Genomic DNA, 70,797 nt, shown 5'->3' on the forward strand with positions numbered 1-70,797 from the left:
TCCTGGCTAACATGGTGAAACCCCGTCTCTACTAAAAATACAAAAAATTAGCCGGGCGTGGTGGCGGGCCCCTGTAGTCCCAGCTACTTGGGAGGCTGAGGCAGGAGAATGGCGTGAACCGAGGAGGCAGAGCTTGCAGTGAGCCGAGATCGCACCACTGCACTCCAGCCTGGGTGACAGAGCGAGACTCCATTTCAAAAAAAAAAAGATGTAACTGGAAATTGATGGGGCAGTGAGGAGGCTGGGGAGATGAAACAAACTTTCATTTTCTTCTTAATAGGGTTAGGGTTTGCATTTGTGACTTTCTTTTTTTTCTTTTTTTTTGAGACAGAGTCTCACTCTGGCTGGAGTGCAGTAGTGCTATCTCGGCTCACTGTAACCTCCACCTCCCGGGTTCAAGCAATTCTCCTGCCTCAGACTCCCAAGTAGCTGGGACTACAGATGTGTGCCACCACACCTAGCTAATTTTTGTATTTTTAGTAGAGACGGGGTTTCACTATGTTGGCCAGGCTGGTCCTGAACTCCTGACCTCATGTGATCTGCTGCCTCGGCTTTCTAAAGTGTTAGGATTACAGGCGTGAGCCATAGCACCCGGCCTAACTATTGTGTTTTTAGTGAAGGTGGGGTTTCATCGTGTTGGTCTTCAACTCCTGACCTCAAGTGATCCGCCCGCCTCGGCTTCCCAAAGTGTTGGGATTACAGGCATGAGCCATTGCACTGGGCCTGCATTTGTGATTTATGTAATTTAAACATTTTGGATCAAGTGCAGTGGATCATACCTGTAATACCATCACTTTGTGGAGCTGAGGTAGGCAGATCACTTGAGCCCAGGAGTTTAAGACCAGCCTGGCCAACAAAGCAAGATCCAGGCTCTGCAAATAAATTTTTTTAAAAATGAGCTGGATGTGGTGGTGCACGCCTGTAGTCCCAGCTACTCAGGAGCTGAGTCGGGAGGATCTCTTGAGCCTAGGAGCTCAAAGCTGCAATGAGCTGTGATTGTGCCACTGCACTCCAGCCTGGGCAACAGGGCAAGACCCTATCTTTAAAAAAAAAAGAGAGAGAGAGATCGAAATGTTAAATTTATTTATTGGGGATTATTATTGTTGTTGGGTTTTTGTGTCAGTGTTGGAATTTGAGTTGAAACAGTCTGACAACGCTGTTCACTACCTCTGGCAGCCCAGAGTTCAGCAGCTGCCCACTCTGCCTCCAGCTTCCCTCTGGCCCCTCCCCAGGGCTGGGGTGGGGTCCCACAGGGGAGCTCCAGCCCGGTGGTCAGTGGAGGTCAGGAAGAAACCAGAGCTCACCAGCGCCAGGGGTCAGGGCTGAAGAAAAGCTCTTGGGCTGGGTTCCAAGTGGGCAGGGGGCTCAGCATCTGACTGTTGGGCTGTGTCCCTGTACCCATCAGCCCGCTGGGACCACAGTGCTTTTCCTGCAGGGGCCCAAGTTTCACTCACCAACCTTTCTTTTGGGTGGGGGGTGGGAATGGTGTCTCCCTCTGTCACCCAGGCTGGAGTGCAGTGGTGGAATCTTAGCTCACTGCAACCTCCACCTCCTGGGCTCATGTGATTCTTCTGCCTCAGACTCCCGAGTAGCTGGGATTATAGGCGACTGCCACTACACCTGGCTTTTATATTTTTAGTAGAGACAGAGTTTCACCATCTTGGCCAGGCTGGTCGCGAGCTTCTGAGCTCAACTGATCCGCCCGCCTCAGCCTCCCAAAGTGTTGGGATTACAGGCATAAGCCAACATGCCCTGCTCACTCACCAACCTCTTCAACACCCAGCTTAGCACTGCTGGTCTCACGAAGAAGCTGCCACGAACACATGGCTCGTTCTCTCCCTCAGGTGGAGACAGGATGACACAGAGGCAGGGGAAAAGTTGGAGCTAGGGGAGGTAGGTGCAAGTGGGCAAAGGACCCCAGCATAGGGGTAAGGTGAAGACAAACTGCCCGTGTCACTATTCTGCACGAAGCTGCATCTGAACCCAAGGCAAGTCCCTGCCCTATTCTCCACCTGTTCTCCTGATGTTTTTCTCGGACAGTAATTAATCTTCCAAGCAGCACGTTATCCGTGGGAGAAAACTGTGGCCTCTGATGTCTTTGGTCCTGGGTCTAACTTGGGAGGCTTTGGGCAAAGTGTCAGGACACCTTTCATCCCAAGTGGCTGGTCAGCATGACTTAAACAGTTCAGGGGGTTCACTGCAAAGTTCAGCCCTGCAGGCCCGGCTTGATCCAGCAGCTCACAGGTGTCACCCTGCAGCCATCTCCCTGTCTTTCTTTCCACTTCTGTGCCAGCGTCATCTCAGGTCAGCTTTCGTCATGGTGGCAGAATGTCTCTTGCTGTGGTTCAAGCAATGAACCTCATGCCTACACATCTTAGAGTCCAGAGGGAGCTAGAAAACATCCTTCCCAGAAGCTGTCTCCCACAAAGGAGCTCCCCAGACTGTCCCTGGATTACAGCCTCTCCCTTGTGCCCAGGCAAGGTAGTAGTTATGGTAATGTCAGTGTGTTCCTGAGCCACCTGCCCCACCCCCAGCCCCAGGGAGTCAGCACTGGAGTGGGGGAGGGGAGACGGGTACCCAGAGAATGATCAGGAGAGAGTTGGAGAACAGAGAAGGGTCATGGGAGGCCGCTCCGTTGCCTCTGCAGCCAGAAAACTCCATTTTTTTTTTTTTTTTTTAGACGGAGTCTCACTCTCTCACCCAAGCTGTAGTGCAGTGGTGCCATCTTGGCTCACTGCAACCTCCGCCTCCCGAGTTCAAGCGATTCTCCTGCCTCAGGCTCCTGAGTAGCTGGGATTACAGGTGTCCGCCATCACGCCTGCCTAATTTTTGTTTTGTTTTTAGTAGAGTTGGGGTTTCACCATGTTGGCCAGGTCTCGAACTCCTGACCTTAGGTGATCCGCCCTCCTCAGCCTCCCAGAGTGCTGGGATTACTGGCATGAGCCACTACGCCGGCCAGAAAACTCCAATTCTTAATTCATTTCCTTACCTATAGTGGGGGTCATCATCTCTACCTTGCTGACGTAAGGCACAGGACAGTTTAAGAGCGACAGTAACGTGCTGCCACCGTCACTGGGGTGCTGTAGCCGATGTGAACTCTTGCAGAATGCTCCCTCCCCGCCTCTTTTCTCTTCTGCGAAGGTACACGGTCCGGGTCACCAAGCCGCTTGTCCACTCCACACAAGGTCCTTCTCTCCGAGGGGCGCGGCAGGGGCCCGAGTTGGCCAGCAGGTGGCAGTGCCGCGGCAGTCCGGGTTTGGCACAGCTCGGGAGCGGCCTCCGGGGAAGCAAGGGGTCAGGCCTCTCCAGGCGGCCCCCAGAGCCCCGCGCCTCCCTGGGCGCCCGACTCGCAGATACAGCAGCGCGGGTTCGCGGGGGTGCGGCCTGCACCTGGCGGGGCTCCGGGCTTGGCTGTAAGCTCTGCTGTCGCCATCTTGTCTCTGAGTTACTGCTGTGCAGGAGCCCTACATTTTCATTCTGCGCCAGGCCTCTCAAACTGTGGTCCTGGGTGCCAGGACTCCGGCTGCCTCAGGATCCCTCCACTTTACTTCCCAGAAATGTGTTGAGCCCGTCCCTTTCCTGCCGTTGCTCAGCCTTCCCGGGGCTCCCTGACCATGCTTGTCTCCAGCTCACCGGCCTTCCAGAAGTCTGGAGAGGACTGGGACCCCACATGGGGAGGGCGGCGAACCCACGCAAGGAAAACGGGGACCCTGCATGGGCAGGGGGCAGCCATGGGGAGGAGGGGGACCACGTGGGGATAATGGGGTCATACGTGGAGAGGAGGGGACCCTACAGAAGGCCTGGGCTGGGCAGTGCTGGGCTCTCGTCGGAGGGTCAGGTGGTGCTGGCGGCCGGCAGGAAGCCCTGGGTAGTGGGTGGCGGGCAGCAGGCCCCGGGCGGCAGGCCCCGTGGAGAGCGGAAGGTGTGTGGCGAGGCCCGGGCGGGAGCCCAAGGCTGGAGTCCGGCCCTGAGAGTGCTTCCCTAGCAGCCCCCGGCGGGAACAGAAGAGGCCAAAGTCTAGGAGCTCCGGGACTTCTCCGCGGTGGCAGAGGAGGGCTGCCATTGTCAAGGCGGCACAGAAGCCTCGGGGGGTTCCGGGACCTTTGCTGGAGGAGCTGGGGTAGGGTAGGGCGGGGGCCGCAGAAGCCTCAAAAGCGAACGGGGAGAGGCCGCGGCACCTGCGGAGCACAGTCCAAGCAGTTTGCCCGGGGCATGGCCTCTCGAGTGTGCCCAGGAAGCAGACAGGGTGACCCGAGTTCCCTGGGCGGTCTGCAGGCCTCCCAGTGTCCTCTGTGCAGACCTGACGCCACCTGCTACCCGCAGGTGCTGAGACCCCGAGCCCCTCTGCCCCTGGGTTGGCAGCCTCTGGGGTGTGGTTTCCCAGGCTGTCTTTTCAGCGGGTGCCCAGATTCCCGCCCTCCCAGTGTCCCTTCCTGTGGTCTGGACGTGGGGGCCTGCAGACCCAGCGTGGGGGCGCTGTGGGTGACAGAAGGTGGCGGGGCAGAGGCGGCTGCAGTGTGAACTCAAAAGCATGTGGGGGTGGGGGGTGGGGCAAGAGCAGTTGGGTGGTCTGCGTCTGCTCTGTGACTTCTCAGCTATGCGACCCTGGGAAGTTACCTCACTTCTTTGAGGCTCAGGCTTCCCTCATCTGTAAAATGGAAGAATAGGATCGACAACTTTGCAGGGTATCTGTGGGGATTCTTGATATACAAACCATATAAAAGACCTTCCATAAGAGAGGGATGCTTTTCTGCCTAGATATTATAGCCTCTATCCTTGTATTAAAATTGATTATCAAAATGTTTACTGTTTCCCCTGCCCTTAGAAATAAAAGAATCATGGCCGGGCACGGTGACTCACGCCTGTAATCCCAGCACTTTGGGAGGCCGAGGCGGGTGGATCGCCTGAGGTCAGGAGTTCCAGGCCAGCCTGGCCAACATGGGTGAAACCTCATCTCTACTAAAAATACAAAAAAAAAAAAAAAAAATTATCCGGGCATGGTGGCACGCACCTGTAATCCCAGCTACTTGGGATTCCCTCTTGTGAAAGGTGGGAGGTGGAGAAGGGACAGGAGAGGTAACACCTCTCTGAGTCCAACTCACCCTTGAACAACCTGGGTTTGAACTGTGAGTCCACATGTGTGCCTTGGCCACCCCTGAGGCAGCAAGATCAACCCCTCCTCCTCTTCCTCAGCCTACTCAATGTGAAGATGAGGATGAAACCCTTTATAATAATTCACTTACACTTAATGAATAGTAAATTTTCTCTTCCTTATGATTTTTCTTTTTGAGACGGAGTCTGCTCTGTTGCCCAGGCTGGAGTGCAGTGGCATGATCTTGGCTCACTGCAATCTCCACCTCCTGCGTTCAAGCAATTCTCTCTAACTCAGACTCCTGAGTAGCTGGGACTGCAGGCAGCCACCACCATGGCTGGCTAATTTTATTATTATTTTTTTTTTGTATTGTTAGTAGAGATGGGGGTTCGTCATGTTGCCCAGGCTGGTCTCGAACTCCTGACCTCAAGTGATCTGCCCGCCTCAGCCTCGCAAAATGTTGGGATTACAGGTGTTAGCCACTGTGCCCAGCCTTTTTTTAATAATGTTTTCTCTATTGTAAGAATACAGTATGTAATACATATAACATACAAAACGTGTTAATCGACTGTTCGTATTATTGGTAAGGTTCCCAGTCAACAGCAGCCTATCAGTACTTATGTTTTTGGGGAATCAAAAGTTATATGTGGATTTTCAACTACATGGGGGGTTGGCACCTCTAACTCCTGCATTGTTCAATAGTCAACAGTACATCTTTGTATAATTACAACTTTTAGAACTATTTCTATGTTTCATAGTAAAAAAAAAAAAAAAAAAATTAAATCAACAAGGAATTGAAGAAGGGTGGTAGAGATGACCCAAAATGGAATACGAACAGAAACAAGTGAACCTGCTGTTTTACAAATGAATAACATGCACTCAGGCACCCTCGGGGAGCAGTAACCTATGTAGCTTCAGAAACAGTATTTTGACTATATACTCTACAATTAGAGGTAAAAAAAAAATTGCACAGTATTGTGCCATTGGTAGAGGAGCACACATCTCACATCGAACTCACATCTCTCTTTTTCACAGAGATGTGAGTTAGAAATCCATGAACTACTTGATGTGGATTCTGGCACTGAGCAAGTCTATATACTGCGGCTAGCAAGAGCCAGATTTCTCACCATCAGGAAAATGGGCTAAAAATAAGGAAAGGGGACAGACGCAGTGGCTTATGTCTGTAATCCCAGCACTTTGAGAAGCTGCAACAGAAGAACTGCTTGAGGTCAGGAATCCAAGACCATCTAGGGCAACATAGCAAGACCCCTATATCTACAAAAAAGATAAAAAATTTAGCCAGGTGTGGTGGTGCACCCCTGTAGTCCCAGCTACTTGGGATGCTGAGGCAGAGGATCACTTGAGCCCAGGAATTCAAGGCCACAGTGAGCTATGATCGCACCACTGCAGTCCAGCCTGAACAACATAGTGAGACCATAGCTCTAAAAAATTAATAATGAGAAGAGTAGGCTAGAATAAACATTATGGTGTTGGACTGGAATTGGAGACATCACTGTGAACTCCTGGTTTTTAAAATACATACAGATATAGAAAGCGCTTTAGAAATGCACGTGTGGACATGTATTTCCTAACTCTATCCACTGTTAAGGGCCTAAAAGTACTAACACCTGAGACCAGTGAACTCACCCAGCACCCAGATCTTGTTTTTTGTTGTTGTTGTTGTTTGGTTTTGTTTTGAGATGGAATTTAGCTCTTTCACCCAGGCTGGAGTGAAGTGGCCCAATCTTGGCTCACTGCAACCTCCACCCCCGGGTTCAAACAATTCTCCTGCCTCAGCCTCCTGAGTAGCTGGGATTACAGGTGCACACCACCAGGCCCGGCTAATTTTTGTATTTTTAGTAGAGACGGGGTTTTGCCATGTTGGCCAGGCTGGTCTCAAACTCCTGACCTCAGGTGATACACCTGCCTCGGCCTATCAAAGTACTGGGATTACAGGCATGAGCCACTGCACCCGGCCAGATTTTGGTTTTGAATGCTGTTCTCAATAAAAGGCACCAAGACTCTGGAAGAAATGAGTATTTCCAGGGCTATGGCAAGGAAAGTACAAGCTGAGCTTCCAACATCTTGTGGAGCCAAAAGGCAAAGCCTCTGACAAGCTGTGGGGAAAGGCATCAGAACATCAGCATGGAGGGAACAGTAGAGGGAGGGGACAGCCTGCAAAGCCTTCAGAAAGGAGGGAAATTAGAAGAAGGAGACTTCAAGGGCGAGGAAAGGGTGGTGGTGTCAGATGTTGCTGAGAGTACGATCAGATCTAAAAACCATCTTTCTAGAAGCTTTTGCTGCAGATGTCTCTGGTGTCCTTGAGAAAAGAGTTTTCATGGGGGGGTGAGGAGGCACGACAGGTGTCACAGGTGCACAGAGTAGCTGCAGATGAAGAATGGCAGTCAGGGAATTGGGGGACTATTCTAAGACCTTTGGCTGTGAACGGAAGGAGAGGGCAGGATTGGAAGTGGGCACATGCTCAGGGAGAGTCTTGGTTCTGGATTCTCTTGAGAACATGGCAGCCTCAACAGGAGCCAAGGGCAGTAGAGACAGGCTAGCTGCTCAGTCAACCCATTCCCTCTTCTTCCTGGATGTGTAGCTGCAGCGCCTGCCCAGCCTCCTTGGGACTAGAGGTGTGGCACAGGACCATGAGTGGTGAAAACATATCTAAGCCTGGCCTGCACCAAGTGCTCCCACTTGTTCTCTCCTATCTACTTGCTGGAGTAGTAATTGACTCAGGGAAGAAATTTCTAGGGAGCAGGTGACAGACGGGCTGGGAAGACCAGAGATTTAGGGATAGTGGCAAGAGTGGTAAGGTGGTCCAAGTGGGATAGGATGCATCCTCCTTGTTCTCTCTTTTCTACTTGCTGAATAAAGATCTTTCCAATGACCCAGAACAGGACAGAGGAGCAAAACAGAGGAAGCCTGGGTCCCCAGATGACCACACAGAAGGCCGCCTGCCCAGGAATACCCCACTCTGAATGTAGCATGAGTGAGAAATAAACACTTACTGTGTTGCACTGCTAAGAATTGGGGTCCATTCACTATAGCAGGTAGAGTTAACCTAATAAACTGGCTAAGGACATTCTTGTACATCCATGCAATGGAGCACTACAGCTATAAAAACAAACGGAGCAGCTGTTCATTACAGATATGAAATGATCTCCAAAATACTTTCAATGACAAAAAGACAAGGTATAGGAAAATGTGTTATAGCTTGTTGCTTTGTGTCAAAAATCGGTAGGAGGCCGGGCATGGTGGCTTATGCCTGTAATCCTGGCATTTTGGGAGGCCGGGCCAGGCGGACCACGAGGTCAGGAGATCGAGACCATCCTGGCCAGCACGGTGAAACCCCGTCTCCACTAAAAATATAAAAAATTAGCCAGGCGTGGTGGCATGCACCTGTAGTCCCAGCTACTTGGGAGGCTGAGGGAGGAGACTCGTGTGAACCCGGGAGTTGGAGGTTGCAGTGAGCAGAGACTGCACCACTGCACTCCAGCCTGGGTGACAGAGCGAGACTCTGTCTCAAAACAAAACAAAACAAAATCAGTAGGAAAACATAATTCCTTGTCTTAAACAGTGGAAGACAAGAAGAAGCCAATAATATTGGCTCCTTCTATACAAAGGAGCTGGGTAGCTAGATGATGAGTGGGAGACTTCCATTTGTACCCTGAATTTTGAATAGTGTCAATTTTATACATTTTTAAAAATAGAAATGTAAAGGGAGTGTGCCAGAGATGTCGGCATTTTATTACAAGAGCCAGTAGAAACAAAATTTCTAAAAACACAGAGAGAGAGCAGACAGCGGAAGGAGGGAAGTCCTTGAGCCCTTGAGGGCAGGGGATGTAGACTGCAGTGTAGGGAGAGGGAGCTGCCACGGCCAGGAGGAAGGCCACTGAGGACAGGAGGCAGGACGCTGGAGACGTCAGAGCAGGCAAGCGTGTAGGGTGAGTATACGGGAGCAGGAAGATGGTGGGGAGGTTTCTCTCAAATGGCTTTTATCAGGAGATAAAGTTACCTAATAAAAATGAGATGGCGGCTCTGACTCCAGGGAAGAACAGGAGGACAAGGGAAATAGAAGCTTGTAGGGGAGCACTGCTGGCCCAGATGAGACTGGAGCCACAAGCTTAGAATGAAATCAAGCTGCCCCTGAGGTGGGGTTTCTGCCAGCACCCCAAAATAGGGGAGGAGCATGGGACATATATTAATTGACTCAGGGTAGAAATTTCTAGGGAACAGGTGACAGAGGGGCTGGGAAGATCAGAGATTTAGAGATAGTGGCAAGAGTGGTAAGTTGGTCCATGTGGGATAGGGTGCATCCGAAAGGAGATTTTGAAGGGGACCGATGGATTTGGGAGAAAGTAGAGAAATCAGAGAGCTGGAGATGTTATTGAGGGGAAAAGAACCTAAGAATAGGGCAAGTAACTGAGTGAGGAGTTCCATTCACATTGTCACGGGAGAAGGAACACTTACAGACTTTTTTTTTTTTTTTTTTTTTTTTGAGAGAGAGTTTTGCTTTTGTTGCCCAGGCTGGAGTGCAATGGCACGATCTCGGCTCACCACAACCTCCACCTCCCAGGTTCAAGTGATTCTCCTGCCTCAGCCTCCCGAGTAGCTGGGATTGCAGGCATGCACCACTATGCCCAGCTAATTTGTATTTTTAGTAAAGACGGGTTTCTCCATGTTGGCCAGGCTGGTCTCGAACTCCTGACCTCAGGTGATCCACCTGCCTTGGCCTCCCAAAGTGCTGGGATTACAGGTGTGAGCCACTGCACTCAGCTCCACCTATGGACTTCTTAAGGCAGGTAAATACCTGGGACCTGAGTATCCAGGACCAGCTGGGAGGTTGAGGTCCCAGGAGTAGGGATGGAAAGAAGCCCATGAGCCAGGGGTCCAGGCTCTTTAACAAATGCCAGATAGGGGGCCAGGTGCAGTGGCTCATGCCTGTAATCCTATCACTGTGTGAGGCCAAGGCAGGAGGATCATTTGAGTCCAGGAGTTTCCAGGAGTTCGAGACCAGACTGGGCAACATAGCCGGACCCCATTTCTACAAAAATTTTTAAAAACTAGCTGTGGAGGCACATACTTGTGGTTACAGCTCCTTGGGAGGCTGAGGTGGGAGGACAGCTTGAACCTGGAAGGTCGAGGCTGCAGTGAGCTATGATCACACCATTGCACTCCAGCCTGGGCAAGAGTGAGATCCTGTCTCGAAAAAACAAAACAGTCAGATAGGGTTCTAGATGACCACAGTTGAGTGGGGAAGGGTAGGGCCAGATGGCATGAGCCTCCAAGGAGCCAGGAGTCAGACGTGTGAGAGTGCAGCTGTGAGACTGGCTGCTTCCACTCCTACAGGGGAATGCAGCTGAAAGCAGAGCTCGGGCCTGTACCTCGCTCACCCAGAGCCGAAAGGCTCAACCATAATGACCTGAAGTTCAGAGGCCCCTTGCCTAGCCAATCTCCCCGTCCTTAATCCCAACTTTGATCTCCATGCCTGGACCCTCTTCCCACTGTCCTGCCTTGTCATCGGCTGCACTGTCATCCTCAAAGTCACTCTGTGACTCTAGTCACTCATCCTTTCCAAAATAGTCCTCAAGTTTCCTCTGCAGAAGAGCCTGGCCCTGCCCTGCCATCTCACTCATCCTCCAGAGGCCTGTTGTGAGAGCCCCCTTAGTCCTCACCACCACACTCTCACCCACATTTATAGTCAAGTCTCTCTTATTAAGGGAGGGAATCTGAATCTGGGTTTGCCATCTAAGTTGGCTTTCTCAGAGGCTATCAGAGCCATAAGACCTCACTGCCCTGCCCTAAAGCCACTCCGTCTTCATCTCTTTGCTCTGCTGCAGCTGTTGGAACTCAGTCTCACTCATTAGCAGTCCCAAGACTTCTGCACTGAGGCTGTCCTGAGGATCTCCAGAGGTAAGATCTGCCTCTCCTTCCCGGAATAGCTAGGGTTTTTTTCCAGCCTTCTATGAGCCTGGCAGAAAGGAAGAGGGACCCTGCATTGAGAAATCAACTCAGCCATGCTCACGTGTTGCTGAGAGAACTCACCAGCTAGCAAAGCCCATCAGTGCACTCCTTGAGGAATCAAATAAACACAACCTGAGCCTGAAGACTAAGAGCTGTTTAGGGCTTACTGTTGAGTGGGGGAGGGAGGGCAGAGAGCAGGATACACTATGGTCCATCCACAATGCGTTCAACAACATAAAATCGCACATCGAAAATTGAAAGAAGGCCAGGCAAGGTGGCTCACACCTGTAATCCCAGCACTTTGGGAGGCTGAGGCGGGAGGATTACCTGAAGTCAAGAGTTCAAGACCAGTCTAGCCAACATGGAGAAACCCTGTCTCTACTAAAAATACAAAATTATCCAGGCGTGGTGGCACATGCCTGTAATCCCAGCTACTCGGGAGGCTGAGGCAGGAGAATCGCTTGAACCCGGGAGGTGGAGGTTGTGGTGAGCCGAGATTGCGCCACTGCACTCTAGCTCAGGCAACAAGAGTGAAACTCTGTCTCAAAAAAGAAAAGAAAATGGAAAGAAAGCATGCCTAAATATTTACAGGACTTTCCTCTGCTGAGATTACAAGTAGTTCCCCAAAATTTCAGGTTTTTTTTTTGTTGTTGTTGTTGTTTTGAGACGGAGTCTTGCTCTGTTGCCAGGCTGGAGTGCAGTGGCGCGATCTCGGCTCATTGCAACCTCCACCTCCCGGGTTCAAGCGATTCTCCTGCCTCAGTCTCCTGAGTGGCTGGGAATACAGGCGTCTGCCACCACGCCCGGCTAATTTTTTGTATTTTTAGTAGAGACGGGGTTTCACTGTGTTAGCCAGGATGGTCTCGATCTCCTGACCTTGTGATCCACCTGCCTTGGCCTCCCAAAGTGCTGGGATTACAGGCATGAGCCACCACGCCTGGCCCAAAATTTCTTTAGAAAAATAGCCAAATATTCTACAATAGTATACATTACTTGCATAATTTTTTTTTTTTTTTTTTTTTTTTTGAGACGGACTTTCGCTCTTGTCACCCAGGCTGGAGTGCAATGGTGTGATCTCAGCTCACTACAACTTCTGCCACTTGGGTTCAAGCAATTCTCCTGCCTCAGTCTCCTGAGTAGCTAGGACCACAGGCGCCTGCCACCAGGCCCAGCTGATTTTCGTATTTTTAGTAGAGACCAGATTTCACCATGTTGGCCAAGCTGGTCTCGAACTCCTGACCTCAGGTGATCTGCCTGTCTCAGCCTCCCAAACTGCCGGGATTACAGGTGTGAGCCACCATGTCTGGCTAGACTAATTTTTTAAGATACGGCTCCTACAGCAGTGAGTAGACATGTCACTATGTCAGTGGGAAAACACTGTTTGAGTCACAGACCTAAGACTCTGCTGGCGGCTACAGGCCTTCTCCCTGGAAAAATGCTCATCTGCTCTTTCACACATTGACACCCCATTGTGCACTACCCTGGGTGCCCCAATGTCAAGGGAACAAGCATCCCTGCCTGTAAGAGGCAGAATGTTTCTGGGCCAGCCACACTGATTATAAGCTGACCAACAACGCTGGAACTTCAAAAGAAATGTGTAAATCCAAATAGAAGCATCACAAAAAAGTCCAGAGGCTAGTAATGGCTCTGACACCCAGCCTGTACAGGGAAGGGGGTTAGTTACCCTGGCCTGAACCCCAAGATGACTGTGGCAGGTCTACTGTGCTTAGGGATAGGGTCACACTAGGTGTCCAAATATTCAATTCATCCAGCTGACTCCTTTGTTCACATCCCAGGCTCACAAATGCCTTTAAGAAAAATGTGGCTTCTTTTTTTTTTTTTTTTTGAGACGGAGTCTCGCTCTGTCACCCAGGCTGGAGTGCAGTGGCCGGATCTCAGCTCACTGCAAGCTCCGCCTCCTGGGTTCGGGCCATTCTCCTGTCTCAGCCTCCTGAGTAGCTGGGACTACAGGCGCCCGCCACCTCGCCCGGCTAGTTTTTTGTATTTTTTAGTAGAGACGGGGTTTCACCATGTTAGCCAGGATGGTCTCGATCTCCTGACCTAGTGATCCGCCCGTCTCGGCCTCCCAAAGTGCTGGGATTACAGGCTTGAGCCACCGCGCCCGGCCAAATGTGGCTTCTTTTAAGGCAGAGGTTTATAAACTTGAATAAAGGCCAGAGAGGCAAGGTGTGAAAAACCACCAAAAGTATAATCCAACCTTATTTTATATGATATAAGATTTAACAAACATATATAATGCCATAGATTGTACTCTAAACTTCATATTGAAAAAATGTAATTTGAAAATAGAAATAATTATCTCAAGTTTCATAATTTATTACTTCTCAGATTTGAAATCCAAAATCTAACATTCCTTTCTTATGGCCCAAGGTGTCAATCAACATCAGGTTGTGAATCTTGTATAGCAACGTGCAGCAGAGAATTCATCTTTCCTTTAACTGGGAGCAATATTTAGTTTTACTTAGTTTCATAAGAGAAAATAGCTGCTCATAAACATAGGTACTTCCAAACATGCACAGAATCTCCGCACAATGTGTTTTATATTTAGGGTAACCATTACCTAGGTATCTGTAGCATTCTGGGATTCCCACATCATCATATTTAGTTTTCAGTATAGTGTTGCACTGCAATTCAATAATTTCCATTTGCAGCTCTTCATTCACATGATTAATACTCATTGAGAAAGGTGAACTGAACAATATCATTTCATTTTCATACAGTTTGAAATCAGAGAATCTTTTTTGGAATTCAGTCTTCAATTCTTTAATTTTTGGAATATAGTTCAGGCCATCGCTTTCTTTTTCAGAAACTAATTTCAGTTTAGGGAAGTGGGCCAGATTGTTCCTTGTCAAATGAGTTTCCCAAAGACATAATTTTGCTAGGAATTAGTAAATTGAATCATACATTTGTGTAACCACTTGTGAACACCTTTGCAGAGAAATATCCAATGTATTTAGATGTGTTGTCATGTCAATCAAACAGGCTAAGTCTTTGACCCAATTTTTGCTAGTGAGCTGAGGCACAGATTTTCCTTTAGAAGACATGAAAAAGTCAATTTCTTCCAACAGTTCAAAAAACTGCTTTAGCACCATACCACGACTCAGCCACTTCACTTCCATGTCACAGAACAGGCTTCCATATTGTGCATCTAACTCACTGAACAAAGTGTTGAACTTTCTGTGGTTTGAGCCATGGGAATGTATCCAGGTTATGCTGTAAATTACTGTGTCCATGACAGGATCCATTTTTAACTTTTTAGCACAAAGTGACTCCTGGAGAATGAGGCCATGCACACACTTAAGTTCTGTGCTTTTGCAAAGCCCTGCCACCTTAGATTTCAGTTTTGTACCAAGTTGTTTAACACCAACCATTGCAGAATTACCATCTGTGCTAACACTTACTAATTTTGACCAGTCTACATTAAATTTTTAAGACTTTTCTCAACACATAAAAATATGTCATTTCCTGATGCTGTGCCTGTTATGAGTACCATATCTAAAAGTTCTTCAGTCACATCAAAAGTTTCATCAAGGCCGGGCATGGTAGCTCACGCCTGTAATCCCAACACTGTGGGAGGCTGAGGCAGGCAGATCACGAGGTCAGGAGATCGAGACCATCCTCGCTAACACGGTGAAACCCCGTCTCTACTAAAAAATACAAAAAACTAGCCAGGCGTGGTGGGGGGTGCCTGTAGTCTCAGCTGCTCAGGAGGCTGAGGCAGGAGAATGGCGTGAACCCGGGAGGTGGAGCTTGCAGTGAGCCGAGATCACGCCACTGCACTCCAGCCTGGGCGACAGAGTGAGACTCCATCTCATTTAAAAAAAAAAAAAAAAAAAAAAGTTTCGTCAACACCACGAATGAACACAGACAACGAGGGAGCATTATTTATATCAGTGTTCTCATGAGCTGTGATAGAGAAAGCCACAAATGATTTCACTTTTTCTTGAAACCTGCCCTGTAAGTTTTCAGCCATATCATCAACAGGCTGAGCAACAATATTACCAGTCAGTCTTATATTTGCAAATGCTTGTCTCTGTTAAGGGCACATAATTTCTGCTGCACTCAACAAGCATTCTTTTATGAACTCCCCATCTGTAAAAGGTTTTGATTCCCGGGCAATTTTCTCACTTAATATACAGCTACACTTCATAGCAGCATCACCTATTTTATTCACATTCAAAAGCAAATCATGTTGAAATCTCAGTCTTTTTCTCAGTTCGTTAAGTTTTTTTGTCACGCATCTTTTCTATATATCCATCGTGGTTCTTGCTATGGTTTGTTTCACAATGGTGTCTTAGGGTATGCTCTTTCAACACAGACTTTGTTTGCATATTAAACATGTAGGAACATTCTTTACCTCCACAAAAAAATAGTCTCTCTCCCATTTTTCTTGAAAAGTGTGGTTGTCTTGTTCTATACTTTCTCTTTCCACTTGTGAAAGAGACAAATGCATAAGAAATATCAAAATGTCATCTTTTTTTCTTTTTCCCGCGAGACAGAGTCTCACTCTGTCGCCCAGGCTGGAGTGCAGTGGTGTGATTTTGGCTCACTGCAACCTCTACCACCCGGGTTCAAGGAATTCTCCTGCCTCAGCCTCCCGAGTAGCTGGGATTACAGGTATGCGCCATCATGCCCAGCTAATTTTTGTATTTTTAGTAGAGATGGGGTTTCACCATGTTGGCCAGGCTGGTTTCGAACTCCTGACCTCATGATCTGCCCTCCTAAGCCTCCCACAGTGCTGGGATTACAGGCATGAGCCACCATGCCCAGCCATGTCATCTTTACAATATATTTTTAAAAGGGCCATTTTCTAAGAAAAAACTATTAACTCTATGTTTAAAAGTGTAAGTGTTGTGCTGTTCCCACCACTGTTGGTGTGGAGACCCTCAGGAACTGTGGGGTTTACCAGCAAACAACAGCAAAGGCCACACCTAAAAGGAAGCAGCTACTTCTCATCACCAGCCAACTGCTGCCATGTGGGAATGCAGCCACAGTGCCACCAGATTTTCTCTCCTTTTTCTTTGAGACAGATAGGGTCTCACTCTGTCGCCTCGGCTGGAGTGCAGTGGCACCATCATGGCTCACTGTAGCCTCGACCTCCCAGGTTCAGGCAATCCTCACACCTCAGCCTCCTGAGTTAGCTGGGACTACAGGTATGCAACACCACGCCCAGCTAATTTTTTTTTTTTTTTGTACAGATGGGGTCTCGCCATGTTGCCCAGGCTGGTCTTGAACTCCTAGGCTCAAGTGATCCACCCACCTCAGCCTCCTAAAGTTCTGGGATTACAAGTGTGAACCACTGCACCTGTGCAGACTTTCTGCTGTATCAAAAGAAGCCGGAAATCCAGGGTTTTATGTGAAATTTTTTGATTTTTTGAAATACTCATAACAAATTCAATGGTCTCTTACTGTATAAGCCAACATGTTTGCCGATTAGATAAGGCAAATTAGGGACACTGGTTTGGGGTCACTGGTTTAAACCTGCAAAAACACTACTTGAAGAAAATTAATATCTGAAGATAATTAAATATCTAATTCTGAAACCACAGGTATAAGAGCTTGTTCAAACAAAATCTTAGAGGGTGACCAAAAAAAAAAAAATAAACTGATGAGTTTCCTTTTTTTTTGTTTTGAGACAAGAGGTCTGGCTCTGTCACCCAGGCTGGAGTACAGTGGTGTGATCTTGGCCGGGCGTGGGGGTGGGCGCCTGTAATCCCAGCTACATGGGAGGCTGAGGCAGGAGAATCGCTTGAACCCAGGAGGCAGAGGTTGCAGTGAGCCAAGACTGTGCCACTGCACTCCAGCCTGGGCAACAGAGCGAGACTCCATCTAAAATAATAATCATAATAATTAATAAAATAAAAAATAAAGTGTTGTGTGGCCTTCCCATCTGTAGTTCAGCTACTCGGGAGGCCGAGGTGCGAGGATCACCTGAGCCCAGGAAATCAAGACTCCTCGAGCCATGATTGTGCCACTGTACTCCTGCCTGGGCGAAGGGAGTGAGACCCTGTCTCAAAATAATAGTAAAAGAATAAAGTGCCGAGTGCCCCTAACCTCATACCAGCCCCTTCCTTGGGACCCCCTGTGACAATCCTGGTAAATCTCAATCCACAGAGCTCTGGGACCCCTCACCTCTCCAGGTACTGTTCTTTCTATCTCTATTTTCTTGCCCCTGGCTTTTCTCTCCAATATGGTCCAGAACTATGGCAAGCCCATCAATCTCTGTTCCCTGCTTTTCTTCCAAGGCTCTCTCTGCCTCAGCTTGTAACTTGAATTCAATATATGCAATTGTGGCGATGAGGTGAGGGAGAGAAGAATAGTTAGCATTTAGGGCCACAGACTGTTATGTGTCTTCTCGATCAGTAATATACAAGATTCAAAATCCAAAAAGTAGAAAAGGATATGGTTTAGAACATGTAGAAAAAGGGAAAAAAAAAAAAAAAAAGGATACGGTGTAGTCTTCCTTATATTCCTATTCCAGGCCACCCAATTTCTAACCATAGAGGCAACATTCTGTGTATATAAAAACAAATGTATATACACACACAACTTTTCTTAAAAAGCTTGAGATATAATTTACATATCATAAAATTCACCCATTTAAACTTTACAATGGTTTCTAATATGTTTACACAACTGTACGATCATTATTGTAAACTAACTTTGGAACATTTTTATTGTCCCCAAAAGTACCCATCAGCAGTCACTCCTCATTCCTCTCAACCCATTCTCACTCCCAGCCACAAGCAAGTACTGCTCTAGTTTCTGTCTGTATAGATTTGGCTATACTGGACATGTCATATATGGAATGACACACTACACTTTATCAGTCCATCAACTGATAGACATTTTGGGTCATTTCTACTTTTTGACTATTAAATAATGCTGACATGAACATTTGTAGGAAAGTATGAACATATGTTTTCATTTCTTTGAGGTAGATACTTAAAACAATTGCTGGACCATATGGCAATTCTATGTTTAACATTTTGAGAAACTGTCAAACTTTTCCAAAGCAACTGAACTATTTTACATTCCCACCACCAACATATGAGGGCTCTACCTTTTCCACATCCTTGTCAACATTTGCTACTGTTTGCCTTTTTTATTCTAGCCATTCTAATGAATGTGAAATCTAATGAATGTGAAAAACATCATAGTTTTGATCTGCATTTCCCTAACGACTAATGTTGAGCATCTTTTTGCATGCTTATTGGCCATTCATATGCCTTGTTTGGAGAAACGTCCATTGAAATCCTTTGCCCATTTTTTAATTGGATTGCCTTTTTATTGTTAAATTGTACTATGAGTTATTTATATATTTGGACACAAGTCCCTTATAGAATATATGCTTTGCAAATATTTTTTTCCAGTCTATAGATTTTTTCTTTTTTCTTTCTTTTTTTTTTTTTTTTTTTTTTTTTGAGACGGAGTCTCGCTCTGTCGCCCAGACTGGAGTGCAGTGGCGCGATCTCGGCTCACTGCAAGCTCCGCCTCCCGGGTTCACGCCATTCTCCTGCCTCAGCCTCCGGAGTAGCTGGGACTACAGGCGCCCGCCACCACGCCCGGCTAATTTTTTTGTATTTTTAGTAGAGACGGGGTTTCACCGTGTTAGCCAGGATGGTCTCGATCTCCTGACCTCGTGATCCGCCCGCCTCGGCCTCCCAAAGTGCTGGGATTACAGGCTTGAGCCACCGCGCCCGGCCTTTTTTTTTTTTTTTTTGAGACGAAGTTTCACTCTCATTGCCCAGGCTGGAGTGCAGTGGCGCAATCTCGGCTCACTGCAATCTCTACCTCCCAGGTTCAAACGATTCTCCTGCCTCAGTCTCCCAAGTAGCTGGGATTACAGGTGCTCACCACCACGTCTGGCTAATTTTGTATTTTTATTTTTAGTAGAGACAGGGTTTTGCCATGTTGCCCAAGCTGGTCTCTAACTCCTGACCTCAGGTGATCCACCCACTTCGGCCTCCCAAAGTGCTGGGATTACAGGCATGAGCCACTGTGCCCAGCCAGTCTATAGATTTTCCTCTGACTTTTTAAATATGGCCTTTGAAACACAAATATTTTTTATTTTGATTAAGCCCAACTTCTCAATTTTCCTTAATCACTTGTGCAAAAACTGTGTTTTCTTCTAAGGATTTTACGTTTTAGCTCTTACATTTAGGTCTTTGATCCATGTTGAGTTTTTTTTTGTATATACAGTGTGTTCTCCATTATGTTTTTACATAAAAAGCAGAATACTGTACACACAGTTTGTCTTTTTTCATTTAATATACACTTTGTCTTTTTTCTCTTAATGATGTATACTGGAGATTGTTTCCCATCAGTACACAAAATATGATTTCATTCCTTTTTACAGCTATATAGAAAAATATCTTATGGATCTGCCAGACAATTTTAGCCACCTGTTGCTTGATATTCAGGTTAATTCTAATTTTGCATCAAACAACTTTGCAATACATTATTTCACACTTGTCTGAGACTATCTGTAGGATAAATTCTTAAGAGTGGAACTGCAAGACAAAATGATAATTGCAACTGTAACTTTGATAGATATGGCTAAGTACCTAATCTGCATAGAGATTTCTCCAATTTCACTTCCAATAACAAAGTATGAGCATGCCAGTTTCTTTACCCTCTTCTCCACTGTGCTAATAAACCTTTTGATCTGTGACTACTTGATAGGTAAAAAGTTGTATCTCAGTGTAGATTTCATTTACAATTCTTTTACTACGAGTGAGGATGAGTACCTTTTCCTATGCTTAAAACTCCTTTTCTGTCTGTCCACAACCTGCCTATATTTCTCCTAAGTTGTTGGTATTTTTCTTACTCACTTGTTAGGTGCACTTTTATTTTATTTTATTTATTTATTTTTCTGAGACAGAATCTTGCTCTGTTGCCCAGGCTGGAGTTCAATGGCATGATCTCGGCTCACTGCAACCTCTGCCTCCCAGGTTCAAGCGATTCTCCTGCCTCAGTTTCCCGAGTAGCTGGGATTACAGGTGCCTGCCACCACACTTGGCTAATTTTTTCTATTTTTAGTAGAGACAGAGTTTCACCATGCTGGCCAGGCTGGTCTGGAACTTCTGACCTCAGGTGATCTGCCCGTCTCCGCCTCCCGAAGTGCTGGGATTACAGGCGTGAGCCACCACGCCTGCCCTTCAGAAGGTTTCACCATGGGGACGCACTTTATTTTTACCTATTTATTATTTATTATTTATTTTTTGAGACAGAGTCTCGCTCTGTCACCCAGGCTGGAGTGCAGTGGCACGATCTCAGCTTACTGCAAACTCCGCCTCCCGGGTTCACGCCATTCTCCTGCCTCAGCCTCCCTAGTAGCTGGGACTACAGGCACCCACCACCGCGCCCAGCTAATTTTTTGTATTTTTAGTAGAGACGGGGTTTCACCGTGGTCTCAATCTCCTGACCTCGTGATCCGCCTGCCTCGGCTTCCAAAGTGCTAGGATTACAGGTGTGAGCCACCGCGCCCGGCCACTATTATTATTTTTTAAGATGGAGTTTCACTCTTGTTGCCCAGGCTGGAGTGCAATGGTGCAATCTCGGCTCACTGCAACCTCCGCCTCCTGGGTTCAAGTGATTCTCGTGCCTCAGACTCCCAAGTAGCTGGGACTACAGGTGCCTGCCACCATGCCCAGCTAATTTTTTGTATTTTTAGTAGAAACAGGGTTTTACCATGTTGGCCAGACTGCTCTCGAACTCCTGACCTCAGGTGATCCACCTGCCTCAGCCTTCCAAAGTGCTGGGATTACAGGTGTGAGCCACCATGCCTGGTCTGGTGTACTTTTTTTTTTTTTTTTGAGATGGAGTCTTGCTCTGTTGTCCACACTGGAGTGCAATGGTGTGGTCTTGGCTCACTGCAACCTCCACCTCCCCAGTTCAAGTGATTCTCGTGCCTTTGCCTCCCGAATAGCTATGATTACAGGTGCCTGCCACCATGCCCGGCTAATTTTTTGTATTTTTAGTAGAGACAGGGTTTTACCATGTTGGCCAGGCTTGTCTCGAACTCCTGACCTCAGGTGATCCACCCGCCTCAGCCTCCCAAAATGCTGGGATTACAAGTGTGAGCCACCACACCCAGCCTCTGCTGCACTTTTATATCAGCAAAACCAGTCTTCAGTTTTGATGAGTTACCAATAGTTTTCCCTGGTTTGTCACTTGTCTTTTGACTTTGCTTATGGGGATTTTTTTCCCCCATGTAAAACTATATTTCTGCAGTCAAATTTATATATATATATATATTAGACAGAGTTTCCCTCGCTCTTGTCACCCAGGCTGGAGTGCAGTGACACGAGCTCGGTTCACTGCAGCCTCTGCCTCCCGAGTTCAAGTGATTCTCCTGTCTCAGCCTCCTGAGTAGCTGGGATTATAGGCATGCACCACAGCATGTGGCTAATTTTCTGTATTTTTAGTAGAGACAAGGTTTTACCATGTTGGCCAGGCTGGTCTCGAACTTCTGATGACAGGTTTTTCCCCCTGCCTCGGCCTCCCAAAGTGCTGGGATTATAGGCATGAGCAACTGTGCCCGGTCTGAGTCACATTTTTAAACATAATGCACCACATTCTTTTTTTTTTTTCTGAGACGGGGTCTCGCTCTGTCACCAGACTGGAGTGCAGTGGCCCGATCTCGGCTCACTGCAACCTCTGCCTCCCGGGTTCAAGCAATTCCTCTGCCTCAGCCTCCCAAGTAGCTGGGACTACAGGAGCGCGCCACCGCACCTGGCTAATTTTTTGTATTTTAGTAGAGATGGGGTTTCACCATGTTGGCCAGGATGGTCTCAATCTCTTGACCTCATGATACACTGGCTTCGGCCTCCCAAAGTGCTGGGATTACAGGGATGAGCCACCATGCCCAGCCTGCACCACACTCTTTTCTGGCATAGGTACTATGCTTTATTTCACATGGGCGTGGATTCTCTGGTTTCTCGTATCTCCCCTTTACAATCATTCTTTTTTATTATTTTTAATTTAGGACATATCAGATATTAAACTGAGAAAACAGATACTACACTTGATCTTAGCCAAAAGGCTGAGAAGTGATACGATAATTCTTCAGGTAGAGAAATGATTATAAAGATTTAAGTATATTTAATTAAAACCTAATTAAACTTCGAGAAATTATATAACTTTTGGCAGGAATTTGTTTGCTTGTTTTCTGGAGACTATACGCAGAGTGCTCCCAAATCTCCTCCTGGTAAACACTGCTAATAATTTGGAATTTATTCTTTCAGATTTGTTTTCCTGTATTTATCATGGCTTTCCAGGTCAATATATATAGTTCTAGCTTATGCTTGTTAGATCTGTAGTATTCTTTCTAGAGATTACGTTCATCAGAACATACTGCTACAGATTATTTTAGAGTTCACCTACACCAACACATTTAGCTCAAATGTATCTATAAACCCAATATTCAATTTTCGCCTCAATGACAATCCCTTCAAAATATATTATACTCCACCCTCTCTAATATCACCATATTCACTCTCTTACTCTACCAAAGCCTAGATACCTAAGGACAGTGTTTCATTAATTGGTTACAACATAAAGCTAACAATTCAATTCTATGTTCTATTTTGGTACCTGTCCAAGCAAGCTACCAAGTACATTATTCTAGCAGAGTCAGCCCTGGAGAGAGAAGAATGAATGTACACAATCTATGAATAAATTCCAATCTTCAATCTTGTACTTGGTAGCAGATTAAGTCTCTATTTCTCTATAGCACCACTACAGTTTTCTAGGAGTTTTGGCTGTCCCTTTATGATGTCTCCTTTGGCTTTGTATGCCTACTGGCAGAAATCTGGATTACTACTCTTTCCTTCTCTACAATCAGGCATAAGAGATTTGAGAGAATGTAAAGAAATTCCATTATTTTGTATCCAGCAGACATACATTCTTATTCAGTACAAGGTGTAAAACATACCTTTTACTCATCCCATCTTTGCTCACTAATCTGATTTGAAAAGCATCCTCAAACACAAGAAGTGTTTCATGTAGAATGACTTTGTCAGGCAGGTTCTTGAGCAAAAGTGTTTTGGCATTTTGATCTACATAAAAACAAAAGAACATTTTTGGTGAGTTTAGATTTAGTAAGTATCTAAAGTCCCCTAAGATAGAAAAAATACCCCTTAGGCCGGGCACAGTGGCCCACACCGGGTGCAGTGGCTCACGCTGGGCGCAGTGGCTCACGCCTATAATCCCAGCTTTGGGAGGCCAAGGTGGGTGGATCACGAGGTCAGGAGATGGAGACCATTCTGGCTAACACAGTGAAACCCTGTCTCTACTAAAAATACAAAAAATCAGCTGGGCGTGGTGGCATGTGCCTGTAATCCCAGCTACTCGGGAGGCTGAGGCAGGAGAATCGCTTGGACATGGGAGGTGGAGGTTGTGGTGAGCCAAGATCGCACCACTGCACTCCAGTCTGGGCGACAGAGCGAGACTCTGTCTCAAAAAAAAAAAAAAAAAAAAAAGAAAAGAAAAAAGAAAAACACCCCTCAAAGAGTTGCAAAGCTGAAACAACCACACATCTTCGTTTGTTTAACAAATATTTGAATACATACTCTGGGCTAGGGCCTGTGCTACATGCTCGCTGTGAAACACGAACTTGGCCTCTGCTCTCAGGCATGCGTTCTTGTTGGAGAGGACTGGTAAATGAAGAGTCACGTAATTATAAACTTTGACAAGTGCCAGGATGGACAAGTAACAGGGGCAATGAGGAAGTGCAGTAGAGAAGACTTACTCTAGTGTGGGTGTAAGGAAAGAGTTTTCGGATCTGAGGAAGTTATATTTAAGCTGAAACTGGATGGATGGGTTTCAAGTAGCCAGGGACTGAGTCCTGGAAAGAATGTTATGACAGAGAAAGGTGAGCCATGCAGCTCGAGCACAGGAGAGAGGGCAAGGTGCCATGGAGGCAGGTGGCCTGTCGGAAACTGAGGACTACTTGCATCAAATTAGGAAGAATGTGATATTCCTGCCTGACCCAGAATCTTCTAGATACATCGATATCTTTGAACAAATTACCTTGTTTGCATACCTTTGTTTCCTTTCTCTTTGGTTTCTTAAATTTAATTTCAAACCCAAGGACTTTTGTATCACTTAGTTCCAGGGCCTTTTCTTGATCATCAGCAGATTTAAAATTCACATAACCAAATCTCCTACAGAGATGTAGAAGGAAAGGGAAAAAGCACACCCAGGTAAGATGAAGCGCCTATGCCTCTGGTTAACTAATCACACTAGCTGTTGGAATAGAAATTAGCACTAAGTCACAAGCAGCTGCCTAATTTACAATTTAAAACCAAGGCTCCACAAACTGGCAGTCAGTACTGTGAAGTAACTATGGAGTAGTAGTTCTCACCCAGGGAGCAAGTTTGACAATGTCTAGAGACATTTTTGGCTGTTACAAATAGGGAAGCATCTAGTATCTAAAGGGTAGAATCCAGGGAGGTTGCTAAACATCCCACAACGAACTGGACAGCCACCACAACATAGATTGCCCAGCCCAGACCCGGCGTGGTGGTTCATGCCTGCAATCCCAGCACTTTGCGAGGCCAAGGTGGGCAGACTGCTTGAGCTTAGGAGTTTGAGACCAGCCGGGTCAACACATATTTCCTGTCTCTACAGAAAATACACACACACACACACACACACACACACACAAATTAGCTGGGCATAGTGGTGCATGCCTGTGGTCCCAGCTACTCGGGAGGCTGATGTGGGAAGATGGCTTGAGCCGGAGGGCAGGAGTTGTGGTAAGCCGAGATCACACCATTGCACTCCAGCCTGGGTGATAGAGCCAGACCCATCTCCAAAAAAAGAAGAATTTTCCAGTCCAGAATGTCAGTAGTGCTGAAAGCAAGAAACCACGTTCCAGAGCAAGGATTGAGAATCAGTACAGAGTTTGCCTACTGACATCTCTATTAGTTTTCTGCTTAACAACTGACAAAATTTAACCAAAAGCTATAGAAAGTGTGGCTTGCAATTACCAATTTTGGCTGGGCGCAGTGGTTCACACCTGTAATCCCGGCACTTTGGGAGGCTGAGGTGGGAGGATCACTTGAGCTCAGGAGTTCAAGATCAGCCTGGGCAACATGGCGAAACCCCATGTGTACAAAAAAGGCATGGTGATGTGTGCCTGCAGTCCCAGCTATTCAGGAGGCTGAGGTGGGAGGACTGTGGGAGCCCAGATGGCAGAGGTCACAGTGAACCATGATCACACCACTGCACTCCAGCCTGGGCAATGGAGTGAGACCCTGTTTCAAAAAAATTTATTTATTTATGTATTTATTTTTGGCTGGGTGCAGTGGCTCACACTTGTAATCCCAGCACTCTGGGAGGCTGAGGCAGGCAGATCACTTGAGACCAGGAGTTCAGGACCAGTCTGCCCACCATGGCAAAACCGCGTCTCTACTAAAAATACAAAAATTAGTCAGGTGTGGTGGCAGGCGCCTGTAATCCTAGCTACTTGGGAGGCTGAGGCAGGAGAACTGCTTGAACCTAGAAGGCAGAGACTGCAGTAAGCTGAGATTGTATCACTGCACTCTCGCCTGAGCGAAAGAGGGAGCCTGTCTCAAAAAAAAAATTTTTTTTTTTAATTTTTAAGAAACAGGCAGGGCACAGTGGCTCACACCTGTAAGCTCAGGACTTTGGGAAGCTGAGGTGGAAGGATCACTTGAGCCCAGGAGTTTGAGACCAGCCTGGGTAAAATAGCGAGACCCTATCTCTAAGACTTGGAAGATCTTGGGATTATTTTAATATTTTGGTTGGGAAAATGGGGTAGCAAAGTTTAATATAACAGATTTACTAAACATGAGCCACTGAAGGATTTTACGTATTCACTTTGAGCTGCAAGTGACTGAGGTAAAATTCCACCAAAAGGTGAAGAGCAGTAACAAAAGGACCTGAGAAGACAGCAGCCTATGAACCATCATGAAGTAGCATAAAGCTACTGGAACTCCTAAATTCTCCAGGAATAGTAAGTGCTGAGCTGATAAGCTCTTAAAAACCTTCTTAGTTTATTGGTACTTACCTGGACAAGCCAACTCTGACGCCAACAACTTCGAGATCATTGTTAGCAAAAAATTAACTGAGACCAGCTTTTGGTTCAGCAGCAGTTTTGTTGAAATTCAGGTTTCCAACAAACAGCTGGAATGCTACACATGGTTCAGTTGCTACTCAAAAAGGTTAAAAAAAAAAAAACCAAAAAAAAACTCAGTTCAGATAAAGTAGCACTAAAAGGAAATCCATTGAAGATTGTAACACCAAGCTTCTGTGGCAAATCCCATTGTTGCTTGTTTGGGCTAATGGAGACTAAGTTTTTGCCAACGTGACATTCTCCATGCATCTCCTGCACTTTAAACCACGGCCAATAAGTTACCTTCTAATTTTTGCTTTTTGGCTCCAGGGGAATCTTTCTGATTGGCCATTTCCTTCTTTTGTTTATCAGGTGTTTGAAACTTGATAGGTTCTGTGGGTGAAAGCTAGAATATCGCATTTGCAATCATCTGCTTGGGCCACTAATGAGTAAACTGGAAACTTTTATATTCCTAAGCTACACTTAATTGTCACAAGACTCATGAGTTGAGTCTGGTCAGGGTACTTTCAAAAGCATTTCTAAATTAGTAAGAAAGTTATTTAATCAAAGAAATACAACAGCCCCTTCTGATGGGCTTCACTTACAACTAGCATTCCATGATGTCAGTCACACTGCTTAACAGGGCTGACCCAGATCATCCGACCTTCCCCCCCTCCTCTTCCTCACTGCCTTTGTCACTGCCACTGTCGCCATCCTGTTTATCATCTTCAACCCTCATGGGAAGGTCTTCTCTAACTTTGGTCCCAGCTTTATTTTTCCCCCCACCCCCAGAATCACAAGGGAAGCCACCTAATCAATTACTATTACACAGACTAGTTAAGAATGACAAATTCTCCTTTCAGAGAACAATTGTTCTTTTATATCCGGCTGTATATAAAAATCTAAGAAAAAAATTCACAGCCACTTTAACTTTTTATTTTGAGATAGGGTCTCACTTATGCTGCACAGGCTGAAGTGCAGTGGTGAGATTATGACTCACTGCAGCCTCAATCTCCCTGGCTCAATCCATCCTCTTGCCTCGGCCTACCAAGTAGCTGGGATGACAGGTGTATGCCACCATACCTGGCTAATTTATTAATTTCTTATAGAGATAGGGTCTCGCCCTGTTACCCAGGCTGGTCTTGAACTCCTGGCCTCAAGCAATTCTCCTGCTTCAGCCTCCCAAAGTGCTGGGATTACAGGGTATGAGCCACGATGCCCAGCCTCATTTTAACTTTATTATGAAATAATTTTAAATGTATGGTTCTTGCATTTTAATAACTATAGTAAGAATTACTGCTTTGGTAGCAATACTTTAAATGTTACACAGACTCCATCAAGACAAAAACAAACCACTGAAAATTAAATCTGAGATGACCTACCTGCGTGGTTCATAAGCACAAAGACAGAACTCATCAATGTATAGTATTTAAAGACAAAATTTCTGGGCTACGCACGGTAGCTCATGCCTGTAATTCCAGCACTTTGGAGGCCAAGGCGGGCGGGTCACTTGAGGTCAGGAGTTCAAGACGGCCTGACCAACATGGCCAAACCCCATCTCTATTAAAAATTTAAAAATTAGCCAGTGTGGTGGCACGTGCCTGTAATCCCAGCTACTCAGGAGGCAGACGTTGCAGTGAGCCAAGACAACACCAGTGCACTCCAGCCTGGGTAACAGAGCAAGATTCTGTCTCAAAAAAAAGAAAAAGAAAGAAAGAAAAAGAAAATCTCTGACTAGGGTCAGGCAGACAGCAAAGGTCAAACATCCACTGAAACTCCTCAATGAGGCCAATCATGAAGAATCAGCCAGGGATTGCCAAGGCATTTTTCAGAAGGATGGATTTTTAACAGAATCTCTCCCCGAGTGCTAGAATGGCGCACACAGCAGCTTGTCTCTAACTCACAGCCACTCACCAGGAACCTGCAGAAGGGTTCTTTACCTTCCTCATCCTGGTCCAATTCACTGTTCCGGTCGTCATTCTCCTGGTGGCTCTTATGGTCCTTGAGCTTGGCTCCCCTCTTGCTTGGTGATATTAACTTCTCAGAAAACACAGGAGCCAGAGACTTTTCCTCCCCTCCTTTCTTTCCTGGGGCAGTAGTATTCCTCCCACAACTCTTACGAGGGACAAGAACCTGGAGGAGAAACAGCAACAATGAAGATGCCTCTTCATGAAGCTACAGTCACACTGTACAGTCGCTAAGTGCAAGATTCGGGTCAGGCATGTAAATCAACAACTATTTCATCTCTCTAAGATGGATTTCTCCTAGAGAAATGTAGTAAAAAGTCTTCCGGCACCAGAATGACCTGGCATGTTTGTCTAAAGAAAAAAAAGAAGGCCAGGCCTGGTGGCTCACGCCTGTAATCCCAACACTTTGGGAGGTGGAGGCGGGCGGATCACCTGAGGTCAGGAGTTCGAGACCAGCCTGACCAACATGGAGAAACCCCATCTCTACTGAAAATACAAAATTAGCTGGGCGTGGTGGTGCATGCCTGTAATCCTACCTACTCAGGAGGCTGAGGCAGGGAAATTGCTTGAACCCGGGAGGCGGAGGTTGCCGTGAGCCGAGATCATGCCATTGCACTCCAACCTGGACAACAAGAGTGAAACTCTGTCTCAAGAAAGAAAATTTAAAAAAACAGAATGCTGGGCATGGTGGCTTATGTCTGTAATTCCAACACTTGGGAGGCCAAGGTGGGCAGATCATCTGAGACCGGGAGTTCAAGACCAGCCTGGCCAACATGGTGAAACCCTGTCTTACTAAAAAAAAAAAATTTTAAAACTGGCCAGGTATGGTGGTGCACACCTGTAGTCCCAGCTACCCGGGCAGGTGAGGCATGAGAACTGCTTGAACCCGGGAGGTGGAGTCGCAGTGAGCTGAGATCACACCACTGCACTCCAGCCTGGGCAACAGAGTGAGACTCTTATCTCAAAAAAAAAAAAAAAAGAAAAAGAAAGAAAGAAAAAAAGAAAAATTCTCAGACTTCACTTAGCACTAACAAACCAGAATCTCCACAGGGAAGCATCCAGATTTCTATGAGTACGGACGCTACTGCCCCAAGAGAATATACATCAATTATTCAAGTCATTAGAGCCCCAATTCTGACTTTGTATGATGGGTCAGTGTCAAAATGCAGGTGCAAAACACGGTTTATTCAGTGTACCGGAGGGAAAACTAAAACTACCTTTAGGCTATGTATATAAGGTATATATGAAACATAAATGAATTTTGTGTTTAGACTTGGGTGCCATCCCCAAGATATCTCATTACATATCTGCAAGTATGCCAAAATCCACAAAATCTGAAGTCTAAAACATTTCTGGTCCCAAGCATTTTGGATAAGGGATACTCAACCGATACAGTAAATGCTATCTTATGTTTCTCAACTTAACCAACTGACTGGATTAAATGACTGTCTCAATTCCAAATAGGTCTTACTATAATAACTTAATGCTTACGAAATGTCAAGCATGAGTGGGCCACTCTGTGGTACCCATACTAATGTGAGTGTCTCTATTCCTGTGAGCTGAACTGTATCTTTAATAAGAACCTGCTGTGGTGTTTGCTAACCTATATATGACCATAGTATTTGCAGTTTCAACTGCAGAATTAACTAAACATCATATAGACCAATACAATCAACGCAAAAAGGGCCGGGCGCAGTGGCTCACACCTGTAATCCCAACACTTTGGGAGGCCGATGCAGGCAGATCACATGAGGTCACGAGTTCGAGACCAGCCTGACCAACATGATGAAACCCCATCTCTACTAAAAATAAAAAATTAGCCGGGTGTAGTGGCACATGCCCCTAATCCCAGCTACTTGAGAGGGTGAGGCAAAAGAATTACTTGAACTCAGGAGCTGGAGGTTGCAGTGAGCCAAGATTGTGCCATTGCACTCAAGCCTACGCAACAAGAGTGAGACTCCATCTCAAAAAATAAAAGAAAATAAATGCAAAAAGTTATTGAGTCAATGAAAACAAACTTCAATGCTTTGGAAGTACTTGATAAAGCTTAAAAAACTGCAATCAAATTAAGTGTGCGTGAGCAACCATAAAAGAATGGGAAAAGCCATAAAACTGTGGGAATCTGTATTCAAACTGCTTTACTTACTAGGGTGTTAGAATTTTCGTTTGCTTTAAAGAAACAAACGTTAAATTGCAGAAAATGCATTATGTGTATACTTTATGCAGGGAAGATAAGCTACTCCAGCAGCAAACTCAAAGGTAAGGCCTTGGTTCCATATCAAAATATTGCCAAAGGCATACATAATATGTCTTAAATTAAAATCAAAAGGTATGGATGGATAATTTTCATGATTTCCCTACTTTTACTTTTTAAAAAATTGTATATATTTAAAGTGTACAACATGTTTTAATATACTTATGGCAAAATGGTTACTACAGTCAAGTAAATTAACAAATCCATCATCCCTAATAAGTGTGTGTGACAAGGGCACCCAAAACCCACTTTTACTTTTGATTAATTAAAACAACTAGACTGAAGAGGGCTGAAGAAAGTTTCTATCACACAACCAGTTGCTCAAAGTGGACAACAAATAAATGCTATCTGCCTCTCAGATCAAGCTGCTTAGGAGAAGACTGAGAAATGAATGGGAAAGGTATAGGGGGTTTGGATTCAGCAGACCTATGTATATCTGGCTGTCACTTATTAGTTCTGGAAACATGAGCAAGCTGGTTCATGGCTAAATCTGCTTTCTTGTCTAATTTTAGTATATGTGCTGCCGAAGCGAGCACGCTTTCTTGTCTAAAAAATAGAGCTAATGATGCCTACCTAACCTGGTCACTGTGAGGATGAAATGAAACAATGTATAAAGCAGTGGTCCCCAACCTTTTTGGCACCAGGGACTGGTTTTGTGGATGACAATTTTTCATGCATCCAGTGGGAGGGAAGAGGGATGATTCAAGTACATTACATTGATTGTGCACTTTATTTCTGTTATTACATTGTAATATATAATGAAATAGTTATACAACTCACCATAATGTGCCTTGAGCTTGTTTTCCTGCAACTAGACAGTCCCATCTAGGGGTGACGGGAGACAGTGACAAATCATCAGGCATTAGATTCTCATAAGGAGTGTAAAACCTAGATTCCTCACATGCACAGTTCCCAAAAGGGTCTGTGCTCCTATGAGACAGTATTGCTGCAGCTGATCTGACAGGAGGCGGAGCTCAGGCAGTAACGCCAGCAATGGGGAGGCAGCTGTAAATACAGATGAAGCTTCCCTCATTTGCCCACCGCTCACCTCCTGCTGTACGGCCTGGTTCATAACAGGCCATAGACCAGTACCACCAGTCTGTGGCCCAGGGCTTGGGCACCCCTGGCATAAAGCCTTTGTACAATGGCTGCACGTATGAAGCATTCCATATTCATTAGCTGTGTACCCACTAACCCACCTTAATTCTTTCAGGACTCAACTTAAACCTATTTTCAACTTTCAAAGGAGAGGCTCTCAGAAGAACATAGTAAAGACTTCAATATTTGTCAAAAGAAGAAATACGAAAACATGTTTGGCAGGTACACAAAGTAATAGACTTCTTTTCTTTTTTTTCAATTTAAAATAGCCAGGCAGGGCTGAGGGAAAGCACTGCCCTCCTGGGCCATAAATGAATGGATTTTAATGAATCAATTTAAAGAATGAAGAGATTTTCTTTTAAACCAGTATTTCCAGACAACCAATATGACTTTACAAAGAACACCTTGGCATTCCCAAAATAACCCACACTTGGTCACGAGGCATTATGATGTATTACTCTTTGCATAACATTGATAATATTTCTGGAATTTTTTTATCTATGCTCATGAAAGAGAGAGTGGTCTGTGATTTCTCAAAACGACCTGGTCAGGTTTTGGTATCAAGTATAGTGTGGACTTGTAATACTAGTTGAAAAGTGTTTGCAATATCACTTTTGAGGTTTGTGTGTTGTTGTTTTTTTTTTCTTTCAGACAGACTCTGTCTCCCAGGCTGGAGTGCAGTGGTGCCCTCACTACAACTTCCGCCTCCCAGGTTCAAGCGGTTCTGCTGCCTCAGCCTCCCGAGTGGCTGGGACTGCAGGTGGAAGACACCACGTCCGGATAATTTCTGTATTTTTAGTAGAGATAGGTTTCTCCACATTGCCCAGGCTGGTCTCAAACTCCTGGGCTTAAGTGACCCACCCTCCTCCGCCTCCCAGAGTGCTGGGATTACAGGCGACAGCCATCCAGCCCAGCCAACTTTTGAGATTAAACAATGCAGTTTAACTGCTTTACTATGGATTTTAATTGTTGACAATAATAAATGCTACTCTGCTCAATTCTGTACATATAATTACCTCATCTCTACTGCTATTGTCCTTAGCTTCTGACATCTCATCTTCCCCATCTTCTGCCTGCTTTGGGAACTTATTTTCTTCAGTTCACCTTGATTTTTTTTCCTGCTCAAAATGGACAGGATTATTATTAGGCACATCACGGGGCCTTCACACATTCCAAGCCATGCACGTTTTGCCTCTAGTATTTCCAACAGTAAACTGGCATGTGGAATAAACTTATGTTAGGCCTCACCTTTTTATTTTCATTTGGTATTTTACTCACACCAGCGAACAGAAAAACAAATAGAAAAGGTGATTTTTCATGTTGTAGGTGAGGTCTCCCATACCTCTTCTTTTGCCACAATCGACAAGTGGAAACTCCTTAAGGTTAAGAAAGGAAAAAAAAAAAAAAAGGCAAATTCCCGGGAATTCCTCCTTACTACTTTCATTCTGCTCCATCACGTGTTTTCAAATAACTGTTTTTTGGGGAAAAAAAAAATAGTTCCACTACAGACTACTCAAACGGAAGCACACTGGGCCAAAATAAAGGGGACACAGGGCCAAAAACAGTACCTGCAATTCAAGTACCTTTACCTCCCCAGTCAGATAATTCTGTGAACTGGGGCAGCATCCCTCACTACCCCCACCAGAATTCAGAACACAAATGAGTCTGCAACCCTCGCTGCCCACGGCAGCCCTTGTCCCTAACACGTTTTCCTTTAAGGCTGTCGCTGGTGTAGGGCCCCGCCCTCCCAGCGCCCGGCAAGGGCCTGTGCGGTGCGCCCCTGAGAGCCACCACGCGTGACGAATGCGGGCACGACGCCTGCGGAGAGCCCGGAGAAAGCCGCGGGCGCGGACACGCTGGGGACGCCCTCTCAGCCGTTGCCCAACATCCAAGACCCGCCGGGAAGACGGCCACGTAGAGCGACGGCGCCCTGGCGACTCCGCCTCGCCCAATCAGAGCCCGCACCACCCCTGAACCAATCCTGAGCCGCGACCCTGGGAGGGGCGGGCGGTACGGGAGCCTGGGGGCGGAGTCTCGAGGCGGGGTGGACGGGGATGCACGTGCTGCGCCTGCGCGTGGGGCGGACTGTTTGCTGCGGTCTAACGCAGGTGGTAGTGGTTTGGGTTCGTTGGTCCCGATGCGCGCGGTGTCCATGGTCTTCGCGCCAGGTTGGCGCGGGAGAAGGCCCAGGCACCCCAGAGTTCGAGGAGTTGGTGACGGTCACGCAGTCCGTCGCTCCTCTGGCGGTGGGGCAGTCGGAAAGTGAATAGCAGTCTTTCAAGCGACCGGTCCGTGAGGGAGCGTGTGCCGGGATGGGTTCCCAGCGCTCGGGGCCGTTAAACAGTTCAAGCCGCGTCCTGCCCAGTGAGGGCTGTGTTAGCGTCCTCTCCGGTTCCAGCCGGGAAGGAGGCACTGAGACGACAGCTGAGGGTCACTCCGTTAAGGCTGTCGCTGCTGTAGGGGCCCTCGCCCCGCTGCGTGTTCGTGCCACCCAGCGTACTGAGTACTTTTTCAAAATTTTATGGACGTCTCAAAACACGTGTGACAGATGGTAGTAAGTTTCATTTTTCATTTAAAGAAGTTAAGACCCGGTAGTTAAGGTGTAATTCTCAATCACTTAATACTCTCTCCTAGTTTCTTTGAGTTGGACTATCATGAACATGTGCTCTCACAAGGCCCCATGGCCATTAACACCAGTAGCCCCAGTAGGAGGATCAAGCTCCTAGGAGCTAGCCCCACGTTGGAACTTGAACAATGACACTTTGGGGATATTGTGTGTGTTTGGGGGATAGGGAAGGGCGATCTTGAATAAGGGGCCCTGGCCTTATCCTAGCTTCAGAAAAACCCAAATAGGGAAAGAATGAGAATAGAAAAAACAATCTGCCTACCTGTTTTAGATTTGGTACCTCGCTAAACTCTTGTTACCTAGCTTACTTTATGAGATTAGCCCAAATACTTTAAGAAAATATTATATATATCTGATCGAGAACAACTGAAGAAAAGGCAAAAGCCCATTTCATTTATGAGCAGAGGCAAGGTTCAAATAAAGTATTAGCAAATTGAGTCACCGCACCCTGCCAGGAAGTATTATTAAAATCAATAACAAGGACAGGATAAGACGCAAGCAAAATCCATAAATGTGCCAAAATATGGCACCTTGGCGGTTGAGAAAACCACAGAAGAAAGGTCTCTGTGATCTGCTCCTGCCTTTCTCCCATAAACCAGGGTCATAAAAGAATTCACTGGCCTACCTCATGTGAAGTAGGTCGTAAGACCCTCATTCCAGAGGAGTCTTGCCGCATACCTGGGGCGGAGAAAGAACCTGAACAAATGGGCCATGCCGCAGTCTCCTCCCACCCCTATGTATGACCATTAGATGATGCTCCTTTTGTCCAATCATGTTTCTGCACAACTATCTACTTCTTTCATCAGACTTAGCATAAAAATACAGTTTTCTTTAGGTCATCGGGTCTTCGTTTCTGAAGGTTCCTATGTCACATAAGACTTTAAATTTGTTATGCCTTTCTCTCAATAATCTTGTTATAGGGGTGGCAGTCATAACCCTTAAGATGGGTGAGGAAAATATTTTTTCCCCTACCAATGAAATGGTGATAAATTTGACCACGTTACAGTTTACAACTTGCAGGAGTTTTCTATAGACCAATTTAAAACACAACAAATTAGAAATATTTGTAACATATACAACACAAATTTAATATTGTAATATGAATGAAATACGAATCAAGAAAAAAAAATGACTGAAGGATATGAAAAGCCATTTTCAGGAGAAATTTCAGTGGCAAAGATATGAAGACATGCTCAACTATACAACTATTAGGGAAATGCAACTTAATAAGATACTATATTTTATCTGTCAGAGTGACAGAAATTACAAGTGTTTGGGGATTGTGGAGAAACTGGTGAAACGGCAAATTGTTACAAACACTTGGAGAGAAGTTTGGCAGTTTTAGTAAAGGTAAAAATACTCATTCCTTCCTTTAGCAAATCCACTTGCATGTATCTAACCTAGAGAGCGTTCAGACTGCTGGAGAGACATATACGTGAATCTTCATTGCAAACTTTGGGGGTTTTTGTTGTTGTTTGAGACAAGATCTTGCTCTCACCCAGGGTGGAGTGCAGTGGTGCTGTCATGGCTCACTGCAGCCTTGACCTCCCAGGGCTCAAGCAATCCTCCCGCCTCAGCCTCCCGAGTAGCTGGGACCACAGGCATGCACTGGTCAATTTTGGGGTTTTTTTTGGGGGGGGGGTGGTGTTTCTGTAGATAGAGATGGACTTTTGCCATGTTGCCCAGCCTGGTGTTGAACTCCTAGGGTCAAGCGATCCTCCTGCTTGAAGCGAGATCTCATTTCTACCAAAAAAAAAAAAAAAAAAATTAGCTGGGTGTGGTGGTGTGTGCCAGTAGTCTCAGCTACACAGGAGGCTGAGACAGGAGGATCACTTGAGTCCACCAGGAGTTTGAGGCTACAGTGATCCCACGACCGTGCTCCAACCTAGGTGACAAAGTGAGACCCTGTCTCTAAAAAACAAAAATAAAAAGTGTCTTTTAATTGTTGGTTTGTTTTGAATTAGGATTTTAAAATATCTACACATTGCTTTCCGGTGGTGATGAACTACCCACACGAGAACATGCCTCTCACAAAGGATCTCCTTCATCCCTCCCCAGAAGAGGAGAAGAGGAAACACAAGAAGAAACGCCTGGTGCAGAGTCCCAGTTCCTACTTCATGGATGTGAAATGCCCAGGATGCTGTAAAATCACCATGGTCCTTAGCCGTGCACAAACGGTAGTTTTGTGTGTTGGCTGCTCCACTGTCCTCTGCCAGCCTACAGGAGGAAAAGCAAGGCTTACAGAAGGATGTTCCTTTAGGAGGAAGCAGCACTAAAAGCACTCTGAATCAAGATGAGTGGGAAACCATCTCAATAAACACATTTTGGATTATATATATATATATATATACACACACACACACACATTACATTTAGTTGATATGTCTCTTTAAAAAAAAAAAATGAGATGGAGTCTCCCTCTGTCACCAGGCTGTGCAGTAGCACAATCTTGGCTCACTTCGACCTCCTAGACTCAAGTAGTCCTCCCACCTCAGCCTCCCAAGTAGCTGGGGCACCACCACACCTGGCTAATTTATTTTTTATTTTTTGTAGAGAAGAGATTGCCTTCTGTTGTCCAGGCTGGTCTTGAACTCCTGGGCCCAAGTGATGCTCCCACCTTAGCCTCCCAAAGTGCTGGGATTACAGGCATGAGCCACCATGCCCGGCCAATAAATCTTTTAAAAATCTGTAAGAGAGAACCTCGCCTTTAAAATTGCCTTTTATTTGTTGAAGAAACTGTTAGTTGTCCTATAGAATTGTCTCTAATCCGGACTTGGTTGACACCTTGTGGTTTTTTCCCATATTCCTTCATCAGTGTTTTTGTAAACTAGAAGCTTGGTTAGATTCAGGTTCAGCTGTTTTGCAAGAATTCTTTTTGGTGCTGTGTACTTCTATAATGTCCCTCTAGGGGGCACTTAACCGCTGCAGATCTGGTTCCACAGTCAGTGGTGTGAAAATTGATCAGACCGTTTGAGTGTTGCCAGCTTGATCCATCCAGGAGAACCATCAGCCTTCCAATGGATGGTTTTAGGCAGTGTTTTTGTTTTTGTTTTTGTTTTTGTTTTTGTATTTTTGAGATGGAGTTTCCCTCTTGTTGCCCAGGCTGAGTGCAATGGCACTATCTCGGCCCACTGTAACCTCCGCCTCCCAGGTTCAAGCAATTCTCCTGCTTCAGCCTCCTGAGTAACTGGAATTACAGGCACCTGCCACCACGCCCAGCTAATTTTTTGTATTTTTAGTAGAGATGGGATTTCACCATGTTGGCCAGGCTGGTCTTGAACTCCTGACCCCAGGTGATCCACCTGCCTTGGCCTCCCAAAGTGCTGGGATTACAGGCATGAGCCACCATGCCCGGCCAGCAATGTTGTTTTACAAATCAAATGATTGGGGATAATCTGTTACTCATTAATTTTTTTTTTTCTTTTTTGAGACCGAGTCTTGCTCTGTCACCCAGGCTGGAGTGCAGTGGCACGATCTCAGCTTACTGCAACCTCTGCCTCCTGGATTCCAGTGATTCACCTGTCTCAGCCTCCCAACTAGTTGGGATTACAGGCGCGTGCCACCACACCCAGCTAATTTTTGTATTTTTAGTAGAGACAGGGTTTGCAATGTCAGCCAGGCTGGTCTCAAACTCCTGACCTCAGGCAATCCACCTGCCTTGGCCTCCCAAAGTGCTGGGATTATAGGCATAAGCCACCGCGCCCAGCCTACTCATTAAATTGAAGGGGGGTAATATGCAGGAAAATGATGGAATCAAATTGCCAGAATGTTAACAGCAGTTAATTTGGGTGTTGAGAATAGAAGCAATTATTATTTTTTTTTTGGTTGTTTTATTGTACTTTTTTCAAATTTCTTAAAATGCAAATAAAAGAAATCCTGCCCAAACACATCTAAAGGAGATGAGATAAACAGGGAGAAAGACTCGAGGGAAGGTTCCAAATCCAAGTTCCAGGAAGGGTAGCCAGGGAAGTCCACACGCCACAGTGATGACAGTGGACCTCAGTTGCTTTGCTTTTGTGTGTGCCTGTCCAATGTTCATTCTGCCTCCTGACATCCCTCATGCCCTTTAGGCTCTCCCCCTCCTCCCCGGGATTCCATTTTGGTGGAACTGCTCCCCTGGCCAAAGCTCAGGGGCCAGTCAGACCTTTCTCCCCAGGACTTTATGAGCCTTGGGTGCATCACCTCCTCCTGGAAGCCTTCCCTCGGCTGGGGCAGGTGCCTTTCTTCGATGCCTGAGTTCCAGCTGTCAAAACACTTATATGCCAGCATGTTTATCTGCCCTCTCCTTCACCCCGCCTCAGCCTTGAACAGTGCCTGGCACATGGCTGGTGCTCAATAAATGTTGGATGAATGATGCCCATATTGCTTAGAGCTGAAGAAGGGGCTTGAATATTAGATTAAAAGATTGCAGAAACTCTTGTAGATGTTCCATAGGATGTGGCTGCAGCTTCCAGGTTCTCCAGTCTAATTCCAGCCCATGGCCTCCTCTTATTGACCAGGGCACATTATTTACCCAAGTTCTGCCTTCCCTGAGTCCCCACCATCCCGCACCTCGGCATCAGGCCTTTGATCCTGCCCAGTCCCCAGTTTTCCTGCCCTGCATTATGCAGAAACTTGAATGTTAGGTTGGGGTATTGCCTTGAAGAGGCCACAGAAAGAACATTTACTTTAGAGAGTCACCACCATCCTCAGACTACACCTTGTAGACTTAGAAACCTGGACACCATTTGGAATGATGTTGCAGACTGTCAGTGTTTGCCTCTGAGTCTCTTATTTGTGTGCAGGCAGATTGTACATTCTTTCTTTAGTAATGTCAGTACCTCTCAGTCCAGTCTGACTTTGGCCTAAGGTCATTCTGACATGTAAGGATGATTAGCAGCAGAACCAGGAGTCACAGCTGGGCATCCCGACCCCAGAGTCCTTGCTCACCACCTCCACACTCCACTTTACTCACTCAGTGTGTTAGTGGAAGCACACTGGGGTTCTTTTTGTGCTGAAGAAGTTTAGACCGTTAGAAAAATGTAAGTATGAGCCAGGCACAGTGGCTCTTGCCTGTAATCCCAGCACTTTGGGAGGCCAAGGCAGGAGGATCATTTGAGCCCAGGAGTTCAAGACCAGCCTGGGCAACATAGTGAGACCCTGTCTCTGTAAAATAAGATAAAATAAAAGTGTACGTATGTTTCTAGGGTCAAATTCTGAAATCTGTCCTCATTTTTCCTGCCAGGAGGAGGAGGGGGATGAGAATAATTATGGAATATTACAGACTGTAGTTTGCAGTTTAAAAGAAATCAATAATATTTGCTAATCTTAGAGACTGTAAAGATAACTGCTAGTAGAACAAACAGAACGTGTAACCTTCAAGCCAGTGGATAGATCTGTTAAGGTTCTTGGTTGCAAATGACTCCAGCCAACTTCAGCAGAAAAAGAATTTATTGAAAGGCTCTCAATAGCTCAAATATCAACAGGAAGGCAGGAAAACCTGGCTGGGAAAAAGGGCAGAAACCAAGACAGACTGGGCAGGATACTGCTGTCACTGCTGCTGCCCCTGGACATGCCTGCCCCTCTTGTTGTGCGTCTTAGTGTCACTTGCTCCAGATAAAGGTCCCATGCTGGGTCACCCAGCTGGCTTGGTCCATCATGTACCAATAGATGTCAGCAGTGGAGAGTGTCCAGAACTCTTTCACCCCTGTAAGTGGGAGACTGGGCTTGGTCTTCCATCGAGTCACACAGTGAGAGATTCCCCCCAGTAAGAAAGGAGTTCAAATGCTAGGGTGTGCCCCCTCTCCCCTACAAGGCAACTCCTCTCTACAAGGAAATTTGGTATATGTGCTGCTGAAGCGAGCACGCTACAAGGAAATTTGGAACAAGAACCTGATGGATCCATTGGAAGACAAAAATAGGGAAAAGGGGAGACTTGGAGAAGCGTACAAAAATGAGATAGGCTCCCAGATGCCAGGAATGATCTGGAAATGCCATCTGGTAATGAAGAGAACAGACATGCAGCGCTGCACACTTTACCTTTGCTGAGTAGATACCTAACAGAAGGAAGGGTAGGCATATGTGGCTTTATTTGTTGATGAGACTAATCTTGGACTTTCCATTTTCAAGGAAATTAAGCCTTTTCTGAGACGGGAAGAATTATTCCAGTATACTCACCCTCAGGATCGCTGGCAGAGTAGGGTAGATATAACTGATGGTGTGGTCAGAAAAGAGGTGAAGCTCAGGAGGCTGATGGATTGGGAGAAAGCAGTGTAGAACCTGGAAGTCTAGATGAGGTTAAAGAATACATATGGCCGGATGCAGGCTCGTGCCTGTAATCCCAGTACTTTAAGAGGCCAAGGGTGGGTGGATTGCTTGAGCCCAGGAGTTTCAAACCAGCCTGGGCAACATGGCGAGACGATGTATCTACAACACAAGAGAAAACAATCAGTCAGGCATGGTGATGTGTATCTGCGGTCCTACTTGAGAGGCTGAGGTAGGAGGATTGCTTGAGGCCAGGAGGTTGATGCTGCAGTGAGTCATGTTTGTGCCACTGCACTCCTGTCTGGGTGACAAAGCAAGACCCTATCTCAAACAAAAATGAAAGAATAAATATGTCACAGGAACAGAGGGCAGGATGGAGGCAGTAGCGGTCAAGAGCTCACACTTTCTGAAATGGGAAAGCTCCTGGAGGCGCTAGGAGTGAGGATGTGACCAAGGGGCTAGGAGACTGGGGTGGGGCCTCCAGAGCTGCAGGAGCCACCAGCTGGCACCCAGGGCGGCAGTGGGGTCACCCATGGACTCTGACATCCCCCGGGAAAGCAGCGGGGCTGGAGAAGAGGAGAAGTAGAAAGGGCCTAAACGCCGCAGGAGGAGGAGGGATGTGACCGCAGTCCGAAGGGGAGGTGACTCGAGCCCCAGATGAGCTAGACACTTTGAGAAGCATGGAGGCCTCCTGGCCTGGGAGTAGCACTGGGGTCCCAGGAGAAGGCAGCTGCAGCGTGACCGGTGGGGAAGAGCAAGCAGCACATCCTAAGAGGGCTGCAGGGGGTGCCGCTTCCGGCTGTCGCTGTTGCCAGGTACTTGACAGGCAGGGACCAGTGCCTTCGCCAGGTCTTGCTTCTGCCTGTTCCGTGGCCACCCCTGTTTCTCAAGGGCTGAGTTCAGAGCTGCTCTTCCCGTTTTCCATGGGAACCAGCGACTGACAAACAGGACTTGTTGCTGATGTGCTGTGGAGACATACACGGTGTTCACAAAGAGGCACCCCTCTTTTTTTTTTTTTTTTTAAGACAGGGCCTCACTCCAATTTGCCCAGGCTGGAGTACAGTGGCACAGTTTTGGCTTACTGCAGCTTCGACCTCCTGGGCTCAGGTGATTTTCCCACCTCAGCCTCGCAAGTAGCTGGGACCACAGGTGTGTGCCACCACACCTGGCTACTTTTTTTTTTTTGTATTGTAGAGACGGGGGTTTCACCATGTTGCCTAGACTGGTCTCGAACTCCTGAGCTCAAGTGATCCACCTGCCTCACCTTCCCAAAGAGCTGGGATTACAGGCGTGAGCCACCACGCCCAGCCCAGAGGGGCACCCTTCTAACAACCCCACTGCCCACCCGCCCTGCTGCCTGCACGTGGAGGCCCTTCATAGTGCTGTCCAGGGGGCCTCGAGCATGAGGCGCCTCTGACTGTGGCTGAAGCAGGCCTCTGGGAATCCAGAACTGGTCTTGGGAAACAACTTGAGGGTCCAGCCTGCAGTTTGGGATCCAGCATCTCCCCTCCCACCCCAAGGCTACTTCCCTGGAGCTCAAGGGCGCCGCTTAGGTGCTCACGGCTCTGCACAGCTTTTCACAGGCTCCTTTCTCCGCAGAATCCCCCTGTCCCTGCAGTCACTCCCCTCCCCTGTCCCCCACCCTCCCCCAAGGCCCACTTCTTAGGAGCTGTCCCCACTCAGGGCTTGACTGTGTGCATTCAGTTAGGGCAGGCTCAGGGCCCGCTGAGGAAACCACCTCCCTCAACCAGCCTCCCCTCAGCTCCCTCATCTACTCTCTGGCCTCCACGAAGTCCCCACTTCTCCCACTGTCTCCCATTGTCCTCAGTGTCCCCCACTCCCCACCCCCAGCTTGTGTTGCTCTCTGGGAGCCCCTGTGCTTCTCCCAGAACTTGTCCACTGGGCAGGACTGGCAGGCAGGACGGCTCTTCCTCCCCCAAGCCAGGGATTTAGTAGGCAGGGAGTAGGCAGGGGGCATCCAGGCCTTCCTGGCCAGCATCTGGGAATTCACCCAGATGGTTTGTGCGAGTCCCACTCCCCTGGGGCTGGCCAAGGCCTATCAGAGTGGAGCCCACCAGTCAAATGAGTGCAAGCATGAGCTTGGATAGAACATCCACTGGACAAAAGGCCAGATACAAAATTGTGTATGTGTACTGTGTATATAAAATAAAACAACCACATGAAACATCATTAGGAGGAAACATGCCACTGTTACTGCTTCAGAGTAAAGTTATGGGTGGTTTTAATTTTTTCTTTCCTTTAGATTTAATCCTCTTTTTACAAAAATTGTGGCAAAATACACATAACGTAAAATGTACCATCTTAACCATTTCAGTGTATAGTTCAGTATTGATAAGTATTTTCACATTGTTGCACAACTGATCTCCATAACTTTTTCATTTTGCAAAACTGAAACTCTGCACCCATTAAACAACTCATCACTTCCCCTTCCCCCCAGCCCCTGGCAAGGGAGGTTTTACATTTTTAAAAATGTTTTCGAGGCCGGGCGCGGTGGCTCAAGCCTGTAATCCCAGCACTTTGGGAGGCCGAGACGGGCGGATCACGAGGTCAGGAGATCGAGACCATCCTGGCTAACACGGTGAAACCCCGTCTCTACTAAAAAATACAAAAAACTAGCCGGGCGAGGTGGCGGGCGCCTGTAGTCCCAGCTACTCGGGAGGCTGAGGCAGGAGAATGGCGTAAACCCGGGAGGCGGAGCTTGCAGTGAGCCGAGATCGCGCCACTGCACTCCAGCCTGGGTGACAGAGCCAGACTCCGTCTCAAAAAAAAAAAATGTTTTCATGTTTGCTTATTTGCACTTTCCAAATTTTCTATGATGAGCATTTATTATTTTTATAAATGAATTTTTAAAACTAAACATTATCTGCAACCCTGTACCACGTCTTCCACTTTCTCGGCAGGGAGCACGAGCAAGGGGCATGAGCTAGGAAGCTGTCTGCAGGGAGAACCCAGACAGATAGACCCCAGGTCATCCTCCAGCTCCCAGCCATGGAAGCCAGGGCTTCTCTCAGGAGAACAAGACTCAGGGACTGCAGCAGGACAAGCTTCCTCCATGAACTGAGTCCTGGCTGAGCACTGACTTGGCCTGCAGGGATTCAGGATGGGTCTCAGTTTCAAGGATTACTTGTCCCTATCCCTCCCCTGTCCCTCTTCTCACTGCATTGAGTTCGGCAGAACCCTCCACAGGGTCGCTCCTTGCCCTTGGTTGGCCATGTCTCTTGCTCTGAGACCCACTGGCCAGCCAAGTCCAATACTCTGCTCACTGGACCCCCAAGCCAGTCTGCACGTACGTGAGGACGGAGGTGGGCTGTGGTGGTGGGGTCAGCATCCATGCCGGCTCTGCCCTACTTGTGCTGGGAGAGGTTGGGGAGGGCATGTGGAGGTCAGGGAGGAAGTAGGGCTTGGGGTTGATAAAGATGCAGATAATAATTTCCGCCCTGTCAATCTGAGGGTATTGTTGGTTTCATTACAAGCGGTGCCTTACACACACAGAGAAAGAAAACCACAGCTAAAGTGCCAAAACACTGTGGAAAGCCAGCGCCTCTTTCATTTTTCTGGCAAGGAACTGAGGCCTAGAAAGGTGGACTGATTGGCTGGGCGCAGTGGCTCATGCCTGTAATCCCAGGACTTTGGGAGACCGAGGTGGGCGGATCACCTGAAGTCAAGAGTTTGAGACCAGCCTGGCCAACATGGTAAAACCCTGTCTCTACTAAAAATTTTAAAAAAATTAGCTGGGAGTGCTGGGGCTTGCCTGTAGTCCCAGCTACTCGGGAGGCTGAGGCAGGAGAATCGCTTGAACCCGGGAGGCGGAGGTTGCAGTGAGCCAAAATCGCACCACTGCACTCTAGCCTGGGCGACAGAGTGAGACTCCATCTCAAAAAAAAAGAAAGGTAGGCTGATATGCTTGATGGCACATGACAAGGTGGCGACAGCAGGGCTGAGACTGGAACCAGGTCCCCTGGATCCCTGGGCCCCTGCCAGAACCTGAACAGGAACTGGGAAGGACAGCAAGGACCCTGTGGGACCGTTTCAGAAACTGGCAGGGAGTCCCCAGAGAGAGGACTGCTGAGCTCCAACTAACTGTGATATTTCTGCAGGGGAAGGACTTGAACTGGGGGAGTGGCAGTGGAGGGATAAGAAGCGCACGGTGTGGCATCTGGTCAGTGTGAGTCCTCAGCAATCAGGGATCCTTCCTCCTGCTATTTCCCTTGGAGGGAAACTGAGGTGCTGGTCAGAGTTTCTAGGCTGAACTAGGGACAGCACGTGAAGGCATCCCTGCAGAGGAAGGCAGATATGTCTCCCCAGCTCCAGGTGACCCTCTGGCCTCTCCAGGTGAAGCCACTTTGAGGCTCCACTCAGGATAAATCAGTCTCTTGCTGCCCCTCTGGGCCATCGTCCCCAGCCAGGGGGTGGACCCTGCTGCCTGGGGAGCCTACGTCACACAGGGTGCTGCCTGTGGTCACCCTGCTGAGGCTGTGGGAGCTGTGGCGGGGTCTGAGGCGGTGGCAGTGGGCCCCGAGGCACAGGGCCTCCTGGAAGGTCTCTCGGAAGCGGCTGGACATGAGGCTGTAGAGCACGGGGTTGGCCGCCGAGCCGAGGTAGAAGAAGATGCCGGAGATGACATGCACATGCTGAAAGGCCAGGTGCAGGCCGTCTGTCCACTGTGACACGATGCTCCACATGACGCGGTCGGTGTGGAACGGGGCCCAGCAGATGCCAAACACCACAACCAGGACAACTGCAGGGACAGACAAGGGAGGCAGAGTGTCCACCGGAGCCCCTCAGCTGCCTTCCCAGACTTCAGTTTGGGTCACCCATTCTCACATCCTCTCCTATCCCACAGGCCACCCTCACCTATCACCCAGGTGGAAGTTTCTGGAAATTTGCCTGTTCTGGCCATGCCTCTCAGAGAGGCTGCCTTCACCACAGTCACTGACTATAGGCAGTGGGGCATGTCCCTGCCTCTGGCCACAGCCGACTGGACCAGGCATGGACACCTGAGCCCAGCCGGCCCAATCAGATTCTCACCCTGGAGTATGAAATTGGGTGAGCTACTGGGGTGCTACAGGCTGTGGGGCTAGGGCCACTCTGGATGCCCACTTGGGGACCGTGCTTGCTGATGCATAAGTACAGAAAAGAAGAAGAATGGGTGCTCAGAGAGCAGCAGACCGGAGGTCATGGGACCAGGGAGAGTGAGACACATGAGACACACACATGCATGCACACACAGACACACACGCATGCATGCACACACATATGCACACACAGACACACACATGCACACACATACACACTGCCTGCCTTGGCCCCTGGCCTTTTCAACTCCAGCCCCCAGCTCCCCAAGGCCCATCTGAATGTCTCGCCCTGCACTAACCTGCCCCCCTCTTACTTGCCAGGCCCTTGCCCACCCCCTCCCTAACAAAAGGTAGGACCGTTTGGCCAAACCTTCACTCTTTCTCCCCAAATCCCTGCTGCCTGTTCTTACCCAACTATGCCCTTCCTTGGGTTTCTGCCACAGGGCCAGCTATGATTTTTGTTTCTTGTTTCTTGGGTTTGCTGCTGCAACTCACTAGCTTTCCTGGGCAGTGTCTTCCCCATCATACCCTAGCATGGTTTTCCTCATAATTCCAGATTTCAAAAAGGACGTTGCTCACAACCTCCCTGGCACCTGGCCTGGTGCACAGAGGGCCACTGGACAGTGGACAAGGGAGGGAGGGAAGGAAGAGAGAAGGCCAGCAAGCAGGAAGCCCACCTTCCAGGGGTGAGCCATCCAAGCTGAGCACCTACTGCAGACTCTGCCCACCCATGTTTTCAGGGACGGGACGGGGTAGCAGGCAGAAGGCAGGGCGGCAGCGGGCAGCCGGTCCTGAGCACGGTTCCACAGTGCAGAGCTGGGAGGCATGCACACAGCTCTGGGGTCAGCCCCACCTCAGGAGCTGCACGAAGACTGGGCTCTGGGACGGTGCCTGAGGGGCGAGAGGAGCGAGTCACTCTGGGGATGGGGCGGCCCCCAGTTAGCTGGCTCTGTCCAAAGTCTCCGTGGCCCTCTGCTGACCTGGCTCACCCCACTGGCCTGATTCAGGCTCTGCTGAGGTGGGGCTGAGCTGGGATGCAGGTAGGTGGATGGGGCGGGTCTTTGATCGGCTTAGCATCGGTCTGCCTTGCTTCCCCAGGGCCACAGCTTTTGAAAAAGAGCCAGGTCCAGGCCACAGAGATCCAGAGCCTCATCCCAGTACATTGGCCTCCCCTAATCTGCACATCTCCAGCCTGATCACCTGTGCCTTGAGCCTGGCCTTTACAGACTCACCTCGGGCTGGGGGTCCTTAGATAAATGGTCACTCCTGTGGTTCCCAGGGAACGGCAGACATGGCATGGGGGAAATTCGACACCTGGCCTCTCCAACACCCTCCTCCCCTTCTTTGGGGGACTTTGCTCCCCCAGATCCCACTATGTAGTTCCACTGGGGGCTGTGCACCTTGGCATCCTGCCACTCTGGCGCAGGAGGTGGGGCATGACCTAGGCCCCACCCATCAGAATCCTTCTTGGGACTTTTCACTCATCTCTAAGGGAAGAGGGCAGTTCCTCAGGAAAGACGACGACGTGCCGGTGGCCATGCCTTGCAGGCTGCTGCCGAGAAGAACAAGGCCAAGACACGTTAATAACCAAGAAGAGCCGGGCGCAATGGCTTATGCCTGTAATCCCAGCACTTTGGGAGGCTGAGGTGGGAGGATCACTTGAGCCCAGGAGTTCAAGACCCACTTTGGCAACATAGCGAGACCCTGTCTCTACAAAAATGAAAAAATTAGCTGGGCATGGTGGCACATGCCTGTAGCCCCAGCTACTTAGGCTGAGTGAGGTAGGAGGATCGCTTGAGCCTGGGAGGTTGAGGCTGCAGTGAGCCGTGGTCACACCACTGTACTGCCTGGGTGACAGAGCAAGACCCTGTCTCAAAAAAAAAAAAAAAAAAAAAGAAGACGACGATGAGAGACCTGAGACCTGGAGGGTCCAGATCCCATTTTCTGTCATCCTGGAGCCCAATCACATGCCCTGCCCTTTCTATGTTTTGGTTCCAGAGTCAGGGCCCCAAGCTTAGCAGGGTCCTGGGCTTGGTTTAATGCTGTATTGTTGCTGTCTTACTCATTTTTGAAAAGGGGACCTTGAATTTTCATTTTGCACTGGACTCCATAAATTACACAGTCAGTCTTACATTTAGCCATTAATAGGTATTTTTGGTGTAAGATTCTAGTGGGGTAATCTAAAAGAGTACACAAGAGTGCAACTCAGACACATGCACACATGTACACACGCACACGCACACACACACGAGACTAGAGGAGTTCCTCGCCCCCTGTAAACCCAGACACTCAGCCCCTTCTCCCAGACCCCAGGAGCCCCAGTACCTGGCTCAGCCCCTCTTCCCAGCCGTGACACTTACACAGCATCTTGGTCACTTGTCTCCGGCCCCGATCGCGCCGCTGGAGCCTGCAGGTGTCTCTGGACATGGCTGCTGCAGAGCCCCTGCCCTTAGCCTCCTGCATGAGCAGTAGCCTCTCCCGCCGCAGTCGCAGCCCAATGAGCAGGTAGAGCACGCTGATGACAGCCATGGGCAGGCAGAAGAAGAGCAGCGCAGTGATCTGCACCGCCAGGTTGTAGAGGGCCCGTGGGCGGACCAGCGTGCAAAGATCTGAGTCTGGCACTGGGCCCCGGCAGGGCACATACAGCTGCTGGATGCCGTGCAGGCTGGTGTTGGGCAGGGAGCAGAGGATGGCAAGACCCCAGACAGCCCCAAGCACTCGGCGCACGTGGGCCTGTGTCACCATGGACCTGGCCTGGAGCGGGTGCACCACGGCCACATAGCGTTCCACGCTCAGGGCAGTGACGTTGAGCACTGAGGCCAGGCAGACCATCTCGAACAGCAGTGTGCGGAAATAGCAGCCACCAGCGCCCAGCAGGAAGGGGTAGTTGTGCCACATCTCATAGAGCTCCAGGGGCAGGCCCACCAGCAGCACCAGCAGGTCTGACACGGCCAGGCTGAAGAGGTAGTAGTTGGTGGGCGTGCGCATGGCCTTGTGGCGCAGGATGACCAGACAGGTCAGCCCATTGCCCACAGCGCCCACCGTGAAGATCAGCAGGTACGTGACACAGATGGGCATGAACAGCTGTGTCTGCCGGGGCCCCAGGTACTTGAATCTCAGTGCCTCATCGGTCAGGTTCAAGTCCTCAGGGTCAAAGTGCCCCCTGGCCGCACTGCCATTGCAAGCCATGGGGCTCCTTGCATCCCCTGGGTACAGGTCTCCAGGGAGGACAGAGCAATTGAGGCAAGGAGGAGTCTGTGGAACAGAGGGGAGAAATGCCCAGAAAGGTCATTCAGGGAATGCTGGCTCTGTCTTAACTCATCAAGCCAAAGGTGACATTAGCACTAAGATGACCATTATTTTAGGCACCACTGAGAGAAAAAACTCTTCCATCCACAAGTCAGAGATGTGAAAATAAGCTTGGTGCGGTGGCTCACACCTGTAATCCCAATACTTTGGGAGGTCAAGGCGGGTGGATCACTTGAGGTCAGGAGTTCAAGACCAGCCTGGCCAATATGGTGAAACCCCACCTCTACTAACAATACAAAAATTAGCCGGGTGTGGTAGCACACGCCTGTAATTCTACTTGGGAGGCTGAGGTGGGAGAATCATTTGAACCCAGGAGACAGAGGTTGCAGTGAGCCGAGATCGTGCCGCTGGACTCCAGCCTGGGCAACAGAGAAATACCCTGTCTCAAAACTAACAAACAAACAAAAAGTAAAAATCTACATTAAAAAAAAAAACACGTGCCGGGCGCGGTGGCTCACGCCTGTAATCCCAGCACTTTGGGAGGCCGAGGCGGGCGGATCACGAGGTCAGGAGATCGAGACCATCCTGGCTAACACGGTGAAACCCCGTCTCTACTAAAAATGCAAAAAGTTAGCCGGGCGAGGTGGCGGGCGCCTGTAGTCCCAGCTACTCGGGAGGCTGAGGCAGGAGAATGGCGTGAACCCGGGAGGCGGAGCTTGCAGTGAGCCGAGATCGCGCCATTGCACTCCAGCCTGGGCGACTAAGCGAGACTCTGTCTCAAAAAAAAAAAAACAAAAAAAAAAAAAAACACGTGGGGTTTTGATTTTAAATTTCAGGATCTATTGGAACTTTTGAATAAATGACAGATCTTGGGTGTCTCCCCTTTCAAGCAATGATGCTAGATGAGGCACTCGTTTGGGCATCTGTAAAATGGGCACAATGCCTGGTATTGCAGGGTCTTCAAGAGCAAGCGCTCTAGAAGCAACTGCCTGGATTCGAATCCAGCATCCCCAGTTCCAGGCTGTGTGACGTTCAGCGAGGTAACCTCTCTGAGGCTGTTTCTCTATTAGGAGGATCCAGGGAGTTTAATCCATGAAAGATATTAACACAGGGCCTGCCTGGCATACGGAAGGGCACGGGGATCACCCCCTTGCTCCGGGGACCCAGTCACTATGAGGGTCAAGTGAGGGAGTGTCAAGGCTAAACACTACAAATTAAACTTGATCCACAAGTTGATTCTTTTTTCTGTTTTCTGTCACCTGAACTGTTCAGTCTCCATATTTGACGCCCTTGGCACTGCCAGTTCTGGGGTTCCCTCTCCTCTGTTGAGCCCCACACCGTTCCTCCCGCCCGTCCTCACCCCTGCCGCACAGTAGCGCGAGAGCCTCGGGGACCAGTTGAGAACGCGCAGGCGCCAGCCTGGGTTCAAGGGAGGCACCCTGGTCCTCGAGGGAGGCGCCCCGGTCCTCGAGGAAGGGTCGCAAGCCCGGAGCCCCGTGGCGCCCCTGGCCGGAAGACACAAATGACCCGAGAAGTTGCGAGGCTCCCCAGTGGCGGGGGCGGGGGTCGCCCCGACGGAGTCCTCGGACTCTTCCCGCTCTAGGACGACCCTGCCCGCACCGAGCCCCGGCCCAGCCGCCGCGCCCTAGCCCACGCCGGCGCCTGCGCACCTACCATCGGCCTGCGGCCCGCGAGACCCCGGCGTCCACCCTCTGAGCGACTGACACAGACGCGGCGCGGGAGCGGGTGGACTGACTGACGGCTGTCCCAGCCCCACTACGCCCCGCCTGTCCGACCGGGAACGCCGCCAGGGGGCAGTGCAGTCCCTGCAGCCCGGGCGGCGCCCCCTCCCGCACCGGGAAGTACACGGCTGTCGCAGGCGACGTCTTCACAAGCAGCGTTATCTCGCGAACCCATTTTACAGATGAGAAAACCGAGCCTTAGAGAGCTGCAGAGGAGGAGCCCGAGAGACCTAGGGCTCACATGCGGTTCCCGCTCTCTAGCGTGCTGGGTTTAGCATAACTCTGTGTCACAGTGTCCCTGCAGCCTCCAGCTCCTCCTGCCCCACATTCAGACCCACCTCCAAGGACAGGGACGGCCCACTAGCCCCTTGAAGTCGACATGCGCCGGTGGGGTTCATCCTCCCAGGCTCCAGCCCTCTTCTTCCGTCCCAGGGCCCACGATTGCGGCCTCCGCAGCCCCTCTCACCCGCCGCTCCCTTCGGGGCCTCCAGGCCCTAAGTCCAGGGGCTCGGCCCTGCGGGACTGGGCAGGAGCCCCCATTCTCCTCCTAGTCCATCCTCCCACAGCCACCAATGACCATCACGCCTCAAAACCCTTCCTTGGGGCCCCCCGCTGCCTTCTGAAAAAGAGCACACCCAAGTCTAGCCTGGTGGTGGACCCCCCCACTCCTCACCTGCCTCCCTGGGCCACCCTCTCCTCACCATGGTCCTCAGCCCCAAATACTGTCCCCCTTATCCGTTCAAATGTTCTTCTGCCCCCATCACTGTACAAAGGGTGGGGGTATAACAAGGATGGAGGGAATTTAGGGAAGGCTAAGGATGCCTAGCCACAGCCTCCTGCTCCCCCACACTGCCCACATGCAAATCCCAGTGCCTCACCTGCCCCCACTCCCTAGTCCTGCAGTCAGCTCCTTAGCTGGAAGCTGTTTCATCAGGAACTTCTAGGGACCCTAGAAACGACTGATCACGCAGACTAAAATGCTAGTTCCGGGGCCTTTGCCCAGAGTTTGGTCTCCTTAGTCTGGGCAAGGCCCAGAAATCCTCATGTCTGACCAACGCTCTCTGGAGAGCCCATACCCAGGAATCACACTTTGAGGAGCGCCAGGAGAGGCTACAAAGCCGCAGGACCCCGAGAGCCACTGTGAGCTCCCAAGCTCTGTGCCTCAGTTCCCCTTCCTGTAGAATGCGCTAACCACCATCGCCACTATTGTGAGGATGACATGAGACACTGAGCGTCAAGATTCAGCACAGAGGCTGGCACGTGGCCAGCAATCAAGAAATGTGGGGTAGGATTGTCATCATTTAGTGGTGGGAGGCTCCTTCTTCCCCCAGCTTTCCTGCAGCCTTCTCCTCCCCACTGCCGCCCAATTCCATAAGTCACTGTCTGGCCTTGGGGATGGGAGTTAGGCCCTCAAGGCGCCAGCACCAGGCCGGCCTTCCCACGAACTCCACATGTAAACAGAGTCCCAGGCAGGGGACGGTTGTGGGAAGTGCAGGGGCACATGGTCCCCAGGGCCTTGGGAGAAAGGATTCTGTGGTGCCCTGAGAATTAACTATTCAGCCCCGGATGAGCTAGTCCAGGAGAAATTCTCAATAACGGGTCTGCCAACACAAGAGACGGGCAAGGAGGGATGACATCACTCAGCAACAGAGCCCACTGTGGCATCACAGGCTGCTCATAGCAAGTGATGAGCATTTGGACCCCAGCCTTTCACTGGAACACACACACGCACACACACGCACACCCACGCACATGCATGTACACACACATGCATGCACACATCACTCTGCACATACCACCGCACACACACATACACACATACCATTCTGCACACACTCTGAGCAGTCCAAAAGTCCCTGTGGACCCTTTGGTGCACACGGCCCTGGAGGGGATGGGGAAGGACCCACCCAGCCTTGCAGAAGCAGAGTGACTCTTGCCAGTCAGAAATTTCCTACAGCAGGCTGCATCATTCGCACAGCACTAGTAGCCATCAAACGCTAAAGAGCAGCCCCCAAAAAGGAGAGGCTCAGTGGCCACAATGGCTGTGGCCCTCACTTCTGCCACTGTGCAGAGGGCCCTAGGGGTCCTGGTCTCTGGGCCTGAGCTCAAGGCCACCACGGTAGTGTCCCATCAGAAATGTATGACATCCTGCTGCTCCTGCTCCGTCCTGAGGTGGCGTCCCCCGGTTTTCTGGGTGTACACATCCATCTTCTAAGCTTGGCTGGTGGGCGTCTGCCCAGATGAGGGGGTCAAGGACCCAACTCTACACAACAGCAAATGCACTTGGGGGGGCCACCAGGACCTCCAGGAGCTGCTGAGATACCACCCAAGTCCCAGGCATGTGCAGGACTCATGGGGCCAGAGGCATGTGAGTAGCTCCGTATCCCCTCCTTACCCTGCTGATTCCCTGAGAGCCAAGAGGGGCTGCTTAAACCCAGGGCAGGTTTAAACCAGAACCTTCTCAGCCTTGGGGTGACCAGCAGCTCCTGGCAAGCCCATGGTTCCCCTAGAAACTCCCCACACCCATCCCACTTTGCTGTCTACAGAGGGGAGGCAGGGAGGATGAGATGAGCTTGGGGACACTATAGCTCTGGACGCAAGGGAGGCACTGTTCTGCAGCCTGGGCAGTGGGGACCACCCAGGACCCCCCATCACTGGGCGTCATCGGGCAAACATGGAGAACCAGAACAGTAAATATCCGAAGCAAGGGGGAGTCACTGTACCCGTCTGGGCACCTCCCAAGGTCAGAGAGCTCCCCACCCAGCTCTGCTCTGCGGGGTCAGCCTGGCCATGGCCAGGAGAGAGAGGAGGAAGGTCTGGGCCCCTCAGGTGATCGGGTTCCCAACTTGGGGGCTGGGATTGCACCTCAGGGAGCCACATGGCTTGTGTGTGATCATCCACCCATGCTCCCTGAGCCACCAGCCCTAGTCTGCTCATAGAAACTGGTGGGAGAGATGGTCAAGCCAGGCAGAGAACACAGTGAGTACAGGCTTTGGAGGCTGTGAGGCCAGAGTGAGAATCCATGTTCTGCCAGTGTGGCCTCAGATAAGCCACTTTGCACTTCAGGCCTCAGCTTCCTTGCCTGTAAAACACAAAAATAGCCCCTGTCCTTCAGGGATACCATGAAGATTAAGAGGGATAATGTGGGTTTAAGCACTCAGTGCAGGGTTGAAGAGCCTGGAATTCTCTGGAAGACACTAGAAAGCTGCTGGGAGGCAGGGCTGGGGTGGGAGCTGTCCTTAGCAGGGTTTGGAAGAGCAAGGTCCCCAGCACCCTGGGCAGGAGAGCTGAGTCCCAGTGGAAAGGAACATACAGGCTTGCAGGGAGTCCGGCCACAGTGCAGGCAGCCGGGGCCCTGCAGCCAGGTGGGGACCAGCAGTGGAGGGGACCTCAGGGGAGTGTCGCCCCTGCCTCTCTTGCTCCTCGAGGGGACCACTGGGGATTGTCTAGTCCCTTGCCCCCTGAGGGCTGTGAGACCTGTTCCTGAGCTCTCCCAGAGACAGCCAGCCCGCAGGCTTCAGGAAGGGTGCTGGGCACAGGGCACCAGCCACCTCCTCCCAGGGGCTCAGCCTGTGTACCAGGCCCCAACGTCCGCTTGTGGCCAAAGGGAGGACATGTTCAAGTCACACAGTGAGAAGGCCAGAAAAAGCCTGGGTCTCTCATGTCTAGGGCCTGTGTGTCCCTCATGCCATCCTGGACTGGGGCCAGATCTTACTGTGAGCCCACAGGGTGCTCGTGGCACCTACTCCTCCAAGCAATAAAGGCCACCCTCAAGTCCACCAGCCTTCCCAGCTAACAAACCACACTTGGGTGTGTTACAGAAGCTCCTCTTGGGGTCTTCCCATTTATAAATGCTCATATCATAGTCACGATCAGAGGGAGGTTTAAGAACAAAAGTTTCTCCCCCAGCAACAGCTGACCGGCATCAGGACTCAGGAACTTGTTAGTCTGCAGCAGTTTGCGCTAATTTAGTAGTTTTGTCTTCTTTTCCCTTTTAACTTTTTTTTTTTTCTCAGACGGAATTTCACTCTTGTTGCCCAGGCTGGAGTGCAATGGTGCAATCTCAGCTCACTGCAACCTCCACCTCTCCAGTTTAAGCAATTCTCCCGCCTCAACCTCCCAAGTAGTTGAGATTACAGGTGCATGCCACCACACCTGGCTAATTTTGTATTTTTGGTAGAGACGTGGTTTCACTATGTTGGTCAGGCTGGTTTTGAACTCCTGACCTCAGGTCATGCATCCACCTTGGCCTCCCAAAGTGCTGGGATTACAGGTGTGAACCACCGCGCCCGGTCCTGACCTTTTTAACCTTTTATATTAGCATTATTTCAGACCTACAGGAAAGTTGAAAGAATAGTACAAAGGATTCCTATATTTTGGGGGGGACTATGAGAGTCAGTTGCAGACATAATGCGCCTTTACCACTAAATGTTTGTTTTGGTTGAGTTTCGAAGTGTTCTATGAATACCATTAGTTCCTCCTGTCCACTAGGCAGTGGCCTACCAGGCAGTGGGTGTTAAGGCGGCAGTCCGCCTGGCGGGAGTAATAGTTTATCACCGACAATGATTAGAATCACCGGCACATCGTGATACTAAAAAGCAGGCCACTTTTAGTCAATTCAATTACTCTTTTCCAAACCTTCTCCATTATCGCCTGTTCCCAAGGCAGGCTGCTGCCACAGCCAATAGATACTAAAGCAGTAAATATTCAGAGTGCGAGGAAGGTCAGCATTACAAAGGGAATAACACTAAATTGGGGGAAATAATATCAAAGAACCGGAAAGTGGAAATGAAATGACAGTGGTGCATGCATACGGAATGTGTCTTTCTAGGGTTGGGGTGTTCTTAGGAATAAAGACTGAATCAGGAGGTAAGTAAACAGTGCTGGGCGTATCAACAGCAACTGTTGGACACAGGGAAAGGGGACCAAAGGCAGGTGCACTGAGGGTGTGTGATGGAGGAGCGGGCACCAGCACGGGCACGGTTGGCCTAAAGCTAAGAGAAGGCCAGGTATGTGAAGACTGAAAGACAGGGTGCCAGAAGATGTTCCTGTTGAATGGTTTTTTGTTGTTGTTGTTGTTGTTTTGTTTTTTGAGAGAGGGTCTCGGTCTGTCACCCAGGCTGGAGTGCAGTGGTGCGATCTCGGCTCACTGCAGCCTCAACCTGCCTGGCTCAATCAATCCTCCCACCTCAGCTTCTCAAGTAGTTGTAACTGCAGGCACGTGCCATCATGCCTGGCTAATTTTTGTATTTCTTTTTTTTTTTCTGAGACGGAGTCTCACTAGCTCAGGCTGGAGTGCAGTGGCTCGATCTTGGCTCACTACAAGTTCCGCCTCCCGGGTTCACGCCATTCTCCTGCCTCAGCTTCCAGAGTAGCTGGAACTACAGGCGCCTGCCACCACGCCCGGCTACTTTTTTGTATTTTTAGTAGAGACAGGGTTTCTCTACTAAACCTGTTAGGTTTAGTGTTAGGATGGTCTTGATCTCCTGACCTCGTGATCCACCTGCTTCTTCCTCCCAAAGTGCTGGGATTACAGGCGTGAGCCACCGTGCCTAGCCTAATTTTTGTATTTCTTGTAGAGATGGGGTTTCACTATGTTGTCCAGGCTGGTCTCGAACTCCTGGCCTTAAGTGATCCACCCATCTCAGCCTCCCAAAGTGCTGGGATTACAGGTGTGAGCTACTGCAACAGGTAAGGATCTTGGTTTTCAAAAATCAGAGCTGGCTCTGGCTGATTTAGGCCGGATTTCCTGAAGAACATCCGGCAGCTCACAGAATTAACAAGGCTAGAGGGGCAGGGAGACGGTGGGGCTGCAGCTAGAAGGGTTGGCAGTGTGACCCTGCAGCCCGTGGACACTAGCCCCAGGCTGGGACCATGTCCCCGCCTTTTGAAGCACTAGCCCTGGACCCCCTGCCCCGGGGTGAGAGACAGGATGCCACAAAATCAGGTTCTGCTGCTGCACTCTTGCTGCATGGGTGGGGTGAGCATGGGTCTTGTAGCCTTCTGGAGGGGAGGAGGGCAGATTACCCACCCAGTGGGTCATCCACAGCCCCTGGCAGACAGCCCAGGTGCCAAGCAGCCCGAACAAACCACAGATGACCCTGCCACTCAGGGATTCAAGCCCTCGTCAAAGGCACCCTCGTCAAAGGCACAGCTAGCGTGGGCACAATGCAGTCACAAGGCATTGTGAGACCCAGGGTTGGGGGACAGCTTGTCCCAGCAGGCTCACAAGGTTAGCAAAACCATTTTGCAAAAAGATGCCCGGGAGAATATGTGTCTGCGAAGAAGATAAGAAAATCCAGATTTTAAAACTCTGAAGGGCCGATTCACAAGCCTATTTGGGGAACCATATCTGGGAACTGTAAGTTCAAACACTTCTTTCTCTATTTTGACTCACAAAACTCACAACGGCAGATTCTACACAGCCTGTTCTGAAGTAGGAAATTTCAGCTACCCCTCCCAGCTACCCTGAGACAGAGTTTATGTCAAATTGGCTTTAAACACAAAGAAGTAACAAGTCTTTAATGTTAAGTAACACACCCAAGTTCTCACAGCTCACAAGTGTTGGAGCTGGGAATTTTTTTTTTTTTTAACTGAGATGGAGTCTCACTCTGTCACCCAGGCTGGAGCACAGTGGTGTGATCTCAGCTCACTGCAGCCTCTGCCTCCCAGGCTCAAGCAATCCTCTCACTTCAGCCTCCCAAGTAGCTGGGACCACAGGCCCACGCCACCATACCCGGCTAATTTTTTGTATTTTTGGTGGAGATGGGGTGTCGCCATGTTGCCCAGGCTGGTCTCTGGGATTTGCATTGAAATGTATCTGGGTACAAAACTTTTTGCCTTTTACCTACAGCTCTGACTCTGGTGCATGTGCATATTTATCACTCTCAGAAAGCAGGATTTTTTGTAGACTTGTCTGGCCTCATTCCCCTTTGAAGTTCATGTCCCCTTTCTCTCACTGGGTTATGTTTGCTCCAAAAACTGCTCTGCCTGGATGCTGTTCTTTTTTTTTTTTTTTTTTTTTTTTTTTTGAGACGGAGTCTCACTCTGTCGCCCAGGCTGGAGTTCAGTGGCACCATCTCGGCTCACTGCAAGCTCCGCCTCCCGGGTTCACGCCATTCTCCTGCCTCAGCCTCCTGAGTAGCTGGGACTACAGGCGCCCGCCACCTCGCCCGGCTACATTTTGTATTTTTTAGTAGAGACGGGGTTTCACCGTGTTAGCCAGGATGGTCTCGATCTCCTGACCTCGTGATCCGCCCGTCTCGGCCTCCCAAAGTGCTGGGATTACAGGCTTGAGCCACCGCGCCCGGCCTGGATGCTGTTCTTAACTGCTCCTGAACGGCTTGTGGGCAGCACTTTCCATGGACCAGCCTGGGACCTCCCATGGCCAGCCTGGCGCCTCCCATGGGCTAGCCTGGCACCTTCCATGGGCTAGTCTGGCACCTCCCATGGCCAGCCTGGCACCTCCCATGGGCCAGCCTGGTACCTCCCATGGGTCAGCCTGGCCCCTTCCATGGACTAGCCTGGCACCTCCCATGAGCCAGCCTGGGACCTCCCATGAGCTAGCCTGGGACCTCCCATGGGCTAGCCTGGCACCTTCTGGCCCAGGGGCAGCTACTCTGGGGAGACCAGTCAATCCCCTTGAGTACCTTTCCCAAGGGATCTAGTGTTTGTAGTAAACTGGCTCTGCAACTTTTGGTAAAAATTCAAGTTCCCTGGTTAGAGCTTATTGCCTTCCAAGAGGCTTCAATGTGTGGTTGCAGCTCGGAGAGGCTGTGAGATGCTCTCCAGGAACAGCAGTTGTTGTTGTTGTTATTTTCTCCTTTTTTCTGGTTTTAGAGAACTAATTTTGTTTTAAAGCGACAGCAGTTTTACTCCCCTTCATCCTTTAGGGGAGCATGCTGTTGGGGGAATGCTGCTTAGATTTTCTATGCCTCAGTTTCTCCATCTGAAAAGTGGGAGTGACAACAGTACCAACTTCATAAGGTTATTATGAAGATTAAATGAGTGCCCAGATGGCACTTAGTGGGCATTCGTAACAATTTTTCAAATAAATGGGAATAGGTCTCAGAGATTGCTACAAGGAAGTAATTCTCAATACGTTTCTTCCAAGGCAGCAAGTGAAAATACCCTCGAGGTTTCTCTCTTTAGCCCCTGGGAAGGGTGGGTAGAGAGAGTGAGGCTGCAGGACAAGGAGGCCACAGACCGAGCCCAGGCTCCGTCAGCCACAGAGGCTGGGCTGTCCTTGTCTTCCCTTGGCAGGGGTCTTGCTAGGATCCTGCCTTCCGGCAACTCATAATTCCCAAGAAATGCTCAAGTGTGTTTGTGTAGAGGCGCCATAAACAAGGAGGGAAGAGTGGGCTCCATTAACAGGCCTTTATGGCCGGGCGCGGTGGCTCAAGCCTGTAATCCCAGCACTTTGGGAGGCCGAGACGGGCGGATCAAGAGGTCAGGAGATCGAGACCATCCTGGCTAACACGGTGAAACCCCGTCTCTACTAAAAAATACAAAAAACTAGCCGGGCGAGGTGGCGGGCGCCTGTAGTCCCAGCTACTCGGGAGGCTGAGGCAGGAGAATGGCGTGAACCCGGGAGGCGGAGCTTGCAGTGAGCTGAGATCCGGCCACTGCATTCCAGCCTGGGCGACAGAGCGAGACTCTGTCTCCAAAAAAACTGCACGGAGCCCCAGCTGCAGGAAAGGGTCCCAAATTGTTGCAGGGCCCTGAAGGACCCCAGGAAGATTCTGTCCCCTCCACCCTGCTCCAGGCCCTGCTCTTTCCCTGAGCAGACATCAATTCCGAGCAGGGAAGGGCTCTGCTTTCAGGCAAAGCCTCCTTGCAGTGAGGGAGGGCTGCTGGGGCAAGAGTCAGCACTGGGACAGGGCAGGCCTGTGACCTGGGGGTGCATTCTTTCCACTGCACCCCAAGAAGAAGCATGCAGTGTCCACCCATACTATACTGAAGACATTTTCTCCTCTGGAGAGTTACTACTTTCCCTTTGGAAATTAATAGGTGGGTTGTGGGGAGGGAGGTACTTGAAGGTTATGTCAATATCCCATTTTTCTTTTCCTTTTTTTTTTTTTTTTTTTTAGACTGAGTTTCACTCTTGTTGCCCAAGCTGGAGTGGAATGGCGCGATCTCGGCTCACTGCAACCTCTGCCTCCCGGGTTCAAGTGACTCTCCTGACTCAGCCTCACAAGTAGCTGGGATTATAGGCATGCACCACCAAGCCCAGATAATTTTTTGTATTTTTAGTACAAACAGGGTTTCACCAAGTTAGCCAGGCCAGTCTTGAACTCCTGACCTCAAGTGATCCGTCCGCCTCAGCTTCCCAAAGTGCTGGGATTACAGGCGTGAGCCACCGCACCCGGCCTATATCCCATTTTTCTTTAAAGTTTAGCATCTGTTTATGTTTTGTTTGTTTGTTTGTTTGTTTTAGACAGGGTCTTGCTTTGTCACCCAGGTGCTGGAGTGCAGTGGTGCAATCATGGCTCGCTGCAGCCCTGACTTCCCGAGCTCAGCTGATCCTCCCACCTCAGCCTCCTGGGTAGCTGAGACTATAGGCACACACCACCATGCCCACTAATTTTTCTATTTTTTCGTAGAGATGAGGTTTCACCATATTGCCCAGACTGGTCTCGAACTTCTGTGCCCAAGGGATCTACCCACCTTGGCCTCCCAGAATGCTGGGATTACATTCAGGAACCATCATGCTTGGCCTGTGTATGATTCTTGTATGCATAAATTATTACTATGATGGGCCGGGCACAGTGGCTCACACCTGTAATCCCAGCACTTTGGGAGGCTGAGGTGGGCGGATCACGAGGTCAGGAGATCGAGTCCATTCTGGTGAACACGGTGAAACCCCACCTCTACTAAAAAAACACACAAAAAATTAGCCAGGCATGGTGTCGGGCACTTATAGTCCCAGCTACTTGGGAGGGTGAGGCAGGAAAATGGTGTGAACCCGGGAGGCAGAGCTTGCAGTGAGCTGAGATCGCACCACTGCACTCCAGCCTGGGGGACAGAGAGAGACTCCATCTCAAAAAAAAAAAAAAAAATTATTACTATGTTGGCTGCCAAATAGTGATTCTAAACCCCATCATCCCTTCGTTTATGAGCTGACTTTGACTAGAAGGAGAAAATTCCTCTTATCACTTTTATTTATATCCATGTGGACCCATGATTTCTTATTCTATTCAAAGGATAAAAATTAATTATCATTGTTTGTGTTGATGTTCAAATTTGTCCCAGATTTGACCAGTGGGAGCCCCTTCAAGTTGGATCCTGTATCCTTTCGACGTGTCATTATGAATATTTTGTATTTTCTGGCACAAGACAATGTTCTAGGCTCATCTCCTATTTCTCTGGGCTATCCTGGAATAAGCCATTTTTCCAAGGAGTTCTGGTTCCTTTTAGTGGAGAATGATGGAAACCAAGATCGACCGGGCACGGTGACTCACGCCTGTAATCCCAGCACTTTGGGAGGCCAAGGTGAGCAGATTGCTTGAGCCCAGAAGTTCAAGACCAGCCTGGGCAACATGGCGAAACCCATCTCTACCCAAAATATGGAAACTAGCCAGGTGTGATCGTGCTTGCCTGTAGTCCAAGCTACCTGGGAATCTAACATGGAAGGATCACCTAAGCCCAGGAGGTCAAGGCTGTAGTGAGCTATGATTGTACCACTGCACACAAGTGTGGGGACAGAGCAAGACCCTGTCTCAATAAATAAATAAATAAATAAATAAATAAATAAATAGATAGATAAATAAAGGCCAGGTGTGGTGGCTCACACCTGTAATCCCAGCACTTTGGGAGGCTGAGGCAGGTGGATCACCTGAGATCAGGAGTTCAAGATCAGCCTGACCAACATGGTGAAACCCCGACTCTACTAAAAATACAAAATTAGCAGGGTGTGGTAGTGTTTGCCTGTAATCCCAGCTACTCAGGAGGCTGAGGCAGGAGAATCACTTGAACCCTGGGAGGCAGAGGTTGCAGTGAGCTGAGATCACGCCACTGCACTCCAGCCTGGGCAACAAGAGTGAAACTCTGCCTCAAAAAATATGTATATATAATAATAGTCATGAGATCTGGGTCAGATCTGGTGGTAATGAAATCAGTGCTCAAGATCTGTGTGCTGAGTGTGCTCATTACTGTTGGGGTGTTGCTGCTCCCAGGCCCTCTCAGTGGGCTGAGCTAGGGAATATATGTATGTAGAAATACATAGATATATACACACATACTGTATGTACACACACATATATATTGATGCTTTTTTTTTTTTTTTTTGAGACGGAGTTTTGCTCTGTCACCCAGGCTGGAGTACAGTGGCGTGATCTCAGCTCACTGCCAACCTCACCTCCTGGGTTCAAACAATTCTCCTGCTTCAGTCTCCCAAGTAGCTGGGATCACAGGCACCTACCACCACGCCCAGCTAATTTTTGTATTTTTAGTAGAGACAGGGTTTCACCGTGTTGGCCAGGCTGGTCTCAAACTCCTGACCTCAGGCTATCTGCCTGCCTTGGCCTCCCAAAGTGCTGGGATTACAGGTGTGAGCCACCGCACCTGGCCTGATACTTATTTTTATATCTATCTATAAACGTTGAAAAGCATGCACTGACATCAGTGCCTCTAATTCCAATTTGATACCACAGCATTCATCCCTAGACACCTCCCTGAGAGGAAGAAACTCGTCTTCTGTTATTTTTGGCATATTTCCTCTTCAGGCCAACCTCCTCAGTGTGTAATTCACCTTCCATTGCTACCATCACTGCCCCTACCAGACCCCTCCTAACCCACTCTGCATCCTCACTCCAAGCTGTCGCCCACTCACTGCACAGACACCCTCCTCACAGCACCCAGGCTCCCAGGTAGAAGGAAACACGCTCCATCACTGTAGATGGGAATGACAACATTTCTAGAGGACAAGTTTAGCAACAGGTACCAATATATAAAAGTCTATCCTTTTGGCTCTGAAACTTTTCCTCTAGAAATTTATAGAAAAAAATAGTAGCTCAAGCCAGGCTCAATGGCTCACACCTGTAATACCAGTACTTTGGGAGGCTAAGGCCGGTGGATCACTCGAGGTCAGGAGTTCGAGAAAAGCCTGACCAACGTGGTAAAACCCCAACTCTACTAAAAAAAGTACAAAAATTAGCCGGGCATGGTGGTGCGTGCCTGTAGTCCCAGCTACTGAGGAGGCTGAGACAGGAGGATTGCTTGAACCGGGGGGATGGAGGCTGCAGTGAGCTGAGATCATGCCACTGCACTCCAGCCTGGGTGACACAGCAAGACTCCCATCTCAAAAATAAATAAATGGTAGCTCAAATATAGAGAGATAAGTGGTACTAGTTATAACCTTGTCGTGATAATGAAAAATTAGAGACCAGATAAATTTTCCTTGTCTTTGGTCCCTAGAGACTTGTCTTTGTGTTAGCTTCTGAAAGCAGAGTGTCCTGCACGCCTCCTAGGACCATCTCCCTGAAAGATCAGATAATTTGTGGATAATTGACTTCCTCCAGAGATGTTAACTTTGCAGCCCTTTCTGACTGTGTTTGTACAAGGGTCCGGAGGGCTCCTGTGTGTCCGAGAATTGGTCCTGGGGCAGAAAGCAGGAGATGCAAGGCACCAAGCTAAGTTGGGACTCCTCCTCCGTAGATGCAGCTGGAATCAAAGTCCCGCCAAGGGGAGGAGACAGGGACCCCAAAGGCCCCTGCTAACTTTATCAATAGAGAACAGACAATAATGGGACACCAGTGCTGTGGAATGGTGTGCAGGCATTTGAAGGAGGGAGGTCAGGCCACACAGGCTGTCCTGGAAAGGCATCCAGGCAAGGTATGTTGCCAAGAGAAACCTGTAAAGAATATAATGACATGGAGGGTTGGATTTCAGATATGTCAATTACAGGGTGGGCTTTTTCTTGTTGTTTTTTTGTTTGTTTGTTTTTTGTTTTTTGTTTTTGAGACAGAGTCTTGCTCTGTTGTACAGGCTGGAGTGCAGTGGTGCGATCTCAGTTCACTGCAACCTCTGCCTCTCAGGTTCAAGTGATTCTCCTGCCTCAGCCTCCTGAGTAGCTTGGATTCTAGGCGTGTGCCACCATGCCCAGATAGTTTTTGTATTTTTAGTAGTGATGGGGTTTTGCCATGTTGGCCAGGCTGCTTTTTTTTTTTTTTCTTTTTTCTTTTTTTGTTAAGAGACAAAGTCTAACTCTGTCACCCAGGCTGGAGTGCAGTGGAATGATCATGGCTCACTGTAGCCTTGAACTCCCAGGCTCAAGCCATCCTCCTCCCTCTGCCTCCTAAGTAGCTGAGACTACAGGTGCACCACCACACCCAGCTAATTTTTTATTTTTCACAGAGATGGGGTCTCGCTATATTGCCCAAGCTGGTCTCGAATTCCTGGGCTCAAGTAATCCTCCTACCTCGGCCTCCCAGAGTGCTGGGATTACAGGCATGCACCTGGCCCTTAGTCACATTTTCTCTTCTCTAGCTAGTTTTATTGTAAAAATACCGTACATAATACACATAACATACAAAATTCATTAATTTTGATAATCTACTGTATATGTTATCTATAAGGCTTCCAGTCAACAGTAGGCTATTAGTAGTTAAGTTTCAGGGGAGTCAAAAGTTATACATGGATATTCAAATGCACACGGGGTCATCATCCCTAACCCCCACTTTGTTCAAAAGTCAACTGTAGCTAAAGACGTCCTGGAGAGAGTCTGAGGCAGGAGAATGGCGTGAACCTGGGAGGCAGAGCTTGCAGTGAGCCGAGATCATGCCACGGCACTCCAGCCTGGGCGACAGAGCGAGACTCCGTCTCAAAAAAAGAAGTCCTGGGGCATCTGCAGAAATAGCTGTGGACCAACTACAGGAGGAGCAGATAAGAATTAGTTTCAGCCACAGGATTGGGAACAGATCAAGGGCATGGCATATTCACGCAGAGGAGGGGATGGATATTGGCATCAGAGCAAGTGTTGAGTTGTGGTGGTCTCTCAGTGAGGACAGAGGACACAGGAGACCCACTCTGGGACTTCATGTGATCACTGGCCCCCCTTAGACATTTGCAGACATGGCTTGAACGTAGTGACAGCTACTCTCTCTGCCTGGGGGAGCTCTGTATCACAGTGGAGCGTCTTCTGTGTGTGCTGATTTAGGCCAGAGTGCCAGGGAGTTAACACCCAGGAACAATGCTCCTTCTAGGGGTGGCACTAGTAGAGAAATATCCCATGAACAGCCAGCATCCACGATGGCCCCAGCAATCCCTGCGTCCTGATATGCACACCCTGGTGTAGTTGCCTCCCACATTGAACAGAGCTGAACCCTTCTACAGGATATTGAGGAAACGACAGCATATACCATCCAAGGCTAGATCATAAAAGCATTGTGAAAACTAAATTGAGCAAAGGACTTGAATAGACATTCCTCCGAAGAAGTTATACAAACGACCAGTAAATATGCAAGTGGGTGCTCATTATCACTCATCATTAAGGAAATGCAAATCAAAACCACAATGAACAATGAAATACCACCTCGCATTCATTAGGTTGACTACTATTTTGTAAAAATCAGAAAACAACAAGAGTTGCTGAGGATGTGGAGCAATTGGAACCCTGATGCACTTGTGCGCTGTCATCGGGAATGCAAAATGGCATCACTAGAATGGAAAACAGCACAGCAGTCCTCCAAAAATTAAAAATAGAATTATCATATGATCCAGCAATTCCACTTCTGGGCATATACCCAAAAGATTTGAAAGCAGGAACTTGAAGAGATATTTATACACCCACGTTCATAGCAGCATCATTAGCAAAAGCCAAAAGGTGGAAAAAACCCATTCATCTGTCCATTGGCAGATGAATGGATAAACAAAATGTGGTATATATATATAATGGAATATTAGTCTGCCTTAAAAAGGAAGGAGATTATGACATATGCTACAATGCGAATGAAGCCTGAGGATATTATGGTAAGTGAAATAAGTCACAAAAGGACAAATACTGTATGAGACACCTAGAGTATCTCTGTCGCCCAGGCTGGAGTGTAGTGGCGTGATCTCGGCTCACTGCAGCTCTGCCTCCCAGGTTCACACCATTCTCCTGCATCAGCCTCCCAAGTAGCTGGGACCACAGGTGCCCGCCACCATGCCCGGCTATTTTTTGTGTGTGTGTGTATTTTTAGTAGAGATGGGGTTTCACCATGTTAGCCACGGTGGTCTCGATCTCCTGACCTCGTGATCTGCCCACCTCGGCCTCCCAAAGTGCTGGAATTCCAGGTGTGAGCCACCACGCCCAGCCAGAACACACTTCATTTTCTCTCTTCTCTTCATTGTCTCTCTTCCTCCACCCCCTCACCATGCTTTCTGGGCTTACGTATCAAATAAACAACTTCATCCAGTTCATGCCTCCAGGTCTTCATTTTGAAGAAACCCAAGCCACAGCTGTCCCCCTTGTTGGGCTGGAAGTCAAGGCACCCCTTGGGGTAGAGCTGAGCCTGAGCCCTGTCTGTAGGGAACCTATGGATGACTGCCCAAGGCATGGAGTGAAGTCAAGAGCAGCACAGAGCTGTCCTCAGCCTGCCTGGCATCCACCTGATGTGATCTGCACACAGGCTGACACACATTTTCAGGCCTGGGAACAGTGGCAGGAACAGTTAAACAGTCAGGCCCTGTCACTGCCCCTTACCCCAGAAGCAAGCTGTGTGGGACGTGTTCACTTCCCCTGAAGCTTATTTTACCTCTTCCTGTGGCTGGCCTGTATCTGACCACACAAACCACCAACACTGAGAAAGAGGAGGTTATGGAAGGGTGTGGGGCAGAGTTCAGCAGGGTCTGTGGGAAGGGTCAGACTCCTTGACTGTGATCTTCAATTCTCCGATCAAGAGAAGGCAAAGATTGCACAGCCAAGACTCGAAATTAGGGAACCAGGAACACCCTTCTGGCCCCTCAGAGAAGAGGGGTATTCATTTGCCGGGGCTGCCACAACAAAATACCACAGGCTGGGTGGATAAACAACATATCGTCTCCTAGTTCTATAGGCTGAAGTCCAAGATCAAGATGTCAGCAGATTTGGTTTCTCCAGAGGCCTCTCTCCTTGGCTTGCAGGTGACCATCTTCTCTCTCCCTGGGTCTTCTTAGGGTCTTTCTGTGCACACACATATCTGTGTCCTAATCTCTTCTCATAAGGACATGAGCCATATTGCACTAAGGCCCACCCTTGTAGACTTATTTTAGCGTAATTACCTCTTTACAGGCCCTAGTTCCAAATAATAGTCATATCCCAGGGTACTGAGGGTTAGGACTTCAACACAGGAATTTGGGGGTGATGTAGCTCAGCCCATAACAAGGGGAAAGGAGGCACAGGGACCAATGCAGTGAGGCGTCCTCTGCCCAGCGAGGCCCCTGTCATTTTGGCTGTGAACTCACTGACCACCACTCTAAATCAAGTGATCGGCCTGCCTTGGCCTCCCAAAGTGCTGGGACTAGAGGCATGAGCCACTATGACTGGCCAGCACCCAGTTATTAATTCAAACACTAATCTAGGTGCTGCTGTGAAGGTATTTTGTTGATGTAGTTACTATCTACCGTGAGTTGACTTTCTTTTTGCATTTAATTATTACTTTATTTATTTATTTAAGACAGGCTCTCACTCTGTCACTCAGGATGGAGTGCAGCAGCGCAATCCTGGCTCACTGCAAACTCGACCCCCTGGGCTCAAGCAATCCTCCCACCTTAGCCACCCAAGGAGCTGGGACTACAGGCACATCCCAAAATGCCCAGTTAAGTTTTGCATTTTCTTTGGTAGAGACAGGGGCTTACCATGTTACCCAGGTGGGTCTCAAACTCCTGAGCTCAAGCAATCTGCCCACCTTGGCCTCTCAAAGTGCTTGGATTACAGGTGCAAGCCACCATACCTGGCCTATTTATTAATTTTTAAATTTTGTGGGTAGAGAGTAGGTGTTACAATGAGTTGGCTTTAAGTAAAACAGATGACTCGCAAAAATGTGGGTGGGCCTCATCCAGTCAGTTGAAGGTTTGAAGAGCAAAACCTGAGGCTCTTCCCAGAGAAAAAACTCTGCCTCGAGACTGCAACACTGGCCGGGCACAGTGGCTCGCGCCTGTAATCCCAGTACTTTGGGAGGCGGAGGTGGACAGATCACTTGAGCTCAGGAGTTTGAGACCAGCCTGGGCAACATAGTGGGAACCTGTCTCTACTAAAAATACAAAAATTAGCTGGGCGTGGTGGTGCGTGCCTGTAATCCCAGCTGCTCAGGAGGCTGAGGTGTGAGAATTGCTTGAACCTGGAAGGCAGAGGTTGCAGTGAGCTGAGATCACACCTCTGCACTTCAGCCTGGACAACAGAGTGAGACTCTATCTCAAAAAAAAAAAAAGAGAAGAAAGGCTGCAGCATCAACTCCTGCCTGAGACTCCAGCCCTCCAGCCTGCGGGCCCTCACAATCACATAAGCCGACACCTTGAAATAAATAATATATGTGGATATACACATGTACACATACACATGCATGTGTGTGTCCTGTTGGTTCTGTCCCTCTGCAAAGCCCACAGGGATACATCTACCCTTCATGGAAGGCAGCCATGTGAGGTGCTGCGTGTCAGTGTGCCAAGGGCATGGAGTCCACCATTCGGAGGGTATGAGTGTCTCCAGGGGAGATAGCCCTCGAGGTCATGGAGAAGCAGGTGGGGCGTTTGCTGAAACTTGCCCTGCTGCTCCATGCTTGGAAAATGCATTCTGCTGTTGGTTTGACCAAAATGGCCAGAGAACCAAAAATAACCCCCACAAGCTATCCCAAGTCCACACTATAAATGGAAAATTACAGAAATCACTTAAAGGATTTGCGAAGTCCAACTCCCATAAATCAGACCAGATCACGCCACTGTCTACTGAAAAGCCTCCTGAGGACCCTCAGAATTAACCCAATGTCCAACGCAGCCTGTGGCCCAGCCCTGCCCACCTCTGCTCCTCTTCTCCTTTCTTGTGCCCCTGCCAGGCCATTCTCTGACACCTCGGGGCCTTTGCATGTGCTGTTTGCCCTGCTGAGATTCCCTTTCCCTGGCTCTTTGCCCAGCACCTTCTCATCCATTAGGGCTCTGACCACATATCCTGACATCTTGCCCCCAAACCTTCTATAACATCTCCTGCATATGTCCTTTTGGAACAATGAACACAAGAGAATGAGATGAGCCTGTTCTCCTACAACAGTAGGAGAGATGAGCATCCATCTCCTACTTCCTTTCTGGAATACAGACGTGATGGCTGGAGGTCCAGCAGTTATCACGGACCCTAAAGTGATCTTGAGGCTAGACATCACACCCTAAGAATGGCAGAGCTGAAAGGCAGAGGAATGACAGTGTAAAACAATCTTTTTCTGTTTGCTTATTTTCCTATTTATTGTCTGTCTACCCCCTGTGGTCTGTAAGTTCCAGGAGAACAGGCCCACCTTACTCTCTTGTGTCTCCCCAATACCAGGCTCCCAGGAGGTAGCACCTGATGTATGTCAAATGAATGAATGGCTCCTCAGCTCCTAAGCTCACGCGCATCTGGGTCACGGTCCCTCCCCATTTACCCATGGTGCCCTAGGCTGGCCCCATTGTGTCCCTTAGTGGTTGATGGCATTGGCATGCAGCTGTCTGAGGGTTTTAGGCTCCTGACTGGAACTCGGACACATAGAGGTTGGGGCCCGAGGAGAAACCTCGTCACTGAACAAGGTGAAACTGAAGTGAATCAGTTAGAACTGCAGTTCTGCTGAGCTCTGAAGAACTGAGGGAGAGTGTTCCAGGAAAAGAGGACAGCAGGGAACAGGCCACTAGGCAGCATTGCAAGGAACCCCCTGAAAGCCACGAACCCATCACGAGGAACCAGGGGGACAGCAGCATGAGCCAAAGGCAGAGGGGAAGGCAGGACCCAGGACTCAGAGAGTCATGGAAGCAATGTGGTCTCATCCTCACGTGGAAAATTTAAGAGATTGTTTCTAGATTGAACAAGACCCCGTTACTATAAAAAAAATAAAAAATAAAGAGAGGGTTGGGGACAGACAGCTGATGAATGCTATTTTTACCTTCTCCTTAGCCTCCATCTCCTACTTCCTTTCTGGAATACAGATGTGATGGCTGGAGGTCCAGCAGCTATCATGGACCTTGAAGTGATCTGGAGGCTAGACATCACACCCTAAGAATGGCAGAGCTGAAAGGCAGGGGAAACATGAGGGTGGGGAATGGGATGAAAAGGAGATGCATTTTACCATCATATCAGCTACACTGCTAGATTTTTTTAACCATGTACATGTATTGCCTTAAAATTGAACAATCACTGTGGCTGCTCAGTGGAGCCTGGACTGCGAGAGATGAGAGGAGATTTGGGTTGGGACCTGTGGCACAGGCTGCAGGCTGCCCACCCAGTGTCGTTTCCTCTCTCCCTGTTTCCTGACTGACAGATCCTAGACAGTTTGTTTTTCCAAGTGACCATTTACGCTGTATGTCTCAGCTAAATGACTACATTTCCCAACTAGAAAAGGCCATTCAGAGGTTGTACAGTGGGATTTACGAGGAAACGGTTTAAGAGAGACACACACAGTTGCTTGGAGGATTGCTTGAGCCTAGGAGGTCTGGGCTGTAGTAAGCTAGATCACGCCTGTGAATAGCTGCTGCACTCCAGCCTGGGCAACAGAAGGAGAGCATGTCTCTAAAAAAAAAAAAAAAAAAAAATAGAGAGAGAGAGAGAGAGGCTGGGCATGGTGGCTCACGCCTGTAATCCTAGCACTTTGGGAGGCCAAGGCAGGTGGATCACCTGAGGTCAGGAGTTCGAGATTAGCCTGGCCAACATGGTAAAACCTCGTCTCTACTAAAAATACAAAAATTTGCCAAGCATGGTGGCAGGCACCTGTAATCCCAGCTACTCGGGAGGCTGAGGCAGGAGAATCGCTTGAACCTGGGAGGCAGAGGGTGCAGTGAGCCAAGATCACACCACTGCACCGCAGGCTGGGCAACAAGAGTGAAACTCCATCTAAAGAGGAAAAAAAAAAAGGCCAGGCATGGTGGCACACGCCTGTAATCCCAGCACTTTGGGAGGCCGAGGTGGGCAGATCACCTGAGGCCGGGAGTTCGTGACCAGCCTGACCAACATGGAGAAACCCTGTCTCCACTAAAAATACAAAATTAGCCAAGTGTGGTGGCACATACCTGTAATCCCAGTTACTCGGGAGGCTGAGGCAGGAGAATCACTTGAACATGGGAGGCAGAGGTTGCAGTGAGCAGAGATCGCGCCATTGCACTCCAGCCTAGACAACAACAGTGAAACTCCATCTCAAAAAAAAAGAGGCTAGCCAGGCACAGTGGCTCAC

The 70,797-nt window shown here is 48.8% G+C and overlaps 2 protein-coding genes, 2 long non-coding RNA genes and 1 pseudogene across 4 annotated transcripts; 2 read left to right on the top strand and 3 right to left on the bottom strand.

The window, feature by feature from the left end:
- The first annotated feature begins 8,755 nt into the window (after nt 1-8,755).
- Nucleotides 8,756-32,485, top strand: LOC106992763 (uncharacterized). The gene is made up of 4 exons (XR_001438808.3): nt 8,756-9,042; nt 10,939-11,011; nt 31,603-31,709; nt 32,139-32,485. It is a non-coding gene; the product is annotated as an uncharacterized LOC106992763 (long non-coding RNA).
- Nucleotides 22,010-22,142, bottom strand: LOC114671661 (U2 spliceosomal RNA; annotated as a pseudogene).
- On the bottom strand, nt 22,967-28,639 carry LOC100425424 (uncharacterized). The gene is made up of 3 exons (XR_013402229.1): nt 28,109-28,639; nt 24,132-24,252; nt 22,967-23,145 (listed from the first exon to the last, which is right to left on the bottom strand). It is a non-coding gene; the product is annotated as an uncharacterized LOC100425424 (long non-coding RNA).
- Nucleotides 32,486-33,923: 1,438 nt separating the features above from the next.
- LOC712267 (small ribosomal subunit protein eS27-like) lies at nt 33,924-36,445 on the top strand. Its single transcript, XM_028831214.2, has 2 exons — nt 33,924-34,041; nt 36,078-36,445. Exons 1-2 carry the CDS (start codon nt 34,036-34,038, stop codon nt 36,387-36,389), a joined length of 318 nt encoding a protein of 105 aa, XP_028687047.2. The 5' UTR covers nt 33,924-34,035; the 3' UTR covers nt 36,390-36,445.
- Nucleotides 36,446-42,578: 6,133 nt separating this feature from the next.
- Nucleotides 42,579-50,516, bottom strand: NMUR1 (neuromedin U receptor 1). Its single transcript, XM_028831215.2, has 3 exons — nt 50,376-50,516; nt 47,813-48,707; nt 42,579-45,115 (listed from the first exon to the last, which is right to left on the bottom strand). The coding sequence occupies exons 1-3, from the start codon at nt 50,376-50,378 to the stop codon at nt 44,733-44,735; spliced, it is 1,281 nt and encodes a 426-aa protein (XP_028687048.2). The 5' UTR covers nt 50,379-50,516; the 3' UTR covers nt 42,579-44,732.
- Nucleotides 50,517-70,797: the final 20,281 nt, after the last annotated feature.

Source organism: Macaca mulatta, chromosome 12 (assembly GCF_049350105.2).
Source record: "Macaca mulatta isolate MMU2019108-1 chromosome 12, T2T-MMU8v2.0, whole genome shotgun sequence".
NCBI classification, from domain to species: Eukaryota; Metazoa; Chordata; class Mammalia; order Primates; family Cercopithecidae; genus Macaca; species Macaca mulatta.

Coding starts and splice junctions, on each gene's coding strand:
- NMUR1 (XM_028831215.2), bottom strand. Junction 45,116..47,812: donor ACAAGTGACCAAGATGCTGT/GTAAGTGTCACG, acceptor CTGTCCCTGCAG/TTGTCCTGGTTGTGGTGTTT.